The sequence below is a fragment of the Ursus arctos genome, chromosome X (assembly GCF_023065955.2).
Source record: "Ursus arctos isolate Adak ecotype North America chromosome X, UrsArc2.0, whole genome shotgun sequence".
NCBI classification, from domain to species: Eukaryota; Metazoa; Chordata; class Mammalia; order Carnivora; family Ursidae; genus Ursus; species Ursus arctos.
This window is the reverse complement of record NC_079873.1, coordinates 78,576,196-78,648,284: the sequence shown is the minus strand read 5'-3', so window position 1 is coordinate 78,648,284 and position 72,089 is coordinate 78,576,196. Positions and strand designations below refer to the sequence as shown.

The following is a 72,089-nucleotide window of genomic DNA, read 5'->3' as shown; positions in this document are numbered from 1 at the left end:
CTTGAGCAGGATGGTACTTAGTTTCCAAGTGTTTGAGTTTCTTCCAAATTTTTCCTTGTGATTGAGTTCCAATTTCAAAGCATTGTGGTCTGAGAATATGCAGGGGATAATTTCAGTCTTTTGGTATCGGTTGAGACCTGTTTTGTGACCCAGTATATGGTCTATTCTGGAGAAAGTTCCATGTGCATTCGAAAAGAATGAGTATTCTGTTGTTCTGGGGTATAGTGTTCTGTATATATCTGTGAGGTCTATCTGGTCCAGTATGTCATTCAAAGCTCTTGTTTCTTTGTTGATTTTCTGCTTAGGTGATCTGTCTATTGCTGAGAGCGGAGTGTTGAGGTCCCCTACTATTATCGTATTATTATCTATATGTCTCTGTATTCTGGTTAAGAGTTGGCTTGTGTATCTAGCTGCTCCCCTGTTGGGGGCATAGATATTTATAATTGTTATATCCACTTTTTGGATACATCCTTTAAGAATAATATAGTGAGGGGCGCCTGGGTGGCACAGCGGTTAAGCGCCTGCCTTCAGCTCAGGGCGTGATCCCGGCGTTGTGGGATCGAGCCCCACGTCAGGCTCCTCTGCTATGAGCCTGCTTCTCCCTCTCCCACTCCCCCTGCTTGTGCTCCCTCTCTCGCTGGCTGTCTCTATCTCTGTCAAATAAATAAATAAAATCTTAAAAAAAAAAGAATGATATAGTGTCCTTCTGTATCTCTAACAACAGTCCTTAGTTTAAAATCTAATCTGTCTGATATGAGAATTGTTACCCCAGCTTTGTTTTGAGGTCCATTGGCATGAAAAATTGTTTTCCATCCCTTCACTTTCAGTCTGGATGTATCTTTAGGTTCAAAATGAGTCCCTTGTAGACAGAAAATGGGTGGGTCATGTCTTTTTATCTAATCTGCAACCCTGTGGCATTTTATGGGAGCATTTAGGCCATTCACATTGAGAGCAATTATTGAGAGATATGATTTTAATGATATCATGTTGCCTGTGAAGTCTTTGTTTCTATAGATTGCAAATTTCTCTTCTGTATCACTCTTGGGTCCTTTTTACTTTTATAGAACCCCCCCCTTTATATCTCCTATAGGGCTGGCTTGGTGGTCACATATTCTTTCAGTTTCTGCCAGTTTTGGAAGGTCCTTGTCTCTCCATCAATTCTGAATGACAGCCTTGCTGGATAAAGGGTCCTTGGCTGCATGTTCTGCTCAGTTAGAGCTTTGAAAATACCTTACCAACCCTTCCTAGCCTGCCAGGTCTCTGTAGACAGGTCTGACATTATTCTGATATTTTCCCCTCTGTACGTAAGGATTTTCTTCCCCCTGGCCTCTTTCAATACTGTATCCTTGGATCTAATATTTGCGAATTGCACTATGATGTGATGTGGTGTAGGTCTGTTCTCATTGATCTTGGGAGGGGTCCTCTCTGCCTCTTGGACACAAATGCTTGCTTCCTTTGCCAGATTAGGGAAGTTCTCAGCTACAATTTGTTCAAATATCTCTTCTAGACCTCTCTCTTTCTCCACCCTCTCAGGGATGCTGACGATTCTGACACTGGAACGTTTCATTGAGTCAGTAATCTCCCATAACCTACATTCTTGAGATTGGATTTTTTTGATGCAAGTTTCTGTTTTTACTTTCTCTTCTACCATCCCATCTTCCAATTCACTAATTCGTTATTCTGCCTCATTTACCCTTGCTGTCAGAGTATCTAGTTTAGACTTCATTTGATTCATAGCATTTTTAATTTCTGCCAGATTCACTCTCATTTCCACCTTTAGAGATTATATATTCTTGTTAATATTTTTGTTAATATTTTTTTCAAGCCTACAAATCATCTTGACCATTGTTACTCTGAACTCCATTTCTGACAATTTGGTTACATCCATATCCATCAGTTCTGTGGCAGAGGCCACAGTCTCTGTGTCCTTTCTTTGCTGAGGGTTCCTCCTCATCAGCATTCTGATGACGAGAGGTTGCAGGGATGCACAGAGCCCAAATTATTGACCAGGACCCAGGCACGGTGCACTTGTTTTATAGGGATCTTAGGGATGTGGGCTTCTTGATTTTTCAGCCTGCCTTCTTGGGGAGGGGCCTGCCCCGCTGATATTCAGTCAACCCTGTTTGGGTAGAGTCTCCCTGTCCCCTGTGAGGGGGGATGGGGATGGGCACAATGTGAACCCGTATTTCTGGGCTTTTGTTCTCTGGCGGCTTTCCCTGGTGGTTTTCTGTGCCTCTTCTGAGAGTCAGAGCAGCAGTGGCCGTATCCTAGCCTCTGTCTCAGAGCAGAGAGAACACAGTCCGCTCTCCACTAAGCTCCTTTGGCCACTTCAAGTCTGCTTCTGTCCGTGCTGCTAAAATCCCTGCCGCGACCTGGGTTGTGCGCCCCACAGCCGCTCTCCCAGCCCTCGCTTCCAGGGCCAGCACGTCTCTGTCCTTTGTGCTTCTAACACCGCCAGCCACCCGGTTCCCGCGTGCACGCTCCCGAACTCCCTGTTTCAGTGTGGTTCCAATGAGCGCTCTGGAGCTCTGGTTTTCAGCCTGGTCACGCGCGCGCGCTCCCAAGCTCCCGGTGTCAGTCCAGTTCCAATGAGCACTCTGGAGCTCTGGTTTTCAGTCTGGACGCACGCGCATTCCGGGCTCACGGTCTCAGTCTGCTTTCCGGCAGGTGTCAGTCCGCAAGTCCGGTCCGTGCTCCAGTGCAGGTGGCTACTGCTTCCCGGCGCCCCAGCAAGGCGGCTCCCTCCCCCTTCCATTTATCTTCAGATATCTGTGTGCGGATTAACGGCTCCCCACTTCGTACCTCAATACTCAGCACTGGAGATGTTCGTTTGTAGAGATCCAGATGTATCTTCCTGCGTCTCAGGCTGATTTCATGGGTGTTCAGGATGGTCTGGTAGATATCCAGTTCGATGCAGGGGACCAGCTGAAAAAAGGGTCCCCTACTCCTCCGCCACCTCCTCCCCCAGAATGCACGTAATTTAGCCAAATCATCAGTATATGTTAAATGAATACATTATTACTTGTATTCTTCCCAGCCAACCAAAGAAGAATAAAGATTAGTGCTTTGAACCTGAGGGACTTTAAGGCGTTTTGTCCAATCCAATACCCTCCCTCTGGCATTCTTACATGAACAGACCCATATAGATCCTTGGCTGGGAAATGGATGGTCTGGGAATTTCCTTGGTGGCTTAAGTAAAACTGGTCAGCTCTGTTTGTAGGTGGTTGACATTCTGGCATCCACTGCTTCAGTCTGCATCCAGGACACCGTCCTAGGGTCCCTAAATTCCTGCACACTGTAGTTTCTTTGCTCTGACTGCAGACTTTCGACATCCACCAGCCCTATCAGCACCATGTGATAATGTAGCCACTCAGTAAATGTGAAATTGTATTATTTGTGTTTACAATAATAATTTGACAGGAAAAATGTTATCACTGAATGTGGCTATTAATTATGTTTTTTCTATACCTTTTTACAATCTATATTTAAAATAGATGCAACAGGTATTGTTTTTAGTCATAGTTCAGTGCTATCTGGTGAAGAAATCCAAAATTGCAGCTTGGACATTACATAGCAGGTAGCAGGGAGTTTAGGGGCATGAGGGGATTTATGTGGTATAGAACAATCAGGCAGAGCACTCAAACACAAAATCACATGACAAAAAGTATCCTTTAGCCTTTCTCATCTAAGGAAGGTATGGGGGTGTGAAAGAGAGATAGAGAAAATGAGAGAGAAAGAGAGAGAGAGATCAGAAGTGTGCAGGAGCTAGAGACATACTAAGAAAATATATGGCATTATATTTTATATTATTGAAAAAATACATATATACTGTATATAAACACCATAAATATACTATGTGATTGAACAAAAAAAAATGCAGTCCTTTTGTAAACCATGCTTATAACCTCACTTTTTTGTCAATGATATATATTTAACATCTTTGAATGTAAAGGAAATACATTTACACCAAATCATTTTCTATTTTAATTAAAAACCCCATTTATCTTTTTTTTAAAAATATTTATTTATTTATCTGAGAAAAAGAGAGAGTGCGCACAGGGGGAGGGGCAGAGGGGGAGGGAGAGGGACAAGGTGACTCTGCCCTGAGCTGGAGCCTGACTTAGGGCTCAATCCCATGGCCCTAAGATCATGACCTGAGCTGAATCGAAGAGTCAGACACTCAATCAAATGAACCACACAGGTGCCCCTAAAAACCCCATTTATCTTATGTTTTAAAATTTTGTATCAGTTTCTTCTGATAACCAAATTAACAAATTTAGTGCAAAAAATATGTATTTAGGGCAGATATATTTCTCTGTATAAGAGGAAATTTTTATGTTGTTGCCTGTCATTTTGCTACATCACAAGATAAATCAATACCAATATTTAGATGTATAATCTCTGGATTAGTGTGTGTGTGTGTGTGTGTGTGTGTGTGTGTATGTGTGTGTCTACCCCAGGAAATGAAAGTTACTTCCTGTGACTCAGGGATTGCCCATCTTCAAAGTGGGAGCAAATAAACCTTCCTAATGTGATCTTTAGGAGGAGAAAATGAGAAAACCTAAGAGGGTTTTTCACATTGGGCACTTTCAGAAACTGGCCTCACCCTGCCTTCTCCCTCAACATAAAAAAGTTACTTTGATACTTACCATTCCAGTTATCAATTGTTGTGTAACAAACCATCATAGAATTTAGTGGCAATGAAGAATTGTTTTTCTCATCAACACTGTGGGTCAGGAATTTGGACAGGGAAGAGCAGAGACAGATTTTCTTTGTTCCATAATATCTAAGGCCTCAGCTGGAAAAACTCAGAGGTTCAGGGTGACTTCATGGCTAGTGCTGATATCATATGAAGTTATCCAGTTGATGCTAGTTGTGGGCTGGGGTCTCAGCAGAAACTGCTAACCAGACATCTGAATGTGATATCTCCATTGGCCTGGGCTTCCACATAACGTGGTGATTAGGTTCCAAGTGCAAGTAACTCAAGAGAAAGGAAATAGAAGTTGCAGTTTCTCAATGCTTGTGCTCAGAAACTGCCAAAGCATCACTTTGACATATTCTAATGGTTAAAGGTAGGTCATAAGCATGCCCAGGTTCAAGGGGAAGGACCATATACCCTACCTCTTGATGGGAGTGTCAAAAAACTTGTGGACATGGTTTAAAATCACCATGCTTCCTTTTGGTTCCTTTTATACTACTGACTTTTCTCAATAAGTACCAACAAGTCATATTATTTTTAAATTGTTGTTGTTGTTTATCTTTAAGTGTCCACTGGGGTTTTCAAGGATTGAAGAAAGTTTACATGGTCTTCGTACTCTGAAAAACCCAGGGAATTCTGCATGTCTTCTGTGCGCCAGGCACTGTGCTTGCTCTCAACATAAATTACCCCAGTTATCCCCTACAACATACCTGTAGAGTATTAGCAACTGCATTCACTAAATGAGGTCTTGGGTAACAGAGTCACTGAATGTAACCCAGGTCCTAATGATATTATATTTAATGTTATTGCCTTTAATATTGGAGCTGTTTTTGAAAAGAACCCCTGAAGTAAGATCAATAAAAATATGAAAATTGACTCCAAAAGTTATATGTTCTATAAGCTTAAATGTCTAATATGGCAGTATATTAATAGAGAAAGAGCTATGGAGACACAGTGTTTTATAAATTATATGAGTTCCACAAATGAGAAATATAGTTCGAATATGTATTGAAAAAACAGTTGGGAAAAAAAAGGTTGAGTGTACTGATCATGTTTTTATGATCCTGGTGCTCTTAGGTGGGTTACACACTGGTTGTTTTGGGATCAGTGTCTTGATCAATGACAACTTCATTGCACAGGTATATGATCTTATGGGAATGGAGCCTATATGGAAGAGTAGTCCTGGTTTTCATTTTGAATTGTAGTGTTGGTGAGGAAAGACAGAAATGTATCTCAGTACTTCATTGCTACTGGAATGGAGAAACAGGCCTCAGTTGAGAGAAGGAAGAGATCATATATAATATAGGATGGAAGCTGGCAGCTCTTAAGGCAATGGACACACATTGTTCAATGGGGAATTGTGTGGACTCTCATTGGATACAATACTAAACTGGATTCCATTTTTGTAGCAAAATGATAAATAATAACTTTAGTCCAAGATACTTTAAAGCACTTTCACATATTTTTCATAAATCTGGAACCTCCTACCCAGAGCTACTGAACTCAAGGCCTCTGCTCTTACTAGTATTTGGCCCCCACCCGCCTGTTGATGTCACCATGCTTTAATATCATGAACCAGAAGGCAATTAACTAAAATAATTCATCTAAAATTCACATTCTTCTCCGGCATTTTCCTGGATGTTTGAGAAGCATGACAGGTGAAGTTCAAGCTGATAGGTGAGGTAAAGAAGAGAGGTAAAGTGATTTATGCAAGGTTCTTATAGAACTACTGGGTTGGGTCTGATACCAGGACCCAGAGAGGCCTCCTGAATTTACTACAGTGGCTTCTCCAGCAGCCGAACTACTGGCTTTATTCCTTACTGGCTTTTTTCCTTGCTAAGTGGTATCTCATCTTTCGAGGAATATCTCTCTCTCTCTACCTCTCTCTCTCTCTCTCTCTCTCTCTCTCCCCCTTCTCTCTCCCCCTGTATGTGTGGGTGTAGAGAGAGATAGACAGACAGATGGACAGACATATCACATTATTTTCAAGATTCAGTGGTTATAGGATGAAGAAGAATAGAATAATTTTATCATTTTCCTTTTTGTTCATGTATTTTCTTAACCCCTACTTTTATTGTATAATATGATTTAAGAGAAAATTTTCCAATGAGCCCCAAAATGAAAAGATGATACAGAGGGACAGAGCATTATAGTGGTACTGCTAGACAGAACAATAAATTCAGGAGACCCATCCTATTGGGCCCATGCATAACTTACATCCTTTCCATTAATGGTTACTCCCTTCAAGTGACCATTTTGCTGGCACTATAGTAATGGGAACTGATTGAGGTCAATTGGCTGGATTATTCTGTCTACTTGATTGTTTAGTACCTTTTTCCATGCTCTCTAGTGGGTGTTAACATGCAAGACAAAGGTGTTCACTTTTTGCCAAGAGTCCATCCGCATGCATCCTCACAAACATTCTTGTACTGGATTTTCTCATCATTCACTTTCCAGGACCATGAACAACCTGACAAGTCATTTTCCACTGCCTGTGAATTCATATATATCCTCACCTTGGGCCAGTTTTCTTTGAATAAAGGTGAATGACCAGATGCTATGTACACTGGGAAGCTTTACCCTTAAAATGGATGTCTTTCAGCCATGGACAGGCATTTCTCCAAACAAGACACATGAAAAGATGCTCACCATCACTTATCATCAGGGAAATGCAAATGAAAACTACAATGAGATATTACCTTACACCTATCGGAATGGCTGAAATTAACAGCAGAAGAAACAACAGGTGTTGGTGAGAATGTGGAGAAAAAGCAACACTTGTGCACTGTTGGTGGAAATGTGAATTGGTGCAGCCACTCTGGGAAACAGTAGGGAGGTTCCTCAAAAGGTTAAAAAGAGAACCACCTTATGATCTAGCAATTGCACTACTGGATAGTTGCCCAAGGAGTACAAGAACACTAATCCAAAGGGACACATGCACACTGATGTTTATAGCAGCATTATCTACAATAGCCAGGATATGGAAACAACCCAAGTGTCCATTGACTGATGAATGGATAAAGGTGTGGTTTATATATACAATGGAATATTATTCAGCCATAAAAAAGAAGGAAATCTTGCCATTTGCAGCATGGATGGAGCTAGAGAGCATAATGCTAAGTGAAATAAGTCAGAGAAAGACAAATACCATATGATTTCACTCATATGTGGAATTTAGGAAACAAAACAAACAAAGGGAGAAAATGAGAGAGAGACAAACCAAGAAACAGACTCTTAGTTATGGAGAACAATCTGATGGCTACCAGAGGGGAGAAGAGAGAGGGATGGGTTAAGTAGGTGATGAGGATTAAGGAGTGCACTTGTCCAGATGAGCACTGGGTATTGTATGGAAGTGTTGAATCACTATATTGTACACCCAAAACTAATATAACACTGTATATTAACTAACGAATTAAAAACTTTTTTAAAAAGCATCCTTCTGGCTCTTTGTTGAGACTAGACTGGAAGAAGACGAGTATAAAAGGAGGGAAGTTCTAAAGCTATTGGAATAATATAGACAAAAGACTTAGGTCTCTCATGTCAGCAAGGTAGCATTAGAGGCCATGATAAATGAATGAATTCTGAGCAACCTAACAAGTCTCAATTCATTTAAACAGATTTAAATCATACAAAAAGCATTCTCTGACCACAATGTAATTAAATTAGAATCAATAACAAAGATATCTGAAAACTCTCAAATATTTGGAAACTCAGTAACAAATTTAAAAATAACCTGTGGATTGAAGAAGAAATTTGAAAAAGTGAAACTATAAAGCTTTTAGAATGGAATTAAAATAGGAGTGCCTGGGTGGCTCAATCAGTTAAGAGTCTGCTTTTGGCTCAGGTCATGAGCCCAGGGTCCTGGGATCGAGTCCCACATTGGGCTCCCTGTTCAGCAGGAAGCCTGCTTCTCCCTCTCCCACTCCCCCTGCTTGTGTTCCCTCTCTCGCTGCCTTTCTCTCTGTCAAATAAATAAATAAATAAATAAAATCTTTTTAAAAAGATAAATAAATACAGACAAGAAACTGGTGGTAGTTGGAGGGGAAAGGATTAGAAGGATGGGAAAACTAGAGGAATAGGATTAAGAGGTAACACTTTCCAGTTAGAAAATAAGTAAGCACCAAGGATGAAAATTCTAGCACAGGGAATACAGTTAATGATATTATAATATTGTTTATGGTGACAGATGTTAACTACATTTATCAAGGTCAACACTGAGTAATGAACTGTCCAATCGCTAATCTTGTACACCTAAAGCTCACACTGTATGTCAACTATAATTCAATAATAATACTTTTTAAAATATAGCAATAGATGTTTCTGTTAAAGAAAAAGAATGACCTCAGGAGATGAGTGAATAGGTGGAGATTAAGAAAAAAAAAAAAAGGCTGTCTTTCAGGGCTACCTCGGAATGAGGCTTATGCAGCAATATTCCATTTTCAACTTGTACCCACATGCTGGGCCAACCCATCCATGAAACAGGCTCAGGCCATTTCTTTCTCAATCAGCTGCTCATAAGGGATCTCTCGTGGCCATAAATGTGAGTTGAGAACTGAGGCTGTGATGTAAAAGTGTTTTTTTTTTCTTTTTTAAGGATTTTGTTTATGTATTTATTTGTCAGAGAGAGAGGGAGAGAGAAAGAGAGAGAGTGCAAGTAAACAAATGGGGAGCTTTAGGCAGAGGGAGAAGCAGGCTCCCCGCTGAGCAAGAAGCCTGATGTGGGACTCAATCCCAGGACCCTGGGATCATGTTCTGAGCTGAAGGCAGATGTCTTGTGAATGTAAACTGCACCTAGACATTCTTCATGGTTAGGATGGAAAAGAACATATTTGTTAGATTAGTGGCCACATAGCATGTACTTGAAGCCATGTTAATCTGCTCTAGCAAAGATACCACATTCAACACAGCAGATGCAATTGGAGCTAATACTTGTTTGAGTTTGTGATTGTTTACTGTCTTCTTTCACAATCCCTCTGGTCCAGACTGATGAATTAAGTGGGAAAATGATGGGCATCATTATTTAAGTCCTGCATCCCTTAAGTCTTTGAGGGTGGCAACAAATTTCTGCCACTCCCCCACAGGATTTTTTTTTGTGTGTGTGTGTCTTGACCGAAGTGTAGAGCTTCAGAGGATTCCACTGGATTTCTCCAGAATGATAACTTTTTCCTCACAGGCTAAGGAACCAATGTGGAGGTTCTGCTGCTTATCATGTATATCCATTCTAATTATATATTTGTGGATCAGGGAGATGACAAGCAAATTATTTCATGGACTCATTAGAACAACAATGAGCCAGACATGGACAGACTCGTTAGAATCAGTGAGTCAGCCTGGGCTAATTCATACACTCCCTCTCCAACAGAAGACCATGAATATGCTTCAGGTCTTCAGGCATCAATGTCAACTAGAGTCCTATGTCCAAAAGTTAAAAATGCCCACAGTGTACAATTAGCTAAGGATATGGCCATAGGTCCTTTTGGAAAAAGACTAAGAACCATTAATATATAAACCTGCTATAGAATTGCAACATCCTTCTTTCTGTATACCTGATATCTGTGTTATCCCTATAGGCTGACAAGACAATATACTCAGGGGAGTAGGTCTGTTGGATTAAGTGCTAAAGTAGGAGTCAGCAGGTATGTTTCCCATATTCTGACCCATCAGTCTTTGTAGCATATGAGGTAGACCACATCCTCTCTCACCATGCTCAGTGCCCAATAAATGCCAACTCTTATTTTATAATGTACTAAATGTCCTGTGGTGCTTTTGAGTAATTTTGGAATACAAGGCCCTACAAAAATATTCAGACCCCCATCCAAACTTTCTAGAATAGAGTTTTTAATTTAATTTTATTTTTTATAAAAATGTTTATTTCTTTTAATTTTAATGCCAATATAGTATATTAGTTTCAGGTGTACAATACAATGATTCAACAATTCCATACATGACCTAGTGCTCAACACAAGTGCATTCTTTAATCCGCATCACCTATTTAACCCATCCCTCCATGCACTTCCCCTCTGGTGAACATCAGTTTGTTCTCCATAGTCAAGAGTACATTTCTTGGTTTTTCTTTCTCTCTTTTTTTCCTTTGCTCATTTGTTTTGTGTCTTAAATTCCACATATGAACAAAATTATGTGGTATTTTTCTTTCTCTGACTGGCTTATTTCACTTAGCATTATACTCTCTAGCTCCATGTATGTTGTTGCAAATGGCTAGATTTCATTCTTTTTATGGCTGAAAATTTTTACATTATATAGATATAGATGACATATAGATATAGAGATAAAGAGACAGAGATGAGATAGACATAGATATAGATACAGATATAGATATAGATATAGATACAGATATAGATACAGATCTACCTATCGATCTATCACCTCTTCTTTATCCATTCATCTATCAATAGACACATGGGCTATTTCCATAATTTGGCTATTATAGATAATGCTGCTATAAACATCTGGATTCATGTATCCCCTTCAATCACTATTTTTGTATTCTTTGCGTAAATAACTACTAGTGCAATTGCTGGATCATTGGGTAGTTCTATTTTTAAATTTTGAGGAACCCCCATACTGTTTTCCAGAGTGGCTGCACCAGTTTGCATTCCCACCAACAGTGCATGAGGGTTTCTTTTCCTCCATATCTTCGACAACACTTGTTGTTTCTTGTGTTTTTGATTTTAGCCATTCTCAGGTGTAAGGTGGTATCTCATTGTAGTTTTGGTTGGCATTTCCCTGATGCTGAGGGATGCTGAGCACCTCTAATGTGTCTGTTGAACATCTGGATGTCTTCTTTGGGCAAATGTCCATTCAAGCCTTCTGCCCATTTTTAACTGGATTATTTGTTTTTTGGGTGTTGAATTGTATAAGTTTTTTATATATTTTGAATACTAACCCTTTATTAGATATGTCATTTGCAAAAATCTTCACCCATTCCGTAGGTTGCCTTTTAGTTTTGTTGATTGTTTCCTTTGCTATGCAGAAGCTTTTTATTTTGTTGTAGTCCCAATAGTTTATTTTTGGTTTTGTTTCCCTTGCCTCAAGAAGCATATGTAGAAAAGTGATGCTATAGCCAATATACAAGACATTACTACCTGTTCTCTCTTCTAGGATTTTTATGGTTTCAAGTCTCACATTTAGGTCTTTCTTCCATTTTGAATTTATTTTTGTGTGTTGTATGAGAAACTGATCTGGTTTCATTCTTTTGCATTTAGCTGACCAGTTTTCCTAACACCATTTGCTAAAGAGACTGTCTTTTTCCTATTGGGTATTCTTTCCTGCTTTATCAAAGATTAATTGACCATGTAATTGTGAGTTTATTTTTGAGTTTTCTATTCTGTTCCATTGATCTGTGTGTCTATTTTTATGCCAGTACCTTACTGTTTTGATTACTATAACTTTGTAACATAACTTGAAGTCTGGAATTGTGATAACTCCAACTCTGTTTTTCTTTTTTAACATTGCCTTGGGTTTTCAGGGTCTTTTGTGCTTCCATACAAATTTGAGGACTGTTTGCTTTATATGTGTGAAAAATGCTGTTGGTATTTTGATAGGGATTACTTTGAATGTATAGATCACTTTGTGTGGTATAGACATTTTAACAATATTTGTTCTTCCAATCCATGAGCATGGGATGTCTTTCCATTTCTTTGTGTCATTTTCAATCTCTTTCATAAGCATTCTATACTTTTCACAGTACAGGTCACTCACCTCTTTGGTTAAGTTTATTCCTAGGTAGCTTATTATTTTTGATGCAATTAAAAATGGGATTGTTTTAATTTCTCTTTCTACCACTTCATTTTTAGTGAATAGAAATGCAACAGATTTCTGCACATTTATTTTGTATCCTATGACTCTACTGAATTTGTTTATCAGTTCTTGCAGTTTTTTGGTGGAATCCCTGTTTTTCAATATATAGTATCATGTCATCTGCAAATAGTGAGAGTTTGACTTCTTCCTTATCATTTGCAATGCCTTTTATTCCTTTTTGTTGTCTGATTGCTGTAGGTAGGGCTTCTGGTACTATGTTGAATAAAAGTGGTAGGAGTAGACATCCTTGTCTTGTTCTGACCTTAGATGGAAAGCTCTCAGTTTTTCCCCATTGAATATGACATTCACTGTGGGTTTTTCATATATGGCCTTTATTATGTTGAGGTATGTTCCCTCTAAACCTACTTTCTTTTTTTTAATAATAATATTTTTTATTATATTATGTTAGTCACCATACAGTACATCCCTAGTTTTTGATGGAAAGTTCCATGATTCATTACTTGCGTATAACACCCAGTGCACCATGCAATACGTGCCCTCCTTACTACCCATCACCAGCCTATCCCATTCCCCCCCCACCTCTGAAGCCCTCAGTTTGTTTCCCAGAGTCCATAGTCTCTCATGGTAAACGTACTTTCTTGAGGGTTTTTATCATGAATGGATGTTGTAACTTTTTCAAATATTTTTTCTGTATCTATTGAAATGATCATATGTTTTTTTGTCCTTTCTCTTATTGATGCGATGTATCATGTTGAGTGATTTGTGAATATGGAACCACGCTTGCATACTGGGAGTAAATCCTACTTGAGCATGGTGAATGCTTTTTTAAATGTAATGTTTGATTCAGTTTGCTAGTATTTTGTTGAGAATTTTTGCATCTATGTTCATCAGAGACACTGGCCTGTAGTTCTCTTTTCTTGTGGTGTCTTTATCTGCTTTTGGTATCAGGTTAATACCAGCCTCATAGAATGAATTTGAAAGTTCTCCTTATTCTTCTATTTTTTGGAATAGTTTGAGAAGATTAGCTATTAACTCTCCTTTAAGTGTTTAGTAGAATTCCCCTGTGAAGCTGACTGGTCCTGGACTTTTACTTATTGGGATTTTTTTGATTACTGATTCAATCTCCTTGCTAATAATCAATCTGTTCAAATTTTCTGTTTCTTCCTGCTTCAATTTTGGTAGGTTATATGTTTCTAGAAATTTATCCATTTCTTCTAGGTTGTCTAATTCGTTGGCATATAGTTTTTCTTATTGTCTTACAATTGTTTGTATTTCTGTGGTGTTGATTGCTATTTCTCCTCTTTCATTTGTCATTTTATTATTTGAGTCCTTTCCCTCTCTTTTTTTGATGACTCTGGTTAGAGTTTTGTCACGTTTTTTGATATTTTCAAAGAAGCTGCTCCTGGTTTCATTGATCTGTTTTACTGGTTTTTTAGTTTCTGTTTTATTTCTGCTCTAATCTTGGAGACCATGATGGTACAATGGAGCTATTTTAGAGAAAATATTTCCTGAAGAAAAGACTTTTGGTGAGTGACTCTACTGAAAGGAATTTTAAAAACCTGGATCTGGGGGCACGTGGGTGGCTCAGTCGGTTAAGTGTCCAACTCTTGGCTGAAGCTTGGGTCATGATCTCACAGTTGTGAGATCAAGTCCCATGTCAGACTCTGTGCTCAGCAGGGAGTCTGCTTGTGATTCTCTCCCCCCCTTTCCCCCGACCCTCCCCCCTGTTCTCCTTCTCTCTCTCTTTCTCTATCAAATTAATTAATTAATTAATATTTTTTTAAAAAATGGATTTGGTTTATTCATACACACACACACACGCACACACAAACCCATGCACACATATACTCCAGATATCAAACTAAATTTTCAGACTCTCTTGTAGCATAAAATCTTGTATTCTATAATCATGTTAAATTTTTTAAAATGCCCATGTGAAGTAATACTCTTTAGCAATAAAAATAAATGGCTACAGTGCCATTTATTCTCACATTCGTTACCTCCATAAAATAATTATTAGCTGGGGAGTAAAATTAGTTCTAAAACTTAAAAATCTTCTAATGCACACTGTTACTTGTGAAATTACATGTATTTAACTTCATTGTCAGTTGAATGCAGAGAACAGTCTCTAGCTGAAAGAACAAATCCAGATGAGACCTAAACTGATGTTTCTTAAAGCAAGAGCTGCATGGTGATGTAAAGAGAATGGACAGCACAACATATAAAAATCAGAGGTCAGAAGAGTACATGAAACAAGACAGAATGAGGTGCTGAAACCGTTTCATGACTCCAAACGCCATTGGGTGACTAAATAACAAATACCTAAATGTATTCTTCCCTTAACCAATCATCTAAAATAAACTTACATTATGGAAAACACTTCCCTATAGTTCACAAGCAGTGAGAACTTTCTGGAACTTTCTAGTATTTATGTGAATAGGAACCATTAAAGTGATTTTGGTAGAGCTCTGGATGCTAAATCACATTTAGGATGTTCCCTTCAGACTCTCTCTAGACTAACAAGAAAGTTATTTGTGTGTTTGTGATGCAGGTGGGGAGCAGAGAACAAATAAGAATATATGAAGGTGTGTAAAGAGATAAATACATTAGGCATACACAGATATATTTTCTGTAAAAGTTCTGTGTAATCTCCTTTTCACAAATATATATATGTCATATCAATAAAAATATACTTCCATAACATCAATTACCAATCAGATACATCCTATGCTATCATAGTTTTATCTATAACTATACTGCTTAAATAATGGAGAAATATATAAATTATCTTATACTTTCATAACCCTGATTTGCCATATGCTCTCTACTCTTAGTATTTTTTATATATTCTCCAGATATATTTTATGTGTGTTTGTATATAATTCAAATGCTATATATTCATATGTAAATGTGTTTATTTAAAACTAAGTAACATTAGGGGCACCTGGGTGGTTCAGTCGGTTAAGCATCCAACTCTTGGTTTTTTGGCTCAGGTCATGATCTCAGGGTCATGAGCTTGAGCCCTGTGTCAGGCTCCGGACTCAGTGGGGAGTCTGCTTCTCTTTCTCTCTCTCTCCCTCTCTCTCTGCCCCTCCTGCCACTTGCGCTCTCTCTCTAATAAATAAATAAATCTTTTAAAAAATAAATAAAACTAAGTAACATTATGTGTACTATTTCATGTATTTCTTTTTTTTTTAAGATTTTATTTATTTATTTGACAGAGAGAGGCAGCCAGCGAGAGAAGGAACACAAGCAGGGGGAGTGGGAGAGGAAGAAGCAGGCTCCCAGCGGAAGAGCCTGACGTGGGGCTCGATCCCAGAATGCCGGGATCATGCCCTGAGCCGAAGGCAGACGCTTAACGACTGAGCCACCCAGGCGCCCCTATTTCATGTACTTATTTGTATATCTCAATCTGTCTATTTGTTTTTCTTTAACTTAAGTGTTGTTTAACAACTTTGGATATTTGATTGCCATTGTTTTTCACCTTTGATTTATTTGTTAATAAAATTGAACATCGTTCTTCTTACATTCGTTTTTATGTCAGTTATATTACTTATATCCCACTAAATTATGTTTTAATTATTTCTTTCATTTTCTGATGGCTTTAAGTGTATTGTGTTTGGTGATACTAAATTTTTAATTTCCTCATATTATTCCAAACAAAATGTATTATATTTCACTGTAAAAATAGTGAAAGGAGCACTGGTATACATTTTTTTTTACTTATTTCTCAAATATGCAGATACATTCCTTTATTTCTTTTTGGTATCTCTGACCTCCACTTTAGACCTTTTCCATATGCTCCTTACCTACATTTTCTTTCTATGATTTGGGGAGTTGGTAGTTAAAGCTTAGTTGAGGCAATACAGTGTCCTCCCTGTAGCCCAGTGATGTAAACAGACCATTTCAATCACTAAATTAAAAACCATGGAATAATTAATTATGTCAACGAGTTTCAGTTTACATTTTTTAAATGTGATTAATAAGCCTAATAGAACAGCACTGTTGTGAGAAGATAAAAATTATGGAAAAGTTCTAGCCCGTGGCAGGCTTTTGTCAATTGTTACTTTTTTTCACATCCCACTTCCTCCCTTCCGTGAATGAAATTACTTTGGCATTCACTTAGTAGCATTACCATCATAGAGAGCAATGATAAGTGTAAAAAGGAAAGTATGTGTTCATTCTCATAATGTATGACTGAGATTTGGTGGCATTTTTTTTGTGTTATGACACATCAACAAATGGAGCTGGGGAATGCAGAGAAAATTAACTACTTTCTTTTATTTCATGCATTATCCTCTCCCTCTTTTTACTGTTTGATTGAAAAACAAGCACATAATTTTCCACGGAGCTTAAGAGGGCAGAATTAATTCCATAACTTAATAAATACTTGTTGGTGCACTGTTGGGGGTAATGCAAACTGGTGCAGACACTGTAGAAAACAGTATGAAGGTCCACCAGAAAGTTAAAAATAGAACTACCTTGTGATCCAGTAATTTCACTACTGGGTATTTACCCAAAGAATACAAGAATACTAATTTAAAGGGATACAAGCACCCCTATGTCTATAGCAGCATTATTTACAATAGCCAAATACGGAAGGACCCCCAAGTGTCCACTGATGAAGGAATGGATAGAGAATATGTAGTATATGTAAAACGGAATACTATTTGACCATAAAAAATAATGAAATCTTGTCATTTGCAATGACATGGATAGAGCTAGAGAGTATAACGCTAAGCAAAATAAGTCCTTCAGAGAAAGACAAATACCATATGAATTCACTCACATGTGGAATTTAAGACACAAAACAAAACAAGCAAAGGGAAAAAACAAGAAATAGAGGCAAATCAAGAAAAAGACTCAACTATAGAGAAGAAACTGATGGTTACTAAAGGGGAGGTGAGTGGGGAGATGGGTTAAATAGGAGATGGGGATTAAGGAGTACACTTGTTATGATGAGTACAGGAAGGGTTGAATCACTATATTGTACACCTAAAACTAATATAACACTGTATGATAACTAACTAGAGTAACAATAAAAACTTAATAAATATTTATTGAATGCTGTAGTCCAAAGACAGGAAATTATAACTACCACACAGAGGTCAGGGGACTGCAGAAAACCATTGATAATCTTACATGTCCTCCAGAGCCTTTGGGTGCAAGACTTGTGGAAGAATGCTAAAGCCACTACAAAAATTCATGTCTTATATCTTTTGGAAGCCATATAAAGAATGGCTTTCATCCCCATTCCATTTTAAAATGTCATACAATGTCATACAAATGTATATCATCGGTAGGACCTAAACCATATTCAGAATCCTGCTGGCCAAGAAATCTGAGAAATGTAATTCATAGTCTTCCAGCTTCTGCAACACAGGGGAGTGCATAGAAAGGGGTAGAAAGGCTTCCCAGGGCTAGCTGACAATATCTGGAAAAGTCCTCTGAGTTTTATTCCTCCAACATTTCTGATGATTTTTTAACATATCAGATTTCTTATATTAAATCTTTTCTGTTTAAAATGCTCAGTGCAGTTTCTCTCTTGTTGACTAAATCCTGAGTGATGTACACTCCCCAAAGATTTTGACTGAATGGCTTTTATACAAGTGGATGGTGATTCATATTTTGAGAAACAATGTTTTTGAGGGATTTCCTCCCCCCTACACACAATATTAGAAGGGATAAAATTGCATTCCCTCTTTAGGCTTACCTTGTCCTATTGGCTATTTCAGTGGAATATTTCTTGTGTGTGATCTATCCAGTCATTTCTTTGATGAGTAAACACTGCAGTAACTTCCAGAAGGACAGAATAGAAAATTAGAGAAACCATAAAACACCTCAGGTAATCTTGGGTAAATTACTGAACCACAAAACAGCAAAGACATGTTCCTGAGAGCCCAGCATTCCAAGTCTTCAAATTTGCTAGTCAGAAATGCACAGCCAATACTGCCAAATTTTCAAATGCTTTTAAGAAACTTTTTCTTGGCATGAAATGACCCTTTCAAATAGTGACAAGGAAGTAATAAACAATTTTACAGTTAAACAAAACATATCTGTGGGCCAGACCTAGGGACTTAGGGACCTAGCCCTAGGAACCACTGGCTTGTGACCTTGGCTCTAGGACTTTACTGTGCTAGAGCACAAGGATTCAAAAATAAAACAAACTGTCTTTTGTATCAAAATGTTCCCAGGCTATGGAGAAGAAAGGCACACAATACAAATATGCACAGGCTATAGGGGCAGCACAGAGGGGGGTGGAAGTAAGTCTGTAGGACAGCACAGGTTACTGGAAGAAGGGATGCATTATCTGGGTTTCAAGGGGGTGTGTAAGGGCTCATTAGACATGTGCCCAATGTGGGGAAAAGGGCATTTCAGGAAGAGGGAACAATATATACAACTGTGCATAATGAAATGACAGTCTTCATAGGGATCTGTAATTTATTTAATATTGCTGAATCATAAAGTAAGAGTGGTGAGGTGGGGGACAGTGGAAGGGATTGAGATCAGAGGAAAGGAGATCAGTAAGACAGAAGCCATAGTTCTGACAAGAGATGATGACTTGAAATAGGGCAATGGAAATGAGACTGGAAAGGAGAGCATACCTAAGAGAAACTTTTGCACAGAAGCACCAGGACACATATCCATCAACAGGGAAAAGAATGGGATATTATACAGCATTAAAAGTGAATGAACTACAGCTACATGGATGAACCTTATAAAGAAAATGTTTAGCAAAAGATAAAAGTCCCAAAATGCTACCTAGAAAAAGATGCAAAATGTTGTGAAATTTGAAAACAAAAGTAAAATACATTGTTTAGTCATACATGTATGTGATAAGAATATAATAAATATAAATCAAGATATTGGTTTCTTTAGGAGGGCAGTTGGGGGAAAATGTTGAGAAGTTTTAAATTATCTGTAATATTCTAGTTCTTCAGTTGGGTACCAGATTCACAGGTTTTTCCTGTTATTTAAATGGGTAGACGGATAGATAAGTAGTTGTTTACGACCCCATGATGAAAATGCCATGACCAAGTATTCTGTTTATTTCTGTACTCTGTACTGAGGGCTACAAGAAAGAGATATTTTGGAGGTGAAATCAGTTGGTTTCCAGACTTTTTTTAACCTTTAATTGGTTTTAGACCAGCTCCTCCAAAGAAAGAGGCCTCACTGTGTGAGGCCCACGTGCTTTTACATCCCGCGCTTTTTGCCCTTTGCCCTTGGCCATCATCGCTTCCCCTCCACAGGGAAGCGGGTGACGCCAAGCAGTGGGGGAAAGGGGAGGAGCAAGCCCGCGGGTCCAAAGTGTTCCTATTGGTGGGGAGAAGGAGTGAGAACGAGGCTCGAGCTGAAGCGTGGAAAAGAGGGGCGAAGGGGGCGGGGCTAAGCGGAAGGCGGGGCTAAAAGAGCTTAACGGGAGCGAGGCGCAAGTGCAATTGTCCGCGCCTCGCTGCGATGGCGGCGGCGCCGAGCACAGTCACACCGCTGGCGGCGGAGTCTTCCCCTCAGGAAGCTACCGTCTCTGCCGCCTCCTCCTCCTCCTACACCGCCTGCGCGGCGGCGGCGGTGGCGGCGGCAGTGATTGTGCCTGCCTCCTCCGCCACCTCCACCCCTGCCAGCCCGCCTGCCGGTGGCTGTGGCGACGGCGGCGGCAGCTTTGGCGGCTCCACTATGGCGGCGGCGGGGAGGGGGGGCAGTAGTTTTAAAGTAGACACCCGCCCTTGCCTCAGAGAAGGTGAGTTCCCGTCCCGGGGTGTGGGGGCGGCCCCATCTCCTTCGCTGCCTCTCTTCAGCCCGTCCGAGATCGGACTGGGCGCGGTTCGTCACCGCCCCACCCCCCACCTGCTGTGGCGCAGTAAAGGCCAAGCTCGCCCCGCCCCGCCGTAGTAGCCCCGAGTGTGCAAGATGGACCGAAGCAGAGAGGGGCTTCCCTACTTCTTTCCCCCCCCCAAGAAGGCTGGGTGGGGGTTCCCCAGGAAAAGGAGCTGCAGGTATTCACAAGGCAGGAATTTGAAGGGAAGAAAAATACCACATAGTTTTTCTCCCAGCCAGGGTGCCTCAGTATGGTCTACGAAGCTGAGGTGTGATTTGGTAAAAAGAGGAGGCAAGGTAGAAGTGCTGTGGAACTGGAGGGTCAGGGAAAGGGAAAGGGGACTGATGGAGAAAGGGGGCAGAGATAAAAGAGAAAAGGCCGAAGAAATAAGTAAGAGGGAGGAAACCCCGTTTGGTGAAATTCAGCGTCCTGCAGTGGAGAAACTTGCAGTAGGGTATTTAAAGAGAGAGGAGGTTAGGAATTTGGGGAGGTTAGAGTGTATACTTTAGCTTTAAAGTAGGAGACTTTAGGGTCCTAGGGTCTGGTGGAGGGGGTTGTACTAAGAAAAGAATAAAGGAAGAGAGTGTGGTAGAAGCACAGATTTCAGAAATCACTTTGGAGAGTTTTCTTTGGCTATTTGAGGGTGTGACCTTGTAGAGCAAGGTTTAGGGGCCCATCTTTGAGATGGTTTTGATTTTAATAAGTGCTGTTGTACCTACCAACACATACTACTCCTAACATAAAAAAGATATTTCTTGATGATTTCAGTAATAAGTGGTTTCTAGTTCACACGAAATACTATATACTAGTAAACAGCCTACTAACAGCAAACTGTAAAATTTGCCATTGAAATGTGTTTTAAAGCAGTGTTTGGAAATGCTTCTTAGATTGTTGGGACCGATTCCACTACAGAAGAGCTCAGTAAAGCATTTTGCCATCGTCAATTTCGTAATTAATTTCCAGTATTTGTGTGTTACCTTATGTTGCTGACTTGCCTCCAAAGTGAAAGACGTGGACGCCAAAATGGAGTAGAATAATTTAAGTTCTTTTTTCTTAGAACACCCCATTAAAATTACCCCATAAAAATGATTTTCTCTTCACATTCTTAAATGCTATAGCCCTCTGCTGTTTCATAACCTTTCACACCTTTCACTTTGGAGGAATGGCAAAGTAAAAAATAATTCCTTTACAATATTGGTCATAGGCACATTACATAAATGCCACTTACTAAATATGGAAGTTAGAAATACACTGTGATATGGTGATGTCTTTTTATTTATTAACTCACTTACTGAAGGCAGCCTTTGAAAGACTGTAGTGTCTTAAGTCAGCCTGAATTTGTACAGTTGTTTCAGGATGAAAATATGAAATCTGTATTTTTTTTAAAGATTTTATTTATTTATTTGACAGAGAGAGAGACAGCCAGCGAGAGAGGGAACACAAGTAGGGGGAGTGGGAGAGGAAGAAGCAGGCTCCCAGCAGAGGAGCCCGATGTGGGGCTTGATCCCAGAACGCCGGGATCACGCCCTGAGCCGAAGGCAGCCGCTCAACGACTGAGCCACCCAGGCGCCCCATGTATTTTTTTGTTTTTATACCAAACTATGTATAACTACAAAGAGGGAGAGAACAGGTTTTTTTTAAAGATTTTACTTATTTATTTGACATAGATAGAGATAGCCAGAGAAGAGAGAGGGAACACAAGCAGGGGGAGTGGGAGAGGAAGAAGCAGGCTCACAGCGGAGGAGCCTGATGTGGGGCTCGATCCCATAACTCCAGGATCACGCCCTGAGCTGAAGGCAGACACTCAACGAATGTGCCACCCAGGCGCCCCGAGAGAACAGTTTTTAGAGATGGTCGAGATCACAATTCAATCTGGCTGTCATGGCCTTTCCACAGTAGGCTTTAGGACCAGTATCTCATGGGTATCTCATGGAGCAAATGGCTTTTTGCTTGTCTCTGTGACTGTCTTGGTTATAGTATCTTTGAATTTATATAGGTATTGATGGCTTTAAGAGATAGAAATTCATAAAGTAGCAGCAATACCCTGTATATACTATTACTAGCTGGCAAAATGAGGAGAGCTCTAGCATAGGAGTTTGGTGCAGTGAACCTAGGTTCTGTTGTTTATCTACTAGATTTTGTGACCCTGAACAGATCACAAACTTCCTGGATTTGGGTTTTGACATTTCTGAAATAGAGGTGTTGGACCAGCCAGACTCCAAGGCTGATTTCAGATCTGAAAGTATGAACCACGATTTTGCAGTTCTGCATTGATATTCTCAATGGCATTTCCATGGCTGTTCATTAGGACAGTAATTCATAAGCCATGAGAAACTTTGACCATAGTTATCATTTGACATTCAGTGAGTAATGAAATCTGTGTTGTTAGTGTTGAGACCATTTACTGGGATATGAAAAACCAAATATTGCTATCTAAAAATTACCTCTTACCATTTCATTTTAGGTAAATATCCTTCATTAACTGTTCACTGCAAACCAAAACTCTCTTACCTTTACCCTTAACAGAAGATAAATCTGTGATATGGTACACTGTCCAAAACGTTATTAGGCCTCAAAAATATTTTTGTTTAGATATTTATAAAGACTATAAATGGTTGCCAGTTGTACGATAGTGGATAAAGGAGAAGAGAGAAAAATGTTGCTTGATGGTCTGCCGTTATCTTTTGCTTGTTTGTTTTTTAAGCCCTGGTTAGGAAATTGGTCTAAACGGTGACAAAGAATTGTCAAGATTCCAGTTATTACAAGTCCACTCCAGATAGGACCATTAAAAGTTGTTTGATCAAGCATTTGCTGAACTGTTTTCAACTGTAGCCAACATCTTTCTTGGGGTTGGTAATGAGCAGATGTCAGTGGAGATTAGAAATTGCCAAGCAGGGGAGATAGAAGCTTTTGAGGTTACAAATGGGAAATTGGGTAATAAAAAGAAAACAACAAACAAAAGAAATGCCAAGTAAATGGACATATGACAAAACACACACCTGCCCAGAATTCACAGTAAGGGGAGTCATGAGATTTTGTAGGACACTTCATATTTCATTCAGTAACATTTTCAAAAATGTTTAATGGCTCAAAAATGAGTTTTGACCCAATGTTGATGTTCCAATGTAATCATAGTAAAAAGCAAAACAAAAACAAATCCCTCTTGTTTATTTACCTCTTCCTTTTAAGAAAAATAAATTATTAAGTGGATTCTGTTTTAAATTGGAGGACATGCTGGCTTTTTACTTAATTAATAATTCATTTGCATAGCAATTACCTAACAATTACCTTCGTCTCCTTATTATTTGGTAAAGTTTCAAGCCCACTATAAGAAAACCTAGTTAATGGCCTTTCCTTCATTTATTCAGGAATCATTTATTGAACGCCTGTATGCGTGTGTGCCAGGCACTATGCTCAGTGATGAGGATATAGATGAATTAGACACAGCTATATTAAAGAGCTCAATAGTAGTACTTGATAGTAAAATTATAAAATGAACAAATAACTGGGATTAAATACGATTTTAAATATCACTTGTCAAACTCTTAAACTATCAGGGCTGTCCCATTGTTCATTATAAATCTATTCTACCCATGGTGTCTTATATACTACAGGCACACTAAAACACATTATATTATAAATGTGGTATCTAGGAAGGAATAATCAGCAAACTGTTAGAATTAATTTTTAGTTCATTACATTTGGCAGGGTGGAGATATCTGGAGAGAGGTTAATGACCACTTGTTAGCTTCTGACCCTCTGTCTTTATTAGGTGTCAATATGTGATAATATTGACTAAGCGTGCCCCCTCCTATATTCATCATCTATCTGTTAGGGTATGAACTTTGATTCTTTTCCACCTGAAACCAGTCTTGTAGATCCATTCACACTTACTAACCTGTTGGAATGAATGGCATGGTGGCTTTCTGACACCAAGTAGCTCTCATAGGATCAAGTAAATTAATGGATATACACAGGACTTGAATTCATTTTATAACTTCACAAGCAGGCAGGACTCCAGAGCTAACTAGCCAGAGAGTGCTTATTATTATGAAGGTCAGGGACTTAGTTTAAATAAAGACAAAGTCAATATTAAACATAAAATTAGTACTCCCAGTAATTTTATTAATTACATTGTATTTTGTAATTGTTAATATGCTACAGGAAAACCTTCATTATTTTTTTATTGTAACAATCTGTGTAAAATAACCAAAACTTGCCAAACTTATAGGTCAGGTGCTAATCTTATAAACTGAGAAAGTAAGGATACTAGATAGCATTATAACTGAGTGTTAATAACGCTCACAGGTACAAATCTGCATTTCTGGTGCAAATAATATTTCTGAAAACTCCTTAAATGGGTTATGACATTTAGGGGAAAACAAGAGTTAAAACACCTTGGCAAGGTTAACGTGGTCCGTTTTCCACCATAACTTAGTGTTGAGCCTGTTTATCTTTACTTTATATGATGGCATTAAAAAATTGCAAAGGTCAAGTCAGCTATTAAAAAATCCTTTTAAATCAAAATGTTTGAGGGAGGCTATCTCAAAAGGTGTAATCATGGAGAATACAGCACATTTGCGCTTTGCAGAATTAAAATGATGGTTTCTCTGGTTTATTAATACCTGACTTAAATCTGTGACTAAGAGTGAGATTTATGTTTATATGATTGCAGCCAGCTCTTCTGAGGTTTGCTCCATTCTTGTCACTTTATTAAAATAGGATGCAAAAAGGTTTTTTTTACAATGCTATTTTTTTTGCATCAATATCAGTTGGACTGTGAAATTCCCACCTCAACAAAGCATTAAAGCAGTGAATAGCTAGTTATTGCCATAAACATTTGATGGGTTGTCTTGAGGAAGAAATTTGATGTTTTGTACAACTAAATCTAATTGTCAGCAATAAATGTAAGTAAGTTTCATTTTGTTAATTATAGCCATTTATATAGAGAATCATCTAATTTTAATAAGCTTAAACTTCTTATCAAGATAATCAAAGAACATTTAATTGGAGTGAACAGAGAAAGTTCTTGTACTTAGAACTGAAGGTATGTTACAATCTTCCTTTCCTTAGAAATCCTGTGTGGTTGGTTTTTTGGTTTTATTTGTTTGTTTGTTTATCTATCTATCTATCTATCTATCTATTTTTATTTGAGAGAGAGAGAGAGAGAGTGCATGCACGGTGCATCCGGGGTGTAGAGGGAGAGGGAGAGAGAGAATCTTAAAGAGGCTCCCCACCCAGTGCAGACCCCAACACAGGGTTTGATCTCAGGACCCTGAGATCATGACCTGAGTCAAAATCACGAATCAGACACTTAACCGACCGAGCCACGCAGGCACCCCAGATCCTGTATGGTTTTTAATTTCATTCGTGAGAGTGGACCAAATCATAGGAATAGATTCATTGTATTTTTTTCTGACTTATGCCATAAATGTTTTTCTTTTATCACAAAAATCTATTTCATCCTAAGTTGTCTGGTGTTATCTAGTAGTATTAGAAAAAAGTTTCAAATAGGATAATTTGGATTTCACACTCAATTGCATTTTTGGATACAGAAGTTAATGGTATTTTACTTTAATATAATAATGCAGCTATTTGGAGTAGGTACAATCCAACAAAGGTCTCTAAAAATGAGTTTCTGGGAAGTGAATCCTCTTTGCTTTTTATATCATCAAAGGCAGACAAACAAGCTGAATTGAATATTTTTATGTCAACATAAGGGATTCTAATCCACAGAATGTTAATTATTTGTACTAACATTTGTATTTCACTTACTTTAAAACATCCCTCAGCTATTACTAATGCCTCCCCTCAGACTTCTGGAACGTTTTCATGTCAAAATCCACCTGAGGGGCGCCTGGGTGGCACAGCGGTTAAACGTCTGCCTTCGGCTCAGGGCGTGATCCCGGCGTTGTGGGATCGAGCCCCACATCGGGCTCTTCTGCTATGAGCCTGCTTCTTCCTCTCCCACTCCCCCTGCTTGTGTTCCCTCTCTCGCTGGCTGTCTCTATCTCTGTCAAATAAATAAATAAATAAAATCTTTAAAAAAAAAAATCCACCTGAATCTGGAATCATATATTTTAACTTCCCCAATCCTTTGTTTCCTTTGACCTCTGCGCTTTAGCTTCCTTATTTTGAAATGAGAACAGTAGACTAATCACTTAAAAACTAGAAGCAATTTTGCCCCACAAGGGACATGTGTCAATGTCTGGAGATATTTTTGTTTGTCACAACTGGGGAGTGCTGCCAGCTTCTAGTTGGTAGAGGCTGGGGATGCTGCTAAATGTCTTACCATGCATAGAATAGCCCCTCACAACAATGAATTATCTGGCCCCAAGTGACAATAGTACTAAGATTCAGAAATGTTGGACTAGATGATCTCTAAAATTACTCTGATCATAAAAAAAGTTATTATATATAATATTAAGTAAAACTTTCAGCTACTGAATTAGTAAACAAGCATACTTTTTCAAGTGATTATGTGTGTTAAACATTTTATTTTGTTTCATTTAATAGTCACCATGTCCTGGGAGAGACATTGTTTTTCTGTACTTTTTAGATAAAAAAACTGGCTCAGAGTGGTTAAATAATTGCTCAAGGCTATATAGTCAGAGGTAGAGATAGGATTTGAATCTGTTTGACCAACTCAAAAGCTTATTTTTTTCCTTCTACCCAGTACTGTAGGTCATAGTTTTTCCCCCCAATCCAAATTATTACGAAAGCTTTGCTTTCTCAAGTCATGTAAACACTCCTGTAGGAAGAAAATAAAAAGACTAAACACTTGGGACACCTGGGTGGCTCAGTCGGTTAAGCATCTGCCTTCAGCTTAGGTCATGATCCCAGGACCCTGGGATGGAGCCCTGCATCGCGCTCCTTGCTCAGCTGGGAGCCTGCTTTTCCCTCTGCCTGTCGCTCCCCCTGCTTGTGCACTCTCTCTCTGTCTCTGACAAATAGTAAAATTTTTAAAAAGACTAAATACTTTCATTAACAGAAAATTAGTTGATTCTTTCTCTCGCCAAAGGCTAACACCACACAAAAATATAATCAAATTGTAGGAGCACCAAATACATGAACTTTCTTATCAGATCCCATTTATGATTTGTCACAAAACCACTCTTTCATTTAAAATAACCCTTATGAAAATTTATTAATTAACCCTTATAATTGTTATTCAAGAGAGGATCACTTATGTGATAAATAGCTAAACAAAGGTTTATTACTTGCTCATGCATTTTCCTCTGAATGATAGGTTGACTCTAGGGGAACTGCCTGCCCTTCATCCTGTGGTTGAGGGAGGAGAAGTTTGCTTTTGTCTTTTATTTTAACTTTTTTTCAGTATTTTATTACATTTCTTATTGTGGCCAAATATATATAACATAAAACTGCCATTTTAAGCATATTGAAGTGTGCAACTCAGTGGCATTAAGTACATCCACATTATTAGGCAACCTCACCACTTTCCATCTCCAGAAATTTTTCATTGTCCCAAACTGCAACTCTGTACCTATAAGTCATAGTTTTGTTATATGACCATATTTCTCCAATCTGAAGAACTTTCCGATGTGTCTAATTTCTGGAAAATAAAGTATTTAAAAGTTATGCTTAATTTGTTAACAGTTGGCCACCTGAGGAAGTGTACTGTTTATTGTGACCACAGAGGACAGCATTGCAAAGCAGTTTTACTCTCTTTTTAACTCTGAATGTAAACAAGACCATGCATTAAATGTTGGTTTTATTTCATCTGTTCCATATCCTTTAAGCCGTAACTCCGTTATCAGCCTTAGGTCTTTTTCCATTTTGAACCTAGTTTTTGATAGTGCTTTCTTATTTCCCATTGCTCTTTTTATGTTAAAATGCAAAGAAATATTATCAGCGTGAGAAACTCCTGTATGTTTCAAAGACAGTATATCCAAGTCTTTATTTGGGAGCACAGCATTGTATCACTAAGATCTCATTATCAAGCTACACTAAGGTGGGCTTTGATTCTGCGTATAAAATTTTGCTCCCCTATCCATAGCTCTTTTCCAAGTTTATGATGGCATATAAAATTCAAATATGTCAGAGCATGAAGAACAGTTGAGAAGTACTATGCTAGGAATATTAAAGCAACATGTCTAAGATTGGGAGATATTTACCTTCCCACGTTCAAAGAACTTTATTTGCTGCAGATGAAGGATGAAGTCACACTTCACAGCATTTATTATTTTGTCATTTGATATTCTAATGTGTAATCTACTTATATTTTTAACCTTAGCTCTCCTAAATTCTAACTAAATTAGACTGGAAGATGCAGGACCATCTGCCATGAATTTGGTGTATTCATTGTTGGAAAAGAAAACTGAGCCACTCGTACCTAAATTATAACCAAAATAATACCCTAATTTGATAAAAAAAAATTTGTTGACACTAGCTATAATGACCAAAACATTATATTTATTAATAGAAATGCTGTGTATGTTTTTGCAAAGAAATACCTTGGAGAGAACCAATTTAAGGGTTAGGACATAGATAAGGAAATGCAGAAAATGGAGGAGTAAGGGAAGAAATATTGGGACATTTTGAATTTTTAGGCCCTAAAGTCTGTATGATTGTATAGCTGCTTAAAACTTCAAATCATCTTTTGTTTCCTGATAGACATTATTTGGAAGGAGCTAAGATATTTGGATTCTTCTATAAGTACCCCACCAAAATTTTACTTCTCTGTGTATTTCTATCTAAAATACAACCTTTTCTTATTGATAACTATCAATCCATATATGGTCAAGTACAAAGAAACTTTAGAAATGGAAGTCTGAAAGGTTGTGTTATGTTCTTAGTCGTATAGCTAGTTAATAGGGTAAATAAGGCTAATGCAGTCTCTCATTCTAGTGCTTTTTACAACTCTTACTGCTTTTGGAATTAAGAATCAGTGTAAGCCCATATTTAACAACCAACCGATAAAAATACATTTGTTTCAAATTCTAACCAGTTTATAAAGAGAAAAGATGTGAAGAGAGTATAAAGAAGAAAAGGAAAAAGAGGAAGAAACAAATTGCCAAGTTTCTTCATCTCTTCATTCCTACCAGAACCAGTTCCAAAGCCCCAGTTCTTTGTGAGAACACTTATTTTAGTTTCTGGCATATGTGAGTCCACAATAAACATTAGTTCCTGTTCCAGCCATCTTCCTCACAGCCAACATCATTTACTCAAATGACCCGTAATTTAACATCTATTACCTGAAGTTGGCCTGCCCTCTAGGTCTTCCCCCTGAGACAGGCTGGGAAACACCTGCACTATATATCACCAATTTCATCTCCCACTTTCAGAATTGGCTATAGGCCATTTACTTCTGGGAGTCCAAAAATCATTTCTCAAATAGGGGAATGGGGGTATGTCAATCAGCTTAGTCACCAAATAGATATTGGGCAGCCGTTATGTGTAAGGATCTGAGCCTGTCCTGTAGGGCAGTGATTCCCAACATGGTTGATTATCAGAATCACTTGTGGTTGGATTGGACCACCCACAGAGATTTTTAGTTCAGCATGTATGATTTTGAAAAACTGCATGTGAATTTGATGTGATACCCTGATTGAGAATAATTTTTACATGAGCTTTTGTACCTGAAATTTTGAATGTAGATTTAATCATATTTGAATTTATTAGGGAAACATGCTATTTAAAGAAAATTAGGGTCAGTCCTCCTAAGTGCATTTTAATGTGCATCATGATTCCAGTATCTTCTTTTTTAATTACAGATTTTTGTATATTTTAGTTTTTGATTGACTGAAGTCAGAATATCAGCACGTTCATTTTATTACAATCACAAAGAATATCCCATTGACAAGTAATTATAAGTGAATTTATTTGATTTAAGGTCAGAGTTCCACTTCTTGCATCAGGAATAACACTGTGTAAGCTTAGATGTGATAGAGCTAAAAGCTTATCATATTCATAGCAAGTTCTAAGCTCAGGATTTAATGCCCCTCTGGTTTTGATAGTTACATCTCTTATATCCATTCCTTCCTTTCTGTGCCTGCTGCCCCTCTGGTTCAAGCCTCAATGACTCTTGCCTGCAACTGATTCCTAACTCCTATCCCCATTTTGAGCTGCTACTTTTCCCTTTTTGAATGCAGAATTCAATCCAAATGCCCTAGTGAAGACAATTATGATTTGGCCTCATTCCAACCTTTCAGTTATCGTCCTTCATATACTTGCCTCTCCCCAAATGTTTATTCCACTTTTTTATCTGAATTTTACACCTTTTAAATCTTAGTTCAAAACCTGTTCTCTAGAAAACTTTTCTCAAACTCCTCAGCAGGAACACACTGTACCTTGTGTCTTTTATCACTTATGACATTTGATCTTGGGATCATAGTTTTTTTCTATATACTAACTATACACTTAGTAAATTTGCTAAATTGTAAATTTCTTGAGATTAGGAATTCATCATTTCTAACATGTGGGACAGTTATGTATATAATAGAAAAAGTAGAGATAAAGTTTAAGTTTTAGCTCCACCAAATAACACATGTGACAAATAATTTTGATTGTACCGAATCCCTGTTTTCTAATCTTCAGAATTGTGAAATGCCACTTACATTGCAGATTTGTTTTAAGGACTAAAGGGGTAAGCTGTTGTTTTGTTTGACACATAGAAGGCCTTCAATAGATGCTCATTCTTTTCTCTTATCTCTTTCCAAAATGTCAACCATAGTACTTTGACACTAACTTCAATAATTATCATAAAGCTAAATGATGCCTAAAGGCATTGATGGCTTGAACTAGAGTAGTGTTATGGGAATTGAAAAGGAAGAGATGGATATGAAATGACATTATAAGCTAGAATTGACATGAAATAGTGATTTTCTGGGGAGAAGAATGGCTGAGATTTTGAGCCTGAAACATTGTGCCATTTAATAAAGAAAAACAGACCAAAAACTTGTTTGAGGAAGTGAGTCAAAGGCAATAAGTCTAGGCAATACCATTCTAAAGAAAAAGTTACAGGGGCACCAGTAACTTCACGGGCTTCATGGAGATGGTGTGGGGCACCAGTAATGAAAGGCTGGCTTAAAATACTTGGCCTTCGTATTTCCCAACTTGAGTTGGGAAACACTGAGTTTCAAACATTGAGTACTTAGACCTGGGGAAATCTGGAATTAAAGATTGATCTAAGAGAGAAATGAGTGTTATATTTTAGGAATTACTAAACTTCTAAATTAGTAGTTTCCTTTTGTCTTCTTAAAGGAAACTTACCTTTGGTAGTAAGTTATATTGCCAATAAATTATAATATTTCCTAGTTAAAGATTTTAAAGGGGAATTCAAAATCCTACCAGTATGCTCAAATTGCATATAATAGTTAATTCTGAAACAAGGGAAGTCCTGAAATACATTTTAACCTCTTCACCTTGCTGATTTTAGAGTCAAAGATAAATCATATATTCTAAAACAATCTAAAAAAATAGTTCAGAGGGGATACTATTGATATATTATAGGGATAAATTTTTAAGTGTTTGTCAAGGCATTTCTGACATGTTCCTAATTACAGTTATTCTTTCTTTTTATTAAACTATAATTAACATATAGTATTCTATTAGTGGCAGATGTACTATATAATGATTCAAAAATTCTGTATGTTTTTCAGTGCTCATCAGTGTAAGTGTGCTCTTAATGCTTTTACCTATTTCACCACTTCACCCACCCACCTCCCTTGGAAACCACCAGGTTTTCATCTGTATTTAAGAATCTGCTTTTTGGATTTGCCTCTTTTTTACATTGTTCATGTGTTTTGTTTATTAAATTCCATATACAAGTGAAATGGTATGGTATTTGTCTTTCCCTGACTGACTTACTTAAATTAACATTCTACCCTCTAGATCCATCCATGTAGTAGCAAATGGCAATATTTCATTTTTTATGGCTGAGTAATATTCCATTGTAGATATATACATCACATCTTCTTTATCCGTTCATCTATGGATAGGCTCTTGGGTTGCTTCTACATCTTGGCTATTGTAAATAATGCTGCAATAAACATAGGGGTGCATATATCTTTTCAAATTAGTGGTTTTGTTTTCTTTGGGTAAATACCCAGTAGTGGAATTACTAGATCATATGATAATTCTATTTTTAATTTTTGAGGAAGCTCCATACTATTCTCCACAGTGGCTGCATCAGTGTTGCATTCCCAACAGTGTATGAGGGTTCCTTTTTCTCCACATCTTCACCAATACTTGTTAATTTTTGTGTTTTTGATTTTAAGCATTCTCACAGGTGTAAAGGGATACCTCGTTGTGGTTTTAATTTGCATTGCTCTGATGATTAGTGATGTTAATTATAGTTATTCTTATCTTGGACAAGCAATTTTTTAAGAAAGCCTTTTTAGTGCATACAGTGATACTGAAAATTAAGCTTAGTTGAAAATATCTGATATAACTTTTAAAATAAATATCTTTAGGTGTGCCTGGTGGCTCAGTCAGTTAACTGGCTGGCTCTTGATTTTGGCTCAGGTCATGATCTGAGGGTCCTGGGAAAGAGAAATTAGGAAATCAATTCCATTTACAATAGCACCAAAAATCATACATTATCTCGGAATTAACTTAACCAGAGAGGTAAAGGATCTATATTCTAGAAACTACAGATCACTCTTGAAAGACATTGAAGAAGATACAAAAAGATGGAAAAATATTCCATGCTCATGGATCAGAAGAATAAACATAGTTAAAATGTCTAAGCTGCCCAGAGCAATCTATACTTTCAGTGCCATGCCGATCAAAATACCAATGACATTTTTCAAAGAGCTGGAACAAACAGCACTTAAATTTGTGTGAAACCAGAAAAGGCCCCGAATCGCCAAGGAATTGTTGAAAAGGAAAAATAAAGCTGGGGGCATCACATTGCCTGATTTCAAGCTATACTACAAAGCTGTGAAAGCATGGTACTGGCACAAAAACAGACACATAGACCAATGGAATGGAATAGAGAACCCAGAAATGGACCCTCAGCTCCTTGGGCAACTAATCTTTGACAACGCAGGAAAAAACGTCCAGTGGAAAAAAGACAGTCTCTTCAACAAATGGAGCTGAGAAAATTGGACAGCTACATGCAAAAGAATGAAACTTGACCGCTCTCTCACACCATACACAATGATAAACTCCAAATGGATGAAAGACCTCGATGTGAGACAGGAATCCATCAAAATCCTAGAGGAGAACATAGGGTGCAACCTCTTTGACATCGGCCACAGCAACATCTTTCATGACACATCTCCAAGGGCAAGAGAAACAAAAGAAAACATGAACTTGTGGGACTTCATCAAGATAAAAAGCTTCTGCACAGCAAAGGAAACAGTCAAAAAAACTAAGAGGCAGCCCACAGAGTGGGAGAAGATATTTGCAAATGACACTACAGATAAAAGATTAGTATCCGAGATCTACAAAGAACTTCTCAAACTCAATACATGAGAAACAAATAATCCAATCAAAAAATGGGCAGAAGATACAAACAGACACTTTTCCAAGGAAGACATACAAATGGCTAACAGACACATGAAAAAATGTTCAAAATCATTAGCCATCGGGGAAATTCAAATCAAAACCACATTGAGATACCACCTTTTGCCAGTTAGCATGGCAATAATTGACAAGGCAAGGAACAACAAATGTTGGAGAGGATGTGAAGAAAGGGGATCCCTCTTACATTGTTGGTGGGAATGCAAGTTGGTACAACCACTTTGGAAAACAGTGTGGAGGCCCCTTAAAAAGTTAAAAATAGAGCTACCCTATGATCCAGCAATTGCACTACTGGGTATTTAGCCCAAAGATACAGACGTAGTGAAGAGAAGGGCCATGTGCACCCCAATGTTCATAGCAGCATTGTCCATCATAGCTAAATTGTGGAAGGAGCCGAGATGCCCTTTAACAAGAGATGACTGCCTTAAGAAGATGTGGTCCATATATACAATGGAATATTACTCAGCCATCAGAAAGAACGATTACCCAACATTTGCAGCAACATGGACGGGACTGGAGGAGATTATGCTAAGCGAAATAAGTCAAGCAGAGAAAGACAATCATCATATGGTTTCACTCATTTATGGAACATAAGAAGTAGGAAGATCAGTAGGAGAAGAAAGGGAAGAAGAAAGGGGGGGGGTATACAGAAGGGGGAATGAACCATGAGAGACTTTGGACTCTGGGAAACAAACTTAGGGCTTCAGAGGGGAGAGGGGTGGGGGATTGGGATAGGCTGGTGATGGGTATTAAGGAGGGCACGTATTGCATGGTTCACTGGGTGTTATACGCAAATAATGAATCATGCAACATTACATCAAAAACTAAGGATATACTGTATGGTGACTAACATAACTTCACAAAAAATTATTATTAAAAAAAAGTGTGGACCTCAAGTGTAAATGCAGAAAGTTTCAGTATGTGTTATTACTACAGTGAGAAACACTATAGCATAATTTCTAGATTTGAGGGGCTTGTGCAAGACATGCTTTGCCAGATAGGTATGCTGATCTTTTTAAAACAATGGAGGATGTTTGCCCACCATGAGCAAAGTTTCTTTGTGGTTCCAAATGATTTTTAGGTAACATTGGAGCCGTAGCTCTAGATAAGTGACAGTCTTAAAACAATGTTTTTCTTAGGATTATCTCCTGTAAAACAAAATTTCAAGGGTGGGTTTTTTAATCCTGCCTTTCATTATCGGTGCCCTAGTTCACCCAATGAAGCTCATGAAGTTACTGATACTCCCATAACTTTTCCTTTGGAATGATATTGCCTAGACTTATCATGCTAAATAAGTAACTCTTGCTATATCAGACATTAGAAGCATACTTAATATACCCATATTAAATTACATCCTTGATAAGTAAAAAGCTATTAATGTAGCCTCACAGGCACTCAGATTTGAGGTGACATATAAAACAATAGATAGTTGAAGAATGAAAATAATACTTCTAAATATTCATTAGTATGATATACAGTCTCACCTCCCTTTATTTTATTCATAGATATGACTTGGAATGAACAGGAAAAGACTGAACTTTATACAGATAACTTTTGTAATATATGTGGAGTGGTGCTTCAGTTTGAATCACAAAGGATTTCACATTATGAGGTAGGTTAAGAATAATGGAAATAGAGTCTAAAGGAGGTTTTTATTTTATTTTTTATGGTTTAATGTATACATATATTTATTTATATATTTGTTTATCCTCCAAACTCATTTAAAGGAGGTTTTTAAATGTAGCAGATAAACGTCATATTTTATCATTTTTTATTCTTATGAAAATCCTATGAATTAGGTGATATTATTTCCCTTTGGTGGACTAGGAGACTGGCTCAGAGAGTGACAGTAACTTACTAGCTTAAGTTTGGGGAATTTGGGTTTAAAATCAGTCTTTTTGACTCCAAAGCTTCTTTTCTTTTCTTCACACCATTCTGTCTCACTTTGTATTCACCAAGCCACTATAACCTTCATGTCCTCATAGTAAATATAAAGGAGGCATTATAAAGCTTGAGTAGGAAACTATTAATGTGAATAAAGCGATATTATAGAACTCCAGAGTCTTCCATTATAGTAAATGAAGGCTGTAAAAACAAAACGAACCAGTCTTGCACTTGACTTAGCCAACATCTTTTTAAGCACAGAACCATAGAATTCTAAAGCTAGGAGAGGGGATGTTTAATGCTCTTACTCCTTTGGTTTATTGATTAAAAAACTGAGACCCAGAGGGATCGTGACTCTTCATAGCATCACTGGCATGACTAAGCTTAAAAATGATTTCTTCTGATTTCATGTCCAGTGTTCTTTTCTTTCATTTGGTGTTACCCCCCCCCCCATTTCTATATCCTATGATGAGCTATTGGATTTCTTTCATATCTAGTGTCTGGATTACCAAACGTACTTGATACATTTACTTTAAAAAATACAATGCCAGCTTTACTTTTTTAAACACATTTCATTTTGCCCATTGCTAATGTTATTGGCAGCTATATTTCAGTTCTTATGTTGACTGGGATTCAATTACTATAATTACAGATAGGGAAATCTTGTTGGCTGTGGATTGTGAGGACCTACATTCAAGCTTTAATGCCATCATTGTTGTATAACCCTGGGCAAGTCACTTTACCTCTCTCAGCATGTTTCTTGAACCTGCAAAATAGGGGTGGTAAAATTTCTCTTACTAAGCTTGTGAGAATTAAAAGAAATGAAATACGTGACAGTGCTGAGTACATCCTCAGACCCCATAGTTCAAAGATTTAGAGTTAGTAAAGAGAGACAATCAGGGGGCTCTGTGATAACTGTGGTTCGAACCATTTGAATTTAAATTTGAGAAAATAGCTTTTTGTGGGCTTATGAAGTTCTATTCAGTGTAGAAAATATACAAAAATACGAGAAAATCACATTCCGTTATAATTCTGTCACTTGTAGGTAACCATCATTTAACTTCTGTTTTGCTAATATGATTCCAGTATGCTTTCTGCATACGCATGTGCACACACACACACACACACTTTAACAAAAGATAATCGTATACATTGTTTTATACTTGTTTTTTCATACAAGAGCATATTCTGGACACCTGTCCTATCATTACACTTTTTTATTTTTCTGTAATATTTTAATGGCAATAAAGCATTATGTAATGTTAGATCATTTTTTTATTAACAAATATTTATTGAGAACTTCCAATACTTCAGAGCTTGGATGGTTATAAAGATTAAATTATACATATACAAACTATACATATTGATAAATAACACAATGTCCTTATCTTCACAAAACTCTGCAAATAATGCAGGCAGTAAAAATACATTGCAAAATAAATTTTATGATATTAAAAAGCAAACGTAGATAAGTTTACACATTGTATAATTAGAAAATGTTTGCTACTAACCTACAATTAAAAAGTTGGCACTTTATAAAATGAAATTGATATTTAAAGCATTGCCAATTCTAGTACTTTGAAAGGTTATACATTTTCAGAAAGACTGAGTTTTTAAAAATATTTTACAGAATTCTGAACCTTTGAGAAGCTGTTCTGCTCTGGGAAAATTTGGGGAGAGCAAAGCTAGATTTCCGAAGAGTCAGGTTTGCTGTTCACTGTATTATGAAATAAGTACTTTTAAAATGTATGGATTTCAAAAACATTTTTGAAAAGCAGTATGGTTTTAATAAGAATAGAAAATGGGCTGTACATGTCTCTCAAAATTCCATTTCTTATCAATTTAATTCTAGATTCTATAGGTTACCATTTTTTTCTTTTTTTCAAGTTTTTATTTAATTCCGGTTAGTTAACATACAGTGCAATATTAGTTTTAGGTGTACAATACAGTGATTCAACACTTCCATACAACACCTGGTGCTCATCACAAGTGTGCTCCTCAACCCCCATTACCTATTTAACCCATCCCTGACCCACCTCCCCTCTGGTAACCATCACTTTGTTTTCTATAGTTGAGTCTGTTTCTTGGTTTGCCTTCCTCTCTCTTTTTTTTCCACTTTGCTCATTTGTTTCTTAAATTCCACATGTGAGTGAAATGATATGGTATTTGTTTTTCTGTGACTAACTTATTTCACTTAGCATTATACTCTCTAGCTCCATCCATGTCATTGCAGATGGCAAGATTTCATTCTTTTCTATGGCTGAGTAAAATTCCATTGTGTGTGTTATCCATTCATCAGTTGTTGGACATTTGAGCTTGTTCCATAATTTGGCTATTGTTAATAATGTAGCATATTTTTAAATTTAAATTTCAGTGCCATCTGTGAGTTTGGTGCTTATACTTATTAAATCATCAAAACTATTTATAACTTTCCATATATTTTAAAGCATTTCCATACAAATACTCTATTTGAAAAGGTGATTTTTTTCCTCTTTAGTATACAGCTTGGTTAATACTCTCAGACTATCTCAGTATATAGTATTTATTGCACATCTAAAATAAAACGGTACTGTAGAAGTTTTGAATTTTTCTTAAGTTACTTAAATTCCAGTTAGTTAACATACAGCATAATATTAGTTTTAGGTGTACAATACAGTGATTCAACACTTCCATACAACACCTGGTGCTCGTCACAAGTGCACTCTTTAATTCCCATCACCTGTTTCACCCATCTCCCCACTCACCTCCCCTCTGGTAACCATCTGTTTTTTCTCTATAGTTAAGAGTCTGTTTCTTGGTTTGCCTCTGTCTCTCTTTCTTTTCCCCTTTGCTAGTTTGTTTTGTTTCTTAAATTCCACATATGAGTAAAATCATATGGTATTTGTCTTTCTCTGGCTTATTTTCCTTAGCATTATACTCTCCCTCTCTCGCTCCATCCATGTCATTGCAAATGGCAAGATTTCATTCTTTTTTTTTTAAAGTTTTTATTTATTTGTCAGAGAGAGAGGGAGGGAGGGAGGGTGGGAGGGAGAGGGCCAGCACAAGCAGGGGAAGCGGCAGGCAGAGCAGGCAGAAGGAGAAGCAGACTCCCCACTGAGCAAGGAGCCTGATGCAAGACTCAATCTCAAGACCCTGGGATCATGACCTGAGCCAAAAGCAGACGCTTAACCAACTGAGCCACCCAGGCATCCCATATTTCATTCTTTTTGATGGCTGAGTAATATTCAATTGTATGTATATACCACTTCTTCTTTATCCATTCATTGGTCAGTGGACACTTGGGCTGTTTCCGTAATTTGGCTATTGTAGATAATGCTGCTATAAACATCGGTGTGCATGCATCCCTTTGAATTAGTATTTTTGTATTCTTTGGGTAAATACCTAGTAGTGCAATTGCTGAATCATAGGGTAGTTTTACTTTTAATTCTCTGAGAAACCTCCATACTGTTTTCCAGAGTGGCTGCACCGGTTTGCATTCCCACCATCAGTGCAAGAGTATTTGCCTTTCTCCACATCCTTGCCAATACCTGTTTTTTCTTGTCTTGTTGATTTGTTGTTTCTTGTCTTGTTGACACATTCTGACAGGTGTAAGGTAATATCACATTGTAGTTTTGATTTGTATTTCCCTGATGATGAGTGATGTTGAGCATCTTTTCGTGTGTCTGTTGGCCATCTGGATGTCTTCTTTGGAACAATGTCTATTCATGTCTTCTGCCCATTTTTTAACTGAATTATTCATTTTTTGGGTGTTGAGTTTGGTAAGTTCTTTATATATTTTGGATACTAACCCTTTCTCAGATATGTTGTTTGCAGATATCTTCTCCCATTCTGTAGGTTACCTTTTTGTTGTGTTGATTGTTTCCTTCACTGTGCAGAAGCTTTTTATTTTGATGAAGTCCCAATAGTGTATTTTTGCTTTTGTTTCCCTTGCCTCAGGAGACATATCTAGAAGGAGGTTGCTACGGCCGATGTCAAAGAGGTTACTACCTGTGTTCTCCTCTAGCATTTTTATGGTTTTAGTTCTCATATTTAGGTCTTTAATCCATTTTGGATTAATTGTTGGGTATGATGTAAGAAAGTGGTTCAGTTTCATTCTTTTCCATGTTGTGGTCCAGTTTTCCCAAAAGGACTCCACCAAAAAATTGCTAGTACTGATAAACAAATTGAGTAACGTCTCCAGGATACATAATCAACTTACAAAAATCTGTTACATTTATATACACCAATAATGAAGCAGCAGAACGTGAAGTTAAGGAATCAATCCCATTTACAATTGCACCAAAACCAATAAGATACCTAGGAATAAACCTAACCAAAGAGGGGAAAGACCTATACTCTGAAAACTATAAAACACTGATGAAAGGAATTAAAGAGGGACAAAGAAATGGAAAGACAGGGGCGCCTGGGTGGCACAGCGGTTAAGCGTCTGCCTTCAGCTCAGGGCGTTATGGGATCAAGCCCCACATCAGGCTCCTCTGCTATGAGCCTGCTTCTTCCTCTCCCACTCCCCTGCTGTGTTCCCTCTCTCGCTGGCTGTCTCTATCTCTGTCGAATAAATAAACAAAATCTTTAAAAAAAAAAAAAGAAATGGAAAGACATTCCATGCTCATGGATTGGAAGAACAAATATTGTTAAAATGTCTATACTACCCAAATCAGTCTACACATTTAATGTAATCCTTATTAAAATACCATCAGCATTTTTCACAGAGCTAGAACAAACAATCCAAAATTTATATGGAACCACAAAACACCTGGAATAGTGAAAGCAACCTTGAAACAGAAAAGCAAAGCTGGAGGCATCACAATTCTGGACTTTAAGCTCTATTACAAAGCTGTAGTGATCAAAACAGTATGGCACTGGCACAAAAATAGACACATAGATCAGTGGAATGGATTAGAAGACCTAAAAATGAACCCACAACCATAGGGTCAATTAATCTTTGACAAAGAAGTTTTGAGTTTTAATGATGTTGTGCTTATTAATATTTCCATTTGTATTTATACTCATATATTTAAGCAACTATTTTTGCACTTTTGCCATATAGATATTTCCTTCTAATACCTTTAAAAGTTCTGTTTCTCATGTTAAAGTATTTACTCCATCTAGTATTGAATTTTGCATATGGAGGGTGTTTATGACATTTTTTCATACAGATATCCAGGTGTCCCAGCACTGTATATTTCACAGTCCATTCTTGCTACATTGATTTGTAGTGGCACTTATGTCATATACTAAATTTCATATATATTTTTGTTTTGAAGCTATTATTCTATATTATTGTATTGCTTTGTTTGCCTTTCTGTACAATAGTTTCACCTCGTTACTATAGCTTTAAAAGGAAGATATGTGGCAGTGAAATTTTACATGAAAAAAATCATCATAAAGTTAAAAGACAAACCACATATTGAATGGTAATTTATAATAAGAGATAGGACCATATATATAAAATTTTACCTCTTTTAAAAAGGAGATCTGAAAGAAAGATAGCAAAATGTTAACATCTGTTAAAAATGGGTGGTGGGTATTGGCTTCAGCTATATTAGTTTCTATACTTTTCTGTAAGATGGATATATTTCATAATTTAAGATTCTATGGATAGTGATTGTATCACAGCATGTGCTCAGGGATGTTAGTTTCCCTTCTACCTACATCAGCATTTTTGTTATTCTTACATATTTTGTTACACATCTTTTAGAGATTTTTCTCATATGCTTAACCTAGAAGGATTAAAATCTTCACATAAAAGCATTTGAGAGGTAGGCGTTGCAGGGCTCATATGACAGTTCCATGACATTGGGAACCTAGGCATTTTCTGTTCTGCTGAGCTAGCTTTTGTCCTCAAGATCCCTTATAGTCCCAGATGACTGTTGGAATTGTGACCTTTCCATCTTAATTCCAGAAACAGAAGGGAAGAAGGTTAAAAGGGCTCATCCTTCAGCCTGTTAAGGAGATTTCCCAGAAGTTCCAACCAATAGTTCAGATTATATCTTATTGGCCAGAATCTAGTCACATGGTTACATTTTGCTTAAAGGGAGGCTGAAACATGTAGTCTTTTAGCTGGGTATATTGCCCAAGACATGTAACTAAGAAGAAATTTGATATTAGGAAGCAACCAGGAGTCTCTGTCAAAACCAAGAACATAAAAGTTATTGACCTCTAAATTATAACATTACTTTCATTTTAACTGAGATTTCAAGATTTGAAAAAGCATGTGAAGCTCTTTCAGAAACTTGGTACACACCGCATATATTACAACTCACACGTGCTATCCTCAAATTCAAAGAGGTGTAAACTCAGTGTGCCTCTGTTATTGAATAAACAAAGTCATATTATATCTTTTTTCAGAGTGAAAAACATGCTCAAAATGTTAGGTTTTATTTTCAAATGCATGGGGATCAAAATGAAGTGCCTGGTAAGAAAATGAAGATGGATGTTAGGAATTTTGAGGTAAGTGACTTATATTGATGTCGTAATTCTAAACTTTGAGTTATCAAATCATTCCAACAAGATTATGCTTATTTCAGGTCCATAGGAGTGAAGTAGCGGACAGAAACAAATTTTGTGATCTCTGCAACATGATATTTAGCTCCCCAGTTGTTGCTCAGTCTCACTATGTGGGAAAAGTCCATGCTAAAAAACTGAAGCAATTAATGGAGGAGCATGATCAGGTATCTCCATCAGGATTTCAGCCAGAGATGGGTAAGATTACATTCACCTCTTCAGCTTCAATACAGGGGCTCCTTATCATTTTTTTCCCAAGTTTGCTATCCATTTTTTTTATTGGAGAGACTCCCACTCTGGAGTAATAACTTGATTCTTCTCCTGCCCAGTTAATTTCTTTCTGTGTCTTTGTTGCTTAACATGGAAATTATAATCCTAGCTGAACTTTAAGAAATGTTATGACCTTTCCGTTTTAGTTTAAGTATAAATGAAAGCAGGTAATTTGCTATGCTGCTATAAAGAAACAACAAAAAGCAGCCTGAGCTCTCCATTTTTTAATCAAATCATCAAATCTTACTTAGCTCCTTCTTCTTTCCCTTGCCATCTATCTCATTTCTTCTTCTTTAGTACTTTCTAGAACATTATCTCACATGTGCGTTCACACCAGTATTTTCACGTAATATAGTTATGCTGTAACATTTTCTGACTATAACTATAAGCAAAAAAAAAAATAAGTTATGGATTCTCCTTCTACCCTGATAGTTCATTTCTTTCTTCTTATAAATATAAAGTACCACCAACATCATCATTCAGTAATGGGTACTTATTTTATTCTAGATCCCAAAGAAACAGAGAACTATAAAACATTGTCTCTTTCCTCCTTCCAGTGATATTGAGTCACCAGCACATGAGAAATCTCACCTAAAGATCTCACTTCTGGCCTAGGGTGGCAGAGTACACCCTGGAAAACCAAACTTGTGCTTTGAAAATTTTGTGTGCTAGAAGAAAAAAATGAGATGATTAATCCTCTGGAATAAATAATTTACCGCATTCTCACTAGCTTCAACACTTTAGGAATAAGGCATGCCTAGTATGGAAAATTTACGAACATTAATTTCCAACTCATATTGTAGGCCTCATCCAAGCTTAAAACATACTGTTTTCTTAATAATGATGAGCACTGGGTGTTATACGCAACTAATGAATCATTGAACACTACATCAAAAACTAATGATGTACTATACAGTGGCTAACTGAACATAATGAAAAATCAATAAAAAAGAATACTATGAATAATAATACTATGAATAATAATATAAATAACTATGAATAATAATGCTATGAGTAATAAAATAAAATGATTAAATCAGAGTTATTTTTAAACTTATTCTAGTCTCCATAATTTTTGTATATTTGTTTTTCTTCCTGTCATCTAAAGAGGGTTAGAGTCAGTATGGCCTACAATAAGAAAGCATCTTGTAAAGTCTTATTTTCAGTCCCCCAAACTCATCAATTTGAGCTCAGGTAGGATACTAAATGTAAGAGCTCTAAAATAACTATAATTGTGGAAACATAATTTTATAGCCTTAAACAACTGCATAAATTTTATTTTGATACAAACACCACAAATCTGGACTGGCCAGACTCCAACTTAGAAGTTGGTACTATCTGTTTTACCCTAATTTTAAGAACCATCCTAAGCTCTCATGCTTTCATCGATTTTTCCAATGAATATAATTAGCCAATGCCTGATGCTGAATATTCTTTCCTGTACCTTTGTTGAAGAAACTTGTTGACAGACTCTATTCGAATTTCTATTCTCACAGAAGGAAATTCTTTTTAACCTGAATACCTTTATCCAACAGCCCTGTGTGGAAAAAAGTCCAAAGATAGCAGTTTTCAAAGAATTCTGAATTCCCCTGATACTTTGTAATGAATGCAGCTCTAATAGCTGAATATATGTTGATCACTTCTCATTACAACTATTTCAGCAGGTGTGCCTCTTACTACTTCTGCAGAATCAACTTTTCTGAAGCCCCTTGCTGTCAAGCTTCCTCCAGGTGGGATTAAAGACAAGACTATGCCTTCCTCTTCCAGCAGTGCTTTGGATTTGAATAATCCAAACAAGTATTGCAAGCTCTGTCCTGCTTCCTTTAATAGTCCATTAATGGCCCAACAACATTATGTTGGGAAAAAACACAAAAGAAATGAAGCTAGGAAGAAATTTGTAGACAACATAAGAGAGAAACCTCTTCCAGCAAAATCAGATGCAAATGGTAAACAGTAAAAATATCCCAAAACTCTTTCATAGGAAGTTTATATTTTATAAAACATACTGGCTTATGTATATATCATTTTGCTGTAGGTTGATAGTACTGATGGGATTATAGAATTTTAGATGAGTAAAGACTTCAGAGTCCACCTAGTTCTGTCTGTTGGTTTTCTAGAAAATGAGACTCAGAAAAGTTTAGATGATGTTTATTAATCATAGAATCAAATATGGTATTCCCATGGTTCCATGGTATATCATAGGTACATAAGGAAGTATTTTTAATTAGTGTCATGTGGTTATATTATTCAGTCACTAAGTATGGCTTAAGTGTCTCTAGAGTGCTAGGCTAGTTATTGTTGGGAATACAAATGAGGATATACCATTTTCCCTGAAGGAGCAAGTGTGTAAACTAGTTGGGTTAATAGCACTTCATTGCAAGAGGCTACAGACATGAATTTTTGTGTACATATTTTTGGTAACTAGAGGAGTGAAACATCATGGTTCAGAAAACCTTCATAGAGGAAGTATATGATTTAGATTGCTAGAAGTGGGAAGGAGAGAGAATTAACAAAGGAGCTAGAAAGAGTGGCAAGAATTCAGGCACAATAAAGATTCTGATCCTGACTGGAATAATCCACTTGCTCTTCTAACCATATTTTTTTTCATTTTTTCCCCCACAGGCACCTTCTCACTACTAGTGTATTTTATTCCTTTTTCATATTCTTTCTTCCACCCACTTCTTTTCCTCCACTCACTGTTATTTTTCAATTCTTTTCTTCCTAGACCTCTCTGCTTCATGTGAAAATGTTCATTACTCCCACCTTGAAGCCCTGTTCTTTGTCATATGTAACTCCTTATGCTCTGGTTCTTCTTCTGTGTTTCTGTTTCTTTTCTGTTTTCTTTGGGGGCTCTTTTTTTAAATTCATTACCTAAATGTAGGTGTTCCTGTGGCTCCATTCTTGACCTTACTACAAACATGATCTAAGCTGTTCCCCTGATTTCATCTCTTATCTGTATGCTTATGACCTTTCTGTCAAGCTTTGGACTCATATATCCAACTGGCAGCTACTGCTTTACCTGGATACCTCATATCCATTTCAATTCCACTCCATCATTCAGAGTAGAAACCTGTAGTTAACTGTGAATCCCCCAACACTACCTTCTTCACTTTTTATATCTAATGAAACACTAAGCCATGACTGTTTTACCTATTCCCTTATCTTCAGCCCTACTCTTCCCATACTTGGTCAGGCCCTCAACATCTTTCCTAGAGCTTTGCTACTCAAAGTGTGGTTTTTGGCCAGCATCATCAGCATCACTTGGGAGCTTGTTAGAAAAAAGAATCTCAGGCCTCACTGCAGACCTACTGAATCAGAAACTGCATTTTGACAAGATCCCTAGGTGATTTGTACTCACAATAAATTTTGAGAAGCACTGTTCTAGAATATTGCCGCAGCCTCCTAACTACTCTCCCGGCCATCAGTTTTGTCTCTCCAAATCTGCCCTCAATTTAAGCACTAGAGTGTTTCACGTAAAGTGCACATCTTTCTATGTCATTCCCTACTTTAAAATCCTTACTTGTTTCTCCTTTTTCTGAGGATAAAAATCTAAGCTTCATAGCTCTTTACCATCTTTCCCTGCCTACCTTCTCCAGGCTTATCCCCTGCTACTTCCTGCCATGATCTGTATAGGTCAGAACCTACAAACTGCTTATGGTTTCCAGAAACCATTACCCTATTTCTTGTCTCTGTGCCCTTTTTCATGCTGCCATTTTACCTGGAACATCTCCATGTTTCTCCTCTTTATCTAATTCCTACTTATTCTTTAACATACTACTTCCCGGGAAGCCTTTTCACTTCCTTCAAGACATCTTCTGTTTTTCCTTAGCCTGCATGTCTAATTTTCTCTCTGTGTGTCTTTATCTCCCACTAGAATATGTAAGTTCTTTGAGGGAGGGGTTACACCTAACTCATATGTATTTCCAGTGCTAGAGATAGAAACTGGTACAGAGTAGGCCTACCTCAATAGCAATTAGTTTAATATAGAATCAGTGAACTACTAATCTTGATGTATTGAGTGCTAACCCTGCATTTATACTATCTAAGTTTCCTAATTAATGTAATTCAACATATCCCAAAAAGTTACATAGAGATCTGTGTTTTTATCTAGGAATTTGAAGAATGTTGATTTAGGCAAGTGTAGAAATAAAAGTGGTAGGGCTTCTGAAAGTAGTAGATGTTTGGAGAAATAAGAAACTTTAACTTGTTAGGCTATTTTCCTATTGCTGGGGTGAGGATATCTGAAATAAGGGGCCGGCATTAGGTAAAATTGGAACTGAGTCAACTATGAGAAGTGTGTATACTCTAGTCACTTCTAAAGGGAGAGTCATGTGAGCATTCTGAAGTTTCAAGGTTATTAGAATACGAGAAGGAGGATTTTGGTGAAATTTTCGTCTGGCCAGGGAGGGAGTGCGGACCATTAGCATAACAGAGCTCAAAGAACAAATTTTCAGCCCTGCTTTTGACTGTTCCATTTTAAGAACAGTAAACATTTGGGGATTAAAAAATAGCTGGAGAATTTAAATTAACTAATGAGAATTTCAATGAACAGAACAGAGAATCCCATATTATAAGCGAGCAAGTGGTAAGACAGAAACAATTTGATATATGACAACTTAACTATTTCATTCATCACCCCATTTTCTCCCTTCTTTCTGTCTCTGCCTTTTTTCCATCTGTTTTGTTTATATATGTTCCTGCTATACCTAATCCCTGTCTGTCTTCATCATTCTCACTGCTTTCTTCATGTCCCTCATCCAGCCCAGATCTTATTAGCACAGGAATGGCTACCATAACGATATGGAACTAAAGTATGTATGTATTTTTTATTTATTGTATTTGTTTTGTTTATCTTACTAATTTCTAGCCTCATTATTGCACTTAGATATTTCACCTTCACCTGTAACTCAACATACCTAAAATTGAATTAATAAACTTCTCTAAAACCAACTTGAATTTCCCAAGATTCCTGTCTTTGCCAGTTGTACCACTATTTATTAGTCACCTACATTTGAATCTTTGAGGGCGTCTTCAACTACTTAATTTTCCTATATCCTGTCCATCAGCAAGTCTTATCAAGTCTTATTAGAACTATTTTTCCTTTCCATTACATTTCCACTACCATCACTTCACACTTCAATGCTTTAACAACCTTCTGGAAGGCTTTACATGTACCTCATTGTTATTCTCTCACTCCTTAGTAGCAAGATTTCAACCCTGGATCAATTCCACAGTCACCTTTTCTACTTTTACATTCAGGATACTGAGTGATGCTATGGAAAATTATGTAAAGCTAGAGATCAGGTATCTCAACAGAGTCTTGGGATCCAATCTCTGTGGATTTGTAGTCCTATTTAATCCTTTACCTTTTCCTTCACTTTCCTCTCACAATGATTTTAAACCCACACCACTCTCCAGGACTCTCTTCCACTCTTCTACACTTCCCCTTCTCACACCCTTCAGGTAAACTTATCTCCCACATTCAATCAGTCACCAAGTTTTGACATTTTTTAAAATTTTGCCAGTTTTAATGGTATATTTCACCAATCTCCCTGCTCTTCTCTATCCCTATGGTGTTCTAGCTCATGCCCTCCTTATCTCTTGGCTCGTCTAGTTATTTCATACATGTGGTCTCCTTACTTTGAGGCTTGTTCCTCTCAAATTTATCCTCCATACTGCAGCTAGAGGAGAGACTTCTCCCTCACACAGCTGACCATGTCACTTACTACTTAAAGCATTTCAAGTTTTCCCAATACACAGGATAAAAAGTCTAGGCTCCTTGGCATAACATATACATCTCTCTGATCTGACACCCTTTTGCCTCTCCTGTCTTGTCCTGTTATATTTTATTTTACAACAGTTCCAAATTTTAAGTTCTTACAAACACTTCTATGCTTATATCATGCTAGTCCCTCTCCATACAATACTGTTCTCAACTCTTTTTATCAAGTTAACTATTGTTCATCCTTCCAAGTTTAACTAAGTCATCATCTCTTCCAGTAACCTTCTTCAGACCATACTGTGCTAAGTGCCTCTGCTTCTTTGAGCTCCCATACCCCTTAAGCATACCTTATACCTTTTACCAAATGAGATTGAAATCGTTTGTTTATATAACTGTTTCTCACTTGGATTTGTAAGCAACTTGCCCATTCTTTTCATCTTGTACCCCTGGAATCTAGAATGATGCTTAGTGCCACATACGTGCTTAGAGTTTGTTGAACAGATTATTTGAAGTCAACACATGCTCATTTCTGTCTCTCCCATATGTGATACTGTTTCATCCCCTGGAATGCCTTATCTGCCTTCCTTACAATTCAAATCCTTCTTGTCTTCCAAGATCCATCATAACTTCCCTCACTGCTCTAGCTGCTGGTATTCTCCCCATCCTTTGATTCCTCATAGACTTCACTGTTCATTGACAATTGCATTAATTATAGCCCCTTAACTGAATTAGCCTCCTTGAGACAAGGGATTATATTTTATTCTGCAATATCCATCTCAGCACTTTATATGGTAATAAGTACATAGTTTTTTTTTCAGTATTTGCTAATTGTTTGAGAGGCAGTGTCATGTAAAAGGATAAACATAGATTGGGAGATATGTTTAAAGTCACTTACCCAGTTGTACCTCAGATTCCTTAGGTGTAAAGTGAAAATAAGGCTACTTCACAGGATTGGCAAAAGATGAAATGAAGCAGTACAGTACCCATCACAGAATAGGTCCTTAACAAATGTTACTTTTTCTTGAAATGCTTTGTTCTCCTGTCGTAATTTAAAAACAGGTAAATTAGACTTTTTCTACTTTTCTTCATAAAGTAAATTCCACATTAATTTGCATTTTTGCTTATATGTAGCTCTCAATTGATTATTTCCCATTTAAGCTTTTAGACCAATGGTTCTCACCTTGTACTTCCCCAATCTGTGCTTTGAAAACTAAGATCTTACTCTGGGGAGTTACAAGATAGAGCTGTGATTAGGAGAAAAATGGGCACGCAAGTGTTAGGCTATGGAAGATTCTGAAAGGTATGAGATGAAAAGAAGCTTGAGTTTCTGGATGAAGTCAGAAACAAGGAATCCTAGCAGAGCTGAGGGCAGCAGAGCTGGACAGGGCCAAGGAGCAGACCAAGATGGGAGAATAGAAAGTGTAAGAAACATAGTGGATTAGAGAGATTTAAAGTATATTTATCTTGGTGAGCACTAAGTAATGTATAAAATTGTTGAATCATTATATTGTACACCTGGAACTAATGTTAACACTATATATTAATTATATTTCAATTAAAAAAGGAAAAGAAAAAGAAACATAGTGGAGGCGGGTTACAGAAGAATTAGACCATGAATGGAGCCAATAAATAGGCTTCATATCTTCACAGAAAGTGTTTACATCATTTTTATATATTGTTTCCTGAGATGTCTATATCTAGAAAAAGATAAAGAATATCAGTGTATGAAAAAGACAGGGGCTAAGGTAATAGTAATCAGACCACAAAGTTCCAGAACTGCCTCTGGACTTTTTATATGTGACCTGCAGCTTCTCTAAACCTCTATATTACCTATATTATAATCTTCTAATATAATTTGTAAGGAAACAAAGGAGGAACTGAGGAGAATATTATTTATACTGTATACTTTATAAGCACTAAACAAATATGTAAAACCCCTGAAATAGAATCTGAGTTTATAATCATAATGAAGATCATTGGCTCAATATTAGGGCAGTGGTGCTCAACAATGGCTGTATAAAAAAATCTTCTAAAAATGCTTTCAAAAAGTAAGAAAGCCTGATTTAAATGGTCCAATGTGGAGCTGTAACATGAATATTTTTAAAGTTTCCCACATGGTTCTAATGTGTAGCTAGCACTGAGAACCACTATCCTAGAGGAAACCAGGATTCCTGCTTATCTTGCATAACTTGGGTGCTCTCAAAATGTATTGTGTTGGCCAAGCAAATCTGAGTCTTAGTTTTCGCACTTGTTAAATAAGGATGTTAATAATTTTTTGAAAAGGTTTGTTGTGAGCATGCATAATCCTGGATTTAGTCCTTAACTTTGCAGGAAGTCCAGAATCTTCACGGTAGGTCAGCCTCAAATCAGGGACTGACCAGACCACAAACAAACTTGGCAAACACTGATAAATAATCAAGGAACTAGAAAGGTATTCCCTTAGTGTATTTCCCACACGTTCTCTAAGAATAATTACCTGGGGTATTGTTAAAATACAAATTCCCTCTCCTAGAGACAGCAGATCATGTTCTCCAGGGGAGGGGCTTGGGGATCTATATTTGAATAATACTCCAAGTAATTCTTATCAGAGAAGTCTGGGAAACATTGTAATTTAAGTTACTACATTGTCATTCTGGTATTGATTTATGGTAGGAGGAGATATATATTTTTTCAGTTCTCAGGGTTTTTAAAACTTGGATCTATCATCCAGGGTATCCCTTTTTTGGGATCAAAGAATATGGGAAACCAATTTATAATCAGAAAGTGACTTGGTGAGCATGAAATCAGAGCACTGAGAGAGAGGATGGTTATGAACAATCATTCATTCAGTCTTTGGCATAACCTGCTGAGCTCTCCTGGGTCCACTAGAGGTATCTGTCAATAGTAATACTAGCAGTGTCCTCGTGTTCTTCCAAGTTAGCATCTTTCTTTCCCCTTGACAATATTTTCTTGTTTCTATGAATAATCTTTGCTTGGACAAGGCCAGTACACTCGATAATGATTAATTTAGCATCCTTTGAATGATTAAGTTGCTGTTTGATTTAAAAGATGACCTCGCTTGACCCTAAAATTATTGTAGCCATCAATATATTGCCTCTTTTTTAGGGTGGGATTATTTTATATTTGGCTTATGAAATTGACTAATTTGCTACTTCTGACCAAAGAGAAGGTGGAAGAATAATGAGATTAAGAAAATAAAGATTAATTTATCCCCTCCTTTCAATTCTACCTAAGAAGCAGAATAGAGAGGTAGCTGCTATACCTATTCTATAGTTCTTGACTCTTTTGAAGTGGTAACTAGTAGTTTTGTTTTAGAATTTTGCTTTCAGCTTTTATCCTGAGAGTGGGGCTCACTGAACCTCTCTCCTTTCTAAAATCTGTCTGTGGAAATTACTTTTGGTAAACTAATGCACTACAGTGATTTCAGGTAAGAGAGTAAAAATTTGCTTTTGTTTAATCTTTTGGGACCTTTCAGGTTTTTTTGGGGTGGAAAGAGAATTAGGAGCAAGCAAAAAGGTTGGTTAAGGAATTAAGAGGCAAATGTTGGTTGGGCATACTAAATTTGAAGTGCCTGATGTACTTTCATGTAGAAACAATAGGCAGGCAGATAGCAGTTCCTTAGGAAAGAGGCCAAGGCTAGAGAAGCAGTGTGGCATAGTGTAAAGAATTCTGGGCTCTAAATTAAGAAGTATGGGTGCTGAGAGGTTATCTCTATTACTAACTGGATCTTTGACTTTGACCAAGTCATTTGACCTCTCTGGGCCTTATCTTTAAATTGGGAATGTTCAGTAGATGATCTCAGTAAATTCCTATCCAGCTTTGTGATTCTAAATGTGTCCATATTGACCTCCTTAATTTGGACTCTCTATTTTTTTCAGCATTTAGTATGAGAAGCTACGTTTGCCATATTTGTAATATCACCTTTACATCTTTAGAAATGTTCCGGTCCCATATGCAAGGAAGTGAACACCAAATTAAGTAAGTATTTTTTACCAAAATGCTCCTGTGATAGCAAAGAGCAGGGCTTCTGTCAAGTATCCTTGCATGTATTTTACAAACTTTCTAGGCATTCGTTTCCCTATGTGTTGATACTGCTATAGGTGATGGTATTTGAATCCCCTAGGGACTTCTCTAGCCATGATAGTATACTGGCAGAGCTGGGTAATTGGCACCCCTCCTGACCAGACAGCATTGTCCTTCTCTGGAGAGATGCTAAAGAATCATTCTCATTGAGCCATACAAACTCAAATAATTCCTGGAAGGTTGCTTAGTTCCAGGAGATACAGCGATCTGGTCATCATCCTTGCAGCGAGGTACAGTGGTTAAGAACAAGTGTCTTGCTGTTGGACAGACCTGGATTGGAATATCAGATCTGTCTTTCTAACAAGTGTATAACTTTGGACAGCTCCATTATGAAGTGGTTATAACCAAATATTAAAAATATGTGTAAGGTGCCTGGCCTGGCATATAATAGGAGCTCAATAAATATTTATTCCATTCTATTTTATTGTTTTAAGGAGGAGAGGATTAAGTGGACTGACTGGATAAATCAGGTAGCAGGACAGAGGGGCACTTAACTATTGTATTTTGGGTTTGTTGCTTTAAAAATCAAAGCATAGTGATTCTGTTACATTATTTTATTCTGGTAGAAAATATTTCTACTTTGAGTCTGAATACTTAGGAGCTAAATTGTCTGATTCAACAAATTAATCTTCATTTAGACACTTTTTTTTTAATCTCACGGTTCCAGAATAAATAGCCATTACATTTATAGATCTATACAAGGAACTAATTAAAACTTTTAAAACAATGTGACATTCAGATCGGACCATCTTTGGGGCATTAAATATTATTGGTCCTTTCCTACATATCTCAACATGCCTTACATTTTAAGTACTAAGACAGTAGCAGCTATGTCTGCATCTTTGTACACATCTTCCCTTTTATCTCAGCCCTGCAAATTTATTTGTGTGTAAAAAATTGTGAGGTACATGGGAAATACCTGACTGTCCCTGCTGCTACTTATTTTTGACATAAAAAGTGATGATTTATAGCTTTTTTTATATTGCAGTAGGTTTTAAAATTTGGGCTTTTTTGTTTTTGTTTTTCCAAACTAACCTTTTTTAAAGCAAAGAAAATATTCAGAATAAAATAACCTAGTAACAAGAACTTTCCACTCTCTTCTTTGCAGAGAATCCATTGTCATCAATCTAGTGAAGAATTCAAAGAAGACACAAGACTCTTACCAAGATGAATGTGCAGATTACATCAAAGTGCAGAAAGCCAGAGGATCAGAGTCCAAGACTTGTTTCAGAAAGATGGAAGAGGGTTCTTTGGAAACCCGTGGGTACAGGGAAGTAGTTGATTCCAGATCCAGACATAGAATGTTTGAACAAAGACTCCCATGTGAGTCTTTTAAGACATACCCAGGATCATACAATATTTCACAAACAGGAGAAAACCAGTTACCTCATTGCTCACCAGCTCATTCAAAGAAGACCTATGACTCTTTCCAAGATGAACTGGAAGATTACATCAAAGTGCAGAAAGCCAGAGGACTAGATCCAAAGATTTGTTTCAGAAAGGTAAGAGAGAACTCTGTGGAAACCCGTGGGTACAGAGAAATTGATTCTGGACCCAGACAAAGAATGTTTGAGCAAAGATTTTCACTTGAGACTTCCCAGACCTACCAACAACTGTATAATATTTCACCAGTGGAAAGCCAATTACATCACTGGTTACCAACTCATTCAAAGAGGACTTATGATTCTTTCCAAGATGAACTTGAAGATTATATTAAAGTGCAGAAAGCCAGAGGACTAGAGCCAAAGACTTGTTTTAGAAAGATTAGTGATAGCTCTACAGAAACCCATAAGTACAAAGAAATGGTTGATTCTAGACCCAAAAATAGAATGTTTGAGCAAAAACTCCCATTTGAGACTTCCCAGACCTACACAGGATCATACAGTATTTCACAAGCAGTAGAAAACCAGTTACCTCATTGCTTACCAGCTAATGACAGCAAACAGAAACTAGACTCCATGACCTCTTGTCAACCCATCAGAGACTATTTCCCAGAAAAACCAGTACCCCTGAGCCTTAGTCAGCAAGAAAATAACTCTGGCCCATACAGTGTAGAATCTGAAGTTTACAAGCACCTCTCCTCAGAAAACAGTACCAGTGACCATCAAGCAGGTCATAAACGGAGACATCAAAAGAGAAGAAGGCACCTGGAGGAAGGTGAAGAAAGGCCAGAGAAAGAGCAGTCCAAGCATAAAAGGAGAAAGAGTTATGGGGATACTGATCTAGACAAGGACAAGAGCATCCGACAAAGGAAGAGACAGGGAGATAAAGTCAGTGTCAGTTCAGGAAAGCTTAAACATCGAAAAAAGAAAAAAAGCCACGGTGTACCCACTGAGAAAGAAGAACGTAAGCACAAGAAAGAGAAAAAGAAATCTGTTGAAGAAAAGACAGAAGAAGAAATGCTTTGGGATGAATCTATTCTTGGATTTTGAGCTTTTAGTTTTGTTTACCCACGGATGAATTGAAGAAATCAGTTAAGAATATGGATTTAGAGAAACAGGAACATCTAGTGAAGAAAAGGAGCAGTGGATACAGTCAGTGTCAGTTCAGGAAAGGTTAGTTTTTGTGTGTATAAGTTGAAATTGAATTGAAAGAAGAAACAAGCTTAAACCTACCCTCTGAGAAAGAATGTACGAAAAACAAAAAAACACAACAAGAACATAAGAGAAAAGGAAACCTGTTGAAGAAAAGACAAGAGTCAATGTTTTGGGCGGAGTTTGTTCTAGGAATTTGAACATTTCATTTTGTTTACCGAAGGATGAATTGAAGACATCAGTTTAGAAAATAGATTTAGACAAAAAACAAAAATATTCAATGAAGAAGAGAAGAGGTGAATATGGTCAATGTCAATTCAGGAAAGCTCAGTTTTTTGGGGGGGTGAGAAAATTGAAATTGAATTGAAAGAAGAAACAAGCATAAACCTAGCCTCTGAGAAAGAAGAACATAAGAATAGAAAAGAAAAGGAAATCTGTTGAAGAAAGATAATGCTTTGGGATGAGTCTACTCTTGGATTTTGAACTTTTTAGTTTTGTTCTCTTAAGGTTGAATTGAAGAAATGAGTTGAAGAGTTTGGTTTCATGAAATTGTTGTTATTGAATTTTCCTAAGTGAACAGTTAACTTTAACCTCTAACAAAAGCCAAGTGAAGTAAAAGTATTCAATATGCCTTTTCCTCAAGTTACTTTTCCTCGTTTTCTTAAAAAAAAAGAAAAATTATGTTTCTTACATATAATGTAATTTTGCTTACATTGTCTCTACTTCTCTTCATCAAATTGCTGTGGTGGTGAATTATTTACCCATGGGAGATAATTTATTTTAAATGAGAGAATTACCAGGCATTACAGAATCCATTCCTTGTTTGGGTTTGTGTTAGTGTTGTTAGTATTATATTGTTGTTGTCGTGTGTTTATTTGTTTCTTGGTTTTCTCCAAGAAAAATGACTGAAATGATTTAGACTGATTTTTTTGTTTGTTAAATCTAATTTGCAGTGTATTTTTGTATTTTCTAGTTCTGAAAGTGAAAATGAAACAGTCTATAATAAGTTTAGATGATATATAGTTTTAAAAAGCTCTCAAAAGGTACTGATACAAAATCAGTCTATATTCTGGAAATGTTTATATTATATTAAAGTGTTTTAATTTCTACATATTGTTTTGTGTAACCAGTCATTTCCCACTCAAAGATGATTTTATTTTGGGAAAGAGAGAGGAAACAATTATACAGTTTGTACCTCTTGGGAGATCACAATATAAGGTTTTAATAATTTCATTTCACATCTTGCTTAGTAGACACAGACTTGAGTTCAGTTTTAAGTTAAAAAATTTGACCAAGTAGGGGCACCTGGGTGGCTCAGTCGTTAAGTGTCTGCCTTCGGCTCAGGGTGTGATCCCAGCGTTCTGGGATTGAGCCCCACATCAGGCTCCTCCGCTGGGAGCCTGCTTCTTCCTCTCCCACTCCCCCTGCCTGTGTTCCCTCTCTCGCTGGCTGTCTCTCTGTCAAATAAATAAATAAATAAATAAATAAAATCTTTAAAAAAAATTTGACCAACTAAATAACTTGAAACTGAAGAAGGAAGGATTTTCTAAGTGGGAGAGGGTTGTGAGAGTACATTACCTTTAAATTGTTTCATCTTTTTTTTTTACACTGATACTCCCTTTTTTTTATGATTAACACCTCCTGTAAGTATTTGAACATCACCATGGTACAGTAGAAAGAGTAATCCTGGGAATCCAAATCCCAGGATTCTGGTCTCAGCTGTACCATCAACTTGCCATGTGACCTTGTGGGAATATTATCAGAATCCAACAAGGAGTCATCAGGAATAGGAAAAATAGGCTATAGTATTCCTTTGATGTGTTAATCTTATCAAAAAGGTAAATAAATTTAGGTGGTGATGCATCTGCATGTAGGCAACACATTTAATAGTGTTTTTTCCTTGAGATTTTGTTGAAATGGTAAACATGAGCTGAAGCATAATATGATTGATTGGGTTTATACCAGGTTTAATGAATAGTCTGAAAGGGAGTTTAATAGTTCCCAAATTAACTTTTCTTCCACAAGACTGTTGGTGTAAGATTATCTGGTGCTACAATACTACTCTTCTTTTTAACACATCTGGTATACTGGTGAAAGGAGAGGGAAAAGAACCAGAGCAGAGCAAATAGACTGTGAATTAGCCACACGAATGGCAAAATCTATTTTCTGAATTTGGCAAAAAATGCAGCTTTTTTCCACAGAAAGTGCAAGAGAAGATTATTGAATTGTAAGCATTTTTAGAATTGATAAATTCTTTTGCAGAAGTCCATTTTTTGTTGAAAGGTGGAGGGTAGGAATTCAAAACTATACATCATCAGAATATTCACTAAGACACCAAATTGCTTTGATCTTTTCCAAATAACTTAAATAGATCAATGATTTATTAAAATTAGCAGCACACAATTTCATCAATAGTGTGTAAATCACACAAAATTTTAACATTAAAATCATTTAAATGAGGTGCGGTGGCAATTTGGGGGAGGGATAAGGGTGTGCTGTTGACTACATTCTTGGGGAAGTTACCAGTGACTTGCTCTAGAAAGTGGTTTTGAAAATTTTTAGGACAAAAACTGCTTTGACAAAAATAAACTTTATGTTAACTCTATTATGAAATTAATTTTCTATTAACCAGAAAGTATTTTCTGGTTGAAGCTGGGGACAAGGACCTGGAGTCTGACTTTGGCACATTTGCTCCACTCACAACTTCTGCCTCTGAGCACTAGGAGGTTACAGTATAAGTCAAGATATTTAAATATATGTGCAGCATCCAAAATTATCTTTACTTCAGGAGTTGAGGCTGAATCTAGTAAGATGAAATTTAGTAATATAAATATTAAATCTTGTATTTGGCTGTAGAAGACAATACAAAAATATATTTGAAGAGGTGTAATTTTAAGATATTGCGTATGAAAACAACGTTGATTTTTATTACATGCTTAGTTTGAAAGACTAATATGCTCATCCAGATATAAGACCACATATGATCTAAGACAAATTGTCAGTATTCAGACAAGTAACTTAATAGCACCTAGCTTCATAGGTATGTCCTCAATAGAAATGGAGGGGCAAATTTTGGCTGAATTTGGAAAATAATTTTCAATAATTGCAACTATAGGGAAAAAATGGAATTGACCGCCTTGTCATATGCATTCCTTAAACAAATAATAAGAGCTGACTGTCAGCATTGAGCCAGGAAGGAACCTGCGGGAAAAAATGAAGAGCATGGATTCTATTCCACAAACAGCCCACAGTCTGACAGAGTAAATGGACCAAGAAATAGGAAATTGCAATATAAATTCGATAAAGGCTACAATAGGAGTGCTGAAGGATGCTGTGGATAGAAGGGTAACAAGCTTAATGGAATGGGAAGTGGGCATTCAGGAAAGGCTTCCCAAAGGAAGTGACATCTAAGCAGACGTTTTCCTCTCAGTTCAAAGACATTTCTTTGATACATCCACTTGGCTATCTAATAGGTACTTCAAACTTAATATAGATAGCTACCTAGAGTGCCTGCTTCTGCCATTACCAACCATTCACCCACAGTCTCCCCCATTTCTGTAAAACTGTCCAATTGCTCAAGTCAAAAACCATTTTTGAGAACCTCTTCACTTTTACATTAGTCCATAAGCAATTCTCCTTGATCATATCACCAAAATATCTCTCTTAATGTTCAATTCTCTTCATCCTCACTGCCACCACTCTAAACTGAGATATCATTTCTTGATCGAACTAGGAAAATAGGCTTGAGAGCAACTGAAACATTCAAAGAAGCCATCAGAGTTTCTGAATTACAGGTGAATGGAAAAAAACTACACAGAATCAGCAAGAGATCAAAGAGTGCTGTGGTGAACTAGGCCCTTGAGGATTTCAGAACTATCCAGCATAGTGTTTCCTGCAGAACAAACCCACATACAAAAAGAAAACTGCTAGTTTCAGAAATCAAATGGAACAGGACAGAAGCACTGTGGGTAAGGGGAAAGGAAAGTTCAGAGAGTAGTGGATAGGGGAAGAATCCAGAGAAAGCAGATCCCAGGAAGTATTATGACAGCAAAATAAACTTGTAAAGGTGAGAGTAGCACCTTGGAAGGCCAGACCTAATAGAATGTGAACACACCAGAAAAATGCAGACACAAAGCAAATGAAGACTAACCTAACCCAGTATTTTAAAATGAGCTGAAAGAAAGAAAACATTTAAGAGCTTTGATACACAGCATAAATTCAGAAAAAGAACCCAGAAATAGACAACAGAAAGATGTAAAACAAAAACAGACAGAACTAAGTAAATAAATATAAAAATAACTAGTGGAGATTAAATTGCCAGGAATATAAGAAAGAAGAGACACTATGTTAAAGATAGGAAAATACAATGAATCCTGGAACACTACATCAAAAACTAATGATGTACTGTATGGTGACTAACATAATAAAAAAAAAAAAGAGAGAGAGGGAAATAAAGAATAGGAAAAAAAAAGGAAAATAAAGACAAATTTTTGAAAATTATATAGATTGATAGAACAAATTAAAGCCAGTGGGAGATAAATTTGTTGTAATGGAACTGTGTTGGTGCTGCCCAGAACCACCCCTGCCCCCTGCCCCAACATTTCAGGACAAAGGCATTCATTTCCCCAACTTTTGGGGTAATTGGCCTTGTCTGAAGGGAACTGTGTCTTGTAAGATCATGCCCTCTCCCGGGGGCAACATGCATCCATTGGTGGGATAATGTAAGTATATATATACAAAGGCCAAGGTCTCCTGTTTCAATTTTGGGCACCTCTGAAAGGCCATCTTATTTCCAGAGTTCTCCATGGGATCAGCTGAGACCTTTGTTGTAACTGTACCACAGTTCAATTTCTCTGCTAATTCTGCTTCTCTTACTACCTCACAGTGTTGTTCTTTTGAACATGCCCCTATAAACTACCTACAAACAAATCTCCATTTCATCCTTATTTTCCCCCAGAACCTTACCTAAGACAGGTGGTATCAGGAGTAGTCCTAGGAAACAGACTCCACAAAAATGAGATTTGGGGAGCAGGAAGTGAGCATCCTGTCAATCATTGGTAATTAATAAAATACTGCTAGTAGGTAGTCCATGATGTGCTATAGCAGTACAATTGTTAAAACTTTCACCAGTGATAGTAGTGAAAAGGAACGTTCATGCAAATATAATACCTCAAGCAGTTGAGAGGATTGGGGGGAAACAGCAATTATGTAGAATCTGCTGACTCTTGCTGAGTGCCATTCTGTACTGGAGAGAGAAAATGAAAGGTTTAGAGAATTAATTACCAATTTAAAGCAACATATGAAAGTCAGAAGGCATATTTGGTAGCATATAAAAGGATTTCCATCTCTGTCTTGAAATCTCATCTCCCATGAGCTTTCTATCCTGAAGAGGTGGACCAATTCTAGGATTGCCAGAAAAATATACAGAATGCCCAGTTAAATTTGAATTTCAGAAAAAGAGCTATTTTTGAGTATAAGTATGTCTGATGCAGTATTTGGGACACAATTACACTAAAACAAAATTTCATCATTTATCTGAACTTCAATTTAACTGGATTATTTGTATTTATTTCTTTGTTGAATCTGACAACCCTACCCATTTCTCCCAATTGGTTGTTAGCATTCCCATCTTGCTTGAAGAGGGTATTTAGCCCTCTGCCTTGCCAAAATCGTCCCCTCCCCTAGCATCTACCACCACAATTCCTGCTGGTCACCAGACCAATAACTATAATCAAATCACAACTTAACATGGCTTGAGAAGTGTTGGTCTGATAAGGGTAAAAAGAGTCTATGTGCACTCTAAAGGCCAGAAAATTTGAGGCCAGACTATAAGAGGGCTAGGTGTTTCCAGGAAGAGCCCCATAATGCAGGGAGGTTAGCGATAAAAATAGAGAAAGCAGCCCACTTGAGGGTATATGAGAGAGAATATGCACAGGGAGAGTAGGGTAGACATGAAAGGCTTTGACAGAGAGGGTTGTAGTCTTTGCCTGTTAAGTAACAGGGGTCATTGCGGATTTCGAAGCAGAAAATGAGAAGGAGTTGGACTGGATGGTCTTAAATGAATCTGATGTGTTCATTTAAAAAAGAGTGTTAGTGTGAAGTTGGAAGGATGAGCAGGGAAGGAGACACATAATCTGTATGGTAATCCAAATGTAATATCAGGGACTAGGATGATGTCAGAGAAAACTAGGCGTGAGAGACAGATAGAAAAAGATTACGAAGTTCTCTTGTAAAGACTCTGAAAGAGTAGGACTGAGTCATAAATGTCTGAGAGAAAAGCAAAACGTAATTTCAGACAGTCTAATTTCACAATGACTGATACCAAGAAAGTCAATCTAACGTCGTGATGCCATGAAAGGAAAGAGATAGCCTTCAGATAGAAAGAAGCCTAATAATATAGCTACAGACTCAAGTTTCTTGAGATTTTTAAATCCAGTCCTGGGAGGATTAAAAACCTCAAGTATGTAACAATTGACCCATGGGACGTGTCAGTGTAACTTCACTGTGCACCTCAATTTAAGATAAGCACTCAGAAAACAAATGTTTGGGAGTAGCAATAATAAATCATATTCTGGAAAGCTAAAAAAGGATTTTCCACAGGGCTGCTATTCTAAAAACAAAATAAGATTATTAGTGCAATCGTGCTAAAGATTTGTCTATGTTTCCATCCTTTTATTTTTATATAATTTTAGGTATATTATAGCAAGATTAAAGAGGGAGAATTCATGAAGTCTTTAATTGGCTCACTGAGGGTAGAACAGTGTGTCAGGGAAATCTAATTGTGTAATTCTTTTCAAAAGATTAACTGTACATCTATCTTACCGTACCCGTTATATACACAGGTCAAGGAGATTTGTTAGAAAAAAGGAAGTGTGTCTGGTACTCCCCAAAGAGATAGAAAAACAGGAAGTATGCAGTACTCTTTCCCTTTAGTTTAAGAAATGCTCTAAGCAAGAGATTTATTTGGTTCCTCGAATTTTCAACCACCGTAAAATGGGTGAATCTATAAACTCTATAAAGGGACATTTATGGGGAGAAGCCAGAGCCATGGCTTATCAAGCTCTCATTTATCCTGAAATACTGCATGAAGTAACCAAGAAAGTAATCCACATTATGTTTTTCTTTTCCATAGCTGATAGCACCTTTAAGAGGTTAGGTGCAGCAGGGCTCATTCCCATCCTGGAAAGAAAGAAAATTCTAGCTTTATAGATTTCTTCAGTGCACACCCAATGAAGTCAAGAGGTGATTCCTCATGTTTTCTCTGAATTCATTCCAGTGTAATATCCGTTATTCAATAATTGGCAGAAACCTATCAAATGCCCAGGTAGCTTATAGTGCAGAAGGACGAGAAAAAATCCTATATGCTATGGTGAAATGACATGGAGTATTGCGGCACTGGATTCCGATTCAGAAGACCTAAGTTTGAAAGACCACTCTCACACTCATTTGCTTTAAGATAACTGGAAGGAGGTCATTTAACCTCTTGCAACCTTACTTCTCCTCATCTATAAAATGGAGATTTAAAGGAACTCATCTCACAAGGTTATTTGAGGATGAACTTGAAATAAGATAATCAGAAGGGGGAATGAAACATGAGAGACTATGGACTATGAGAAACAAACTGAGGGCCTCGGGCGGGGGGGGAATGGGATAGACCAGTGATGGGTAGTAAGGAGGGCACGTATTGCATGGTGCACTGGGTGTTATACGCAAGTAATGAATCATCGAACTTTACATCGGAAACCAGGGATGTACTGTACGGTGACTAACATAATATAATAAAAAATCATTAAAAAAATAAACTGCATCAATAAAGTAAAATGAGTATGGAAAAAAATGAAATAAGATAATGTGTCAATGCAGTTTTGACAGATACTGAACTCTCAATACATACTGATTAGACTATCAAGTAGAGAGTAACAGTTAGGAGACCATTACTAAATGCTACATTACAAGGTGATGACCCCAAGAAAAATCCTTTCCAGTGGTCATAGCTGTCCAAAGGGAAACTGGTTTATCTCAAGAGGTAATGAATACCAGCAGTGTTCAAAGGCTGACTAATTATTAGACTAGGATGTGTGGGGAGCTCTGAAGCATTACATGTGGGGTTCAACACCAAACTTACTGTCATTATCCCTCATAACTTCACTCTTATTTTTTCTACCTTACTTTCCTTTATCTACAATTTCATCATTTAAAAAAATCCTGTCATGAAGCCTCTATCTTTGTAAGCTGTCTTGACACTTTTTTAAAAATAAAGCCTGATATAAACAAATAAGCAAACAAATTTCACAAAAATTATAAGTGGAATTGAATCTAGGAATTAACATTTTTGTGGTTTCATTTCTAGGAGAGATTTTGTAGGGAAAGTGTGTCTTCAGGGAAAGTGAGAAGTAATTATAAATCACAAATTCCTTCCATTGTCACAGTTTTTATGCTCTTGCTTTATGGGTGGGCATTTTGCCATCAGCTATGACTTTATAATAGTGGATTTATAAATTAATAATTATACTGCCACCCATTGGTTAAGTTCAAGTTTTTAAAATGTTTTCACATGCCACCTTCATTATCCCAAGTACACATATGTGAGGCTTTGAGTGATGCGCCTCAAATCACACAACTCCCTACCTGTTGGCAGTTAATATCTGTAAATCCACTGTAGTGTGTCTAATTTGTCAAACATCATATCCTTTGAGAAAGAAGGCTCCACTCTGCAAGAGTGGAATGCCATCATCTACCAGAGATCTTCCCTCACCAAAAGCACATGCTAATGCCCAAAGTATCTGGAAAGAGGAGAGAAATAGTCTTTCTTTCTAAAGTGTTCTTCTCCCAGAAGGAATGAGACTTTCAATTCCATCTAAAAGGTTTAAATCCTATGGGCTAAAGACTATCCTTTGTGAGAATGCAAACACTACTCAAGGGGTAATTTATTCAGCCATTACCAGCCACTAATTTCCCCCATGGAAAAGTGGCAAGAAAGGAAATAGAAAGCTCAAGGAAAATTTCAAGATGAGAGAGAATTGGAATTAGATTTAGGTACCAGTATTGGGCTAGGCACTCTCACGTTTGTTAGAGCTTTGAATTCTTAAATTAATTCTGAGAACCAAGAGGAAAAAAAGAGAGAAAATGAATCTCAGAGAAGTTAAGTCCATTGGCCAAGATCATAGAGTTCAGGGCATAGCTGCAAATTGAATCCCCATTTTTCTGACCTCTGAATCTGTTCCAGGAAGTTCATTATCCCTGAAGAGGTGGTGAGCCAGAATGCCCTCTGGGTACAAAGACCCTAGATAGGCCCTGGGCGATCTTATCCATTAAGCACAGTAGGCACAATGCCTAGGTATCATATTACTTTTAGGAGTCCATGAAAATGGTTTAATTTAAGGATGTGATGCCACTCAAAATAGCAAAGTAGCAAACTCCAGGGCCTGGCCCATCTACAAAAGCAATGAAGCTGGCAAAATTGTTAGAGTCAGCTTTCACAGAATTCAGAAATCTAGTCAAAATCTTAGAACAACCAGGGGAAAACTTAATGAAGAAAGAAGCTGCAGTGTTTAAGGAAGAGAGAGTGGTGGCATTTTAAACACCTCTCTTACCATTCCCATTTCTCAAATCAGCAGCATCCATGAAGACTCCTGGTGCAGGTTACTAAGTGCCAGAGGGAACAGTACAGACCTTATTCTCAAAGAATGGTGGTTTTGTATTTCGGGTGGACTGGCAGCTCCGTGAAAGACCATCTCAAGGGCTTTCCATTGTTTCTTTTGACTTGGAGAGTTCCCAGGGCTGCAATGACTTCCCAGGCAGCATTGCTGACAGCATTTGTGATGGTTCATTTTATGTACAAACTTGGCCAAGCCATGGTGCCCAGATATTTGGTCAAACGTTATTCTGGATGTTTCTATGAAGATTTTGGGGGGATGAAACTAACATTTAAATCAGTGAATTCTGAGTAAGGCAAAACCCCCTCTCTATGGGTGGGCCTCATCCAACCATTTCATGGCTTTAATAGGACAAAGACTAATGACCCAGAGCAAGAAGGAATTCTGCCAACAAACTGACTTTGGATTCAAACTGGGTCTTCAGCCTGGAAGCCTAGCCTGCAGATTTTTTACATACCAAGCTCCCGCAATCATGCGACCTAATTCCTTAAGACCAACAAATAAATAAACATCCTGCTGGTTTTGTTTCTCTGGAGAATCCTAATACAGAGATGTTGGTACAGAGAAGTGAGGTACTAGCTTAATAAATGCCTAAAAATGTGGAAGTGGCTTTAGAATTGGGAAGGGTAGAGGCTAGAAGAGTTTTGAGATGCATGCTAGAAAAAGTCTGGATTGCCATGAAGAGACTATTGGTAGAAATGTGGACATTCGAGGTGATTCTGGTGAGATTTTAAAAAGAAAAGAGGAACATGTTATAGGAAACTGGAAGAAAGGTGATCTTTGTTACAAAGGGGCAAAGAACTTGGCCAAATTGTGTTCTAGTATTTTGTGGAAAGTAGAAATTGTAAGTGATTAATTTGGATATTTAGCATGGAGATTTTGAGCAAAAAGTTGAAGACATTGCCTGGTTTCTCTTTGCTGCTTATCGTAAAATATAAGAAGAGAGAGGTAATTCGGAGCAGGAATCATTAAGCAAAAAACACCAGAACTTGATTGGCAAATTCTGTCTACCCATATTGCAAAAAATGAGAAAGCATGTTCGGGGGAGAACACCAAAGGTGTGATTAGACAGTCACTCCATAAAAGAGATGATGGGCATTACTCACAGTCTAACCAGCAATCTCAGCAGAAGCCAGAAATAGAGATGGGGTTATACCAACAGAAACCCTGCCAGCTTTGACTGAAGAAGACAAAGATGAGATGAGATGAAGAAAAGCTATTGGACTTCTGGGATTCTACAGAACAATAGACCTATCCAGCTGTGAACATGTATTATCCTTCAAGAAAAAAATAAGAATGACCCCAAAATGAGACAGTGTCTTCCTGGGTTTCAGAGGGCGGGGCCACCCCTTTGGTTTCAGTGGGCAAAGCCTGGGGTCTTGGGAGTGGGGTTGCCACCTCAATGGGCTCAGAAAGTGGAAATTCCACCCCTGTGGGCCTGGAAGACAGAGGACTGCGTCGAAGAGAACTATTTCTTGGGCCTCAAAATCAAGTGGAATTTTCCCACTAGGTTTTAGACTTGTGATCTGTAGTTCCTTTCTTCTTTCCAATCTTGTCCCTTTGGAATGAGAATCTGTATCTTCTTTTTTTTTTTTTAAGATTTTATTTATTTATTTGACAGAGAGAGAGCCAGTGAGAGAGGGAACACAGCAGGGGGAGTGTGAGAGGAAGAAGCAGGCTCCTAGCAGAGAAGCCTGATGTGGGGCTCGATCCCAGAACGCCGGGATCATGCCCTGAGCCGAAGGCAGGTGCTTAACGACTGCACCACCCAGGCTCCCTGAGAATCTGTATCTTATGCCTATCCTACCATTGTATTTTGGAAGCAGGTTAACTTATTTGATTTCACAGGTTCGCAACTGGACAGGAATTTTGCCTCAAGATGGATCATCTCTTGAGTCTCACCCATACCTGATTTAGATATTTAGATGAGATTTGGGACTTAGAGTTAACGCTGGAATAGGTTAAGACTTGGGCTGTTGAGACAGGGGTGAATGTATTTTGCATATGATAAGGACATGAATTTTGGGGATCCAGAGTGTGGATTGTTATGAATTGAGTCCTGTGCCATGAAAATTCATATGTTGAAATCCTAATACCCAGTACCTCAGATTGTGACTATATTTAGAAATAGGGTCTTTAAAGAGGTGATTAAGTTAAAATGTGACTTTTAAGATGGGCCCTAAACTGATTTGGCTTGTGTCCTTTCAAGAAGAGGAAATGTGAACACACAAAAGATACCAGGTATATGTGCACACAGAGTAAAGACCACGTGAGGACAGAGCAAAAAGTGGCCATCTGCAAGTCAGGAAAAGAGGCCTCAGAAGACACCTTGATCTTGGACTTCTAGGTTCCAGAATGGTGAAGAAAATAAATGGCTCTTATTTAAGCCACCCAGTCTGTGGTATTTTGTTATGGCAGCCGTAGCAAACGAATACAGCATTCAAAAGGGAAAGTATTGACCACATCAGCCTAGAAAAGGGCAACAGTCAGGACAAGCAACAGACAGACTGATAGGCCTGGGAGAAAAAGAGGTTGGGAAAAAAATATGTAGGGAAATAAGGGCTTTTAAAAGCTCCTGTGTATATCAAGGAATCCAGAAGTTCTCCTAATGCCACTGGCATCAGCACTGTATTTTTTTTCCGTTGAAAGAGGGCCAGTTAATATAACCTATTACTTCAGGCCGTAGCTTCCCACAGCCTATTGAAAGTTCAAGAGATTTATTTAGTATCTATATTAAAGAAAAGACTCACGTACAGACATTTCACTTTTCATGCTTTATGCTTGTCTGTTAATTTTTCAGGTAATATACAGTGATGCTTTCATAATTACCTGATAAATTAATCAATTAAAAGGAAAAAGTAGCCTTATCACCACTCCCTCAATCCTTCTGTTAGACCACTGTCACTCTCACAAATACGCTGCTCCCTCCTTACTACTGAAGATCTGTTTGTGTAGATGTTTCACATAGGCACCTGTGTTGAAAACTAAGATTGATCCACATGACTCCTGGGTTCGTAGAAAGGGACTGGAAAACCATGTTCCCATCCATATATATATTAGGCAGTTGTGACTCCATTGAAATAGAAACAAATTAGCAGCACAACGAGATCTCATATTGGCATATATTTGTTGGAAAATTTCTTGTGACATTACCTAGAGTGGCAAGAACGTTATGAGAGGAATGTTGTTGTTGTTGTTGTTGTTGTTGTTGTTGTTTTGTCATAAGTCAGATGTAAGATTACATCTATCATACAACAAACACCATCCCTGGCACATAATATGAGCCTAAAGATCCTGAGATGCCTTAGAAGTGGGAACATGTCATCATAATCTTGCCATGCATTTATAGAAATTTAATTTACTCAACAAGTATTTCTTGAGCACCTTCTAAGTGCAGATACTATTATAGGCATTGAGGATACAGTATTTAACAAAAAAAAAAGACAGAAACCTCTGTTTTTATGTGAGGGAGACAGAAAATAAACTAAGTACAATATTAGTAGGATAGAGTGATAAACGCTAAGGAGTAAAGTAGGGAAGGAGGATAGTGAGAGTTGGGATCAGGGAACTAATAGCTAAGAAGGAAGTAATGAATAGGGGATATGAATAGGGAAGCTAGGGAAGGCCTCAGTGATAAAATGAATTTGAAACAAATATCCTAAGGAGGTCACAGAGAGAGTCTAGGGGGTATTTTGGAAATAGTATTCCAGGTAGAGAGAATAGCAAATGCAAAGGTCCAGAGGACACAATATAGTTGGCATATTCATGAAACCACGCAGAGGCCAGTTTGGCTGGGAAAAAGCGAGGAAAAGGAAGCATGATAAGAATGAAAGTCAAGAAGGAAACTGAGGATGAGATCATGTTGAATGGTGTTAAAGGTGCTGGCCTGAAATCATATCTCAGCACTTCAACCATTCTCCTTCCAGTTTCCTCAATTCCTCACTTCATCCTCCTTGTCCCAATCAGTGCTCAGAATTTCCATACAACTATATATTCTTTGTAATAGAAAACCTTGGAAGCAATGATTTCTTCCAGGTACATTTCCAGAAATGGTATGGTCAAAGGGTCTATACGTTTAAAATGGTTAAATGGAATAATATCCTTCATATTTTAAGGTATGATAATTTTCCCAATACAAAAAAAAAAAAATCTTCCAATCTTGTAAGCACGTGATTTACAGCCAAATGAGTATATTACAGAGACAAGAACAGTGGTTTGGGTTCAGAAGGACCTCAATTCCAATATGATTTTCTAGATTACAGCTGAATTTGGTGGTGTCCTGGGGAGGAATAAGGGGTTGGCAGTCAGAAGGGCATTTGTTACCACCTCTGTCTTTCTTTTCAGTGGCTGTATGACCCTAGACAATATTCTTCTTGTATCTCAGCTTCCTCATCTAGAGAATGGAGATGATGATTATCTTCCTCACACGAATAAATGAGATAATCTATACGGGGCACATGGTCAGACTTTCCTGGGTTCCCTACAGGGCAGCAACTAGGGAACCCACCTGCAAGAAGCCTCGTGCCAGGGGATATTTAAACAGCAATAGGAGGCACACGCTGGGCCCACGGCGGTTGCTGCGGGGCTGAGGCTGGAGCCGGTAGGGAGAGGCACTGGGGGCGGGGAGCGCGGAGGAGGGCGGAGGCTGCGGCCACGCCTGTGGCTGGCGGGAGCTTGGCAACCGGCTTGTAAGTAAACTGCGACGCTGTCTCGGTTCCCCGGCCGTCGTCCCGACGCCTCGCGCCCTAGCGCCTCCGCACCGGCCTCGTGCGCCCTCGTCGGCTCCCCGCGGCTCCCGACCCGCGCCCCTCGTGTCCCGCGGCTAAGCCGCGCGGGATGTGACCTCTTACCGCTGTGCGGCCTCCCCAGCCCCCCGGGGGGCCTGCCTTTGCTTACTTTGGGGGTGCGGGGGTGGGGGGCGTGGGGAGCGGCGCGCGGATCGTGCCGTTGTTGTTCCCGGACTTGCAGCCGCCTCCGCCGCCACCTCATCCGTGCACCCTGAGCGTCCCTTTATCCCGAAGCAGCAATGGAGAAGGCGAAGCGGCCGGCGGAGGCGAGGCAGTCGGGGCCCAAGGCGCGAAGGCGGCGGGGGCGGCCGGCGGCGGCCGGCGGCGGCTGCAACCGGAGCGGCGGCGGCGGCGGGGCCGCTAACCCCACCTGAGGGGACGCGGCGGCGGCCGGCGACAAGGAGCGGAAAGTGGGGCTGGCGCCCGGCGACCTGGACCAAATCACCTTGACGGGCGGGGCCGGAGCTGACAAAGACGGGACCCTACTGCTGGAGGGCAGCGGCCGCGACGAGGGGCTGCGGAGGACCCCGCGAACATTGGGCTCCTGGCCAAGACCCCCTGAGCCGCCCTGCCAAGAGGAACAGCGCCAAGTACCGGCGCAGCCAAACTGATCTACGACGCCCTCGAGAGATCGCGGGGCTGGGCGCTGTTCCACCACGCGCTGGTGCTCTCTACTCTCGGAGCTACCTAAGCGGCAGAACCGGGCTCACGCAGGAGTGTTCCACCTACGACCTAGTGCTGTCTTCACCGTGTAGCTGGTGTCCCCGATAGCAGACGATGCGGAAGAAAGGTAACAGAGTCTGAACTCTACCTTCCCGGGTGAGGCGCTTTGTACAGCTGCTTTTCTGAAAAGTCCCCAGGGGAGGGGCGTCTGGCTGGCCCAGTGAGTAGAGCATGAGACTCTTCTAGTTATAACATGAATAAGTTCTGGGGATCTACCGCATAGCCTGGTGACTATAGTTAACAATAGTATATGGTATATTTGAAGGATGCTGAAGAGTAGATCTTAAAAGTTCTCCTCACACATGTACACACATGGAGGTGACTGTGTGAGGTGCTACATGTGTTTATGAACCTTAGGTGGTAGTCATTTCATTGTATGTGTATCACCTCATGACATTATACATCTTAAACTTACACGATGTTATATGTCAATTATATCTCAGTAAAACTAGAAAACACACAAATGAAATTCATGATTCTTGATTGAATCCCAGATTGAAAAAATAAATAACAATAAAGGAAAAACTAAATAGCAATCGTATTGATAGGAGTGAATTACTAGATCCAAGTCCCTAAAAGTGTGTTAATTTTAATTACTGATATAAACTTAGGCTATAATTTTAATATTTCTATAAAAAGAGGAAAATGAAGAAGCAAAAGTTATAAGTACTTCCAATTAAAAGTAATTATTTTTTTGAACTTTTATTAAGATTGTAAGCTTGACAATAGATATTACTATTGTCTACTAACTATGGTGTCATGCATGAGTGTTTACAAAAACTACATGATTGACTCAATAGAAGCAGAAAAAGCACTGGACAAAATCCAACACCCATTCAGGATACAATCAAACTAGAAATAGCAAGGAACTTCCTCAACCTGATAAAATGCCATTTCTCAGAAAATCCTAAAACTAATATCCTGGGGCGCCTGGGTGGCTCAGTTGGTTCAGCATCTGGTCTGCCTTCGGCTCAGGTCATGATCCCAGGGTCCCTGGGATCAGAGCCCCTAGTCGGGGCCTCCCTGCTTTGGGTCTTGGGATGGAGCCCTGCATCTGGCTCCCTGCTCAGCGGGAGAGTCTGCTTCTCCCCTTCCCTCTGCCCCTTACCGCCCCCCATACTCTCTCTCACTCACTCTCTCTCTCAGATAAATAAATAAAATCTTAAAAAATAAAACTAATATCCTATTTAGTGGCAAAAGACTATTTCCCCCCTAATACCAGGAAAAAGGCAAGGATGTTTGCTCTTACCAGTTTTATTTGGCATAGTACTGGAGACACGAGCCACTGCAAAAAGGTGTGAAAAAGAAATGGAAGGCATATAGATTGAAAAAGAATAAATAAAACTATCTTTATTTGCAGGTAACATGATCTTGTATGTAGAAAATCGTAAGAAATCTATAAAAGAAATACTAGTACTCATACACAAATTTTGAAAGAGCAATAATGTCTATATACTAGAAAGGAACAATCAGAAAATGAAATTAAGAAATCAATTTCTAAAATAGTATGAAATAGAATAAAATATTTAGAAATGAATTTAACAAAATAAGTGCCAGGCCTATTCACTGAAAAATTATAAAGGACAGCTGAGAAAAATTAAAGATCTGAATTAACCGACAGGTTTATCATATTTAACAATTGGAGGACTTCCCTGTTCTCTCTCGCTCCTTCTGGGATTCCAGTTAAATGTGTTAGAATTATTCACTGCATTATCTTTAATTCTTGTCCCCTCTTTTTCAGTATGTTCCATCATTTTTTTTTCTCCCCAGGCTTCATTCTGGATATTTTCTTCAGACTGTCTTTCATTTTTTCAGGTGGAGAACTCACTATGTCCCTTAAAATCTAACACCACACGTTTGGGGTAGTTTGAATTGTCCACCTAGAGCGCAGGAGGGAGGTGAGGGTTACAGACATTAACCCAGGCTGAACACATCAGAGCAGGGATAATTTCTCACAGCGGACCCCCTGTCCAAGTCCTTCTGCTGTGCCTGTTCTCTCCTGGGTGGTGAATTCTCCCCACCTCTCATCTTCCAGGAGGTACAGGGCAGCCTTCCAGTCTTCTGTGCTATATTTCTTTCTCAATTATAAAAATCAGTGATATTTCTTCGTTAGCCATGACAGCATCCCAGGATTTTGTTCTTGG

The 72,089-nt window shown here is 37.9% G+C and overlaps 1 protein-coding gene across 10 annotated transcripts; it reads left to right on the top strand.

Annotated features, from left to right (window-relative positions):
• Positions 1–19,899: 19,899 nt before the first annotated feature.
• ZMAT1 (zinc finger matrin-type 1) lies at positions 19,900–55,888 on the top strand. Of its 10 annotated transcripts, none has more exons than XM_057313251.1 (8): positions 19,900–20,216; positions 35,288–35,394; positions 37,297–37,371; positions 42,015–42,116; positions 42,194–42,368; positions 44,102–44,386; positions 52,041–52,140; positions 53,354–55,888. In XM_057313251.1, exons 1-8 carry the CDS (start codon positions 19,937–19,939, stop codon positions 54,675–54,677), a joined length of 2,448 nt encoding a protein of 815 aa, XP_057169234.1. In that variant the 5' UTR covers positions 19,900–19,936; the 3' UTR covers positions 54,678–55,888. The 10 variants fall into 10 exon arrangements, with proteins under 10 accessions (XP_057169234.1, XP_057169235.1, XP_044236754.1 ...); XM_057313252.1 differs by having other exon boundaries at positions 19,908–20,216; positions 44,105–44,386; XM_044380819.3 differs by having other exon boundaries at positions 19,908–20,216; positions 44,102–44,170.
• The last annotated feature ends 16,201 nt before the right edge of the window (positions 55,889–72,089 follow it).

Excerpts from the sequence above, each read along its gene's own strand:
- ZMAT1 (XM_057313251.1), top strand. The coding sequence starts at position 19,937 with ATGGCGGCGGCGCCGAGCACAGTCACACCGCTGGCGGCGGAGTCTTCC. Across the intron at positions 42,117-42,193 it reads TGGATGTTAGGAATTTTGAG|GTCCATAGGAGTGAAGTAGC; the intron begins GTAAGTGACTTA and ends TGCTTATTTCAG. Across the intron at positions 44,387-52,040 it reads AGCAAAATCAGATGCAAATG|CATTTAGTATGAGAAGCTAC; the intron begins GTAAACAGTAAA and ends TATTTTTTTCAG.